We start from the raw sequence: 62,482 nt of genomic DNA, 5'->3' as shown, positions 1-62,482 counted from the left end.
TCTGTCTGTCTGTCTTTCTGTCTGTCTTTCTGTCTGTCTTTCTGTCTGTCTTTCTGTCTGTCTTTCTGTCTGTCTTTCCTCTTTCTGTCTTTCCTCTTTCTGTCTTTCCTCTTTCTGTCTTTCGTTTTTCTTTCTTTTGCAAGTATGAGTTTTATTGAGTAATTACCAGAATAGCATTTTAATGAAGCAGCATCTTTTCTAAGCTGTGGTACTTACGTTGTGGTAGTCTCAATGTTTTTCTACTTTTGATTTGTAAGTAATCCAAGTAGCCATCATTTTCTCAGTAAAAGTAATTTGGGGTTAAAAATTCATTTGTATGAAAAATGGGAGACTTTTATTTCCAGGACTTTCCTTTGAGAAGCCAGATCGTGAGAGCTGGTGAGGAAAGCTTAGGAAAATTGAATAGCTTAACACCATTCTTTGTCTGCATGACTGTCTGTGGCTGTGGAAACTCCTCTCATAACCTTTGCGCAAAGAATGCGCGTAGTAAAGAAAAACTGGTCTGAAAAACTGTTTTCTGTTTCATCCCTATTCACGGAAGCTATTCCATGAAATCTAAAAGACTGCTGGTTCTTAGGTCATCTGTTTGTAATCATACTTTGCTACTGCTGAAGGCAACGGTAGGATCATTGGAATGAATTGTGATGGAGGATTAATAGTGATAGCAGTTTTATTTTCTTTTTCTCTGGTCTCTTATCCGAATACCAAGCATTATAGTCAATTTCAGCTTTTAACATCTGGCTCATGCCAGCAGGAGCAGTTGGAAAGCAGCTAGAGCATGAGCCTCTAGCCAGAAGCCAAATGATTTGTAAAGGGTTTTTTAAAAATACTACCATGCTTCATCCCCTGAGTTACAGAAATTTGCGAGAATGCATTTTTCACATTAAACAGAAACTTGATAATTCTGCAATATTTCAAGGTATTACAAATTGTTTTGCTTTTCCTAACCTCTTTCATAAGCCATTGCAATACTGGTGATAATCTTTTTACTTGAAAGCGATGTGATATGAAGGGATGAAGTTGATGACTTACCTTACCCAAAGCATGGAATGTAACAAAATGACCGTAAATGCAGAATGCCCTTGATACATCCTGAAAATATTTTCTTTTTTTCATTTCAAAGGTATTGCACTTGCTGAAGCCTTTTCAAAGTTCTTCTCTCCTACGCTTCTGAGAATTATTCGTTTGGCACGAATTGGCCGCATCCTGAGGTTGGTCAAAAGAGCCAAAGGAATTCGAACTCTTCTTTTTGCCTTATTGATGTCTCTTCCATCTCTGTTCAACATTGGCCTCTTGCTATTTCTGGTTATGTTCATTTATGCTATCGTGGGCATGACAAATTTTGCCTGTCTTGCCTGGGAAGGTGGGATCGATAACCTTTTCAACTTTCAAACCTTTGATAGTAGCATGCTCTGTCTCTTCCAAATTACAACATCAGCTGGCTGGGATGGCCTCTTGAGTCCAGTGTTAAAAGATTCCAAAAATTGCGCTCCCAACGTAGCAAATAAGAACAGCACTACTTGCAAAAATGAAGTGGTTGGTATTACATTTTTCGTAAGCTATGTCATTATATCCTTCCTTATTGTTGTAAACATGTACATAGCTGTCATCTTAGAGAATTTCAGTGTTGCCACTGAAGAAAGTGCAGATCCTCTTTCTGAGGACGACTTTGATATGTTTTATGAAACCTGGGGAAATTTCGATCCTCAGGCAACGCAGTTTATTGAATATTCTGCACTTTCAGACTTTGCAGACGCTCTGGCAGAACCCTTACGCATTCCAAAGCCAAACACAATTCAGCTCATATCCATGGACCTCCCAATGGTGAGTGGAGATAAGATTCACTGCTTGGATATCTTGCTTGCCTTCACTAAACGGGTTTTGGGAGAAACTGGAAATTTTGAAGGTCTTGAATTACACATGGAAGAAAAATTTATGGCTGCCAGTCCATCTAATGTTCCCTACAAGCCAATTACTACTACACTTAAAAGAAAGCAAGAGGAGGTGTCAGCGCTTGTTATTCAGAGGGCCTTCAGGAGGCATTTGCTGCAGCGTTCTCTGAAACATAAGCCTTTCTTAAACTGTCGCAGACGTTACAACAGTGCGGTCTACGCCGAAGAGATGCATGAGAAAGATGGTCTCATTGCATCAATGCTGAGTGAAAATTATGGGAGGAAGCTAGATAAATCTCAGACTACATCTTCCATCTCCCTCCCATTATTCCATGATGGTATTGCTGGAACAGATGCTAATAAGGTGGGCACATAGTTTGTCCCAAGCTGCACCATTTGTGATAAAACTGACAGCTGTTTTCTGGCAAAGAAAACATCTTGCTCCCAGAGCATGGTATTCTAAATGTAAAGAGATTATAATATCTATTAAGTATGGTAATTATTCTATTTTGCAAATGCTCCTTAAAGAAGATTGCCACAAATATGTCGTAAAAATTAGATGAAACTCAAACTATGGATATATGTATTTTTTTAATCAGCTGGTGGAGCTCCTGAGTTAATTTTTATGTTGTTTTTTTCTTTTTTGTTCCTTCATATTTCTGATTATATGGAAAAAATCTGCAAAAGATGTGCTGTAATATGATCAGTAGGCACACAGGGCTGTAGAACAATGTGCATCTCCTCAGAGAGAATGCCTGGATTGTAAACTTGCTTGTTGTAGCAAAATGAAATAATTACTGCATTATCCGTGAAGGCACTCATTCAGGATGCTTAAATATAATCACTTGTAGGTTGTCTGAGACCATCTTCCTCCTGGTTCCTTTGGGAGTATTTACACTGAAGGATTCTTGATGTCTTTACACGTGCAACTAAGTGGATTTAGCAAATGATCCTCCAGTGGCTGTGCTTGAAGGTTATACGCAATGTGTTCTTTGTGTCATTCAACGCAGGAAAACTGTGATGGCAGTGTTTGAAAAATCAGAGGGGATTGTGTAAGAGCCATTGTTTCATGAAAGTCTTAACAATTACTGTACCTAAGTATAAATACTGGCTTTAAAAGAAGAACAACAAAACGTATGGATGAGTTTGTATTAACATTACTTTCAATGTTTTTTATCAGATTGTTTCCATCAGGTGAACTGACACAGTTGTCTCAGATCTGCTGATGAACTGTGGCTAATTAATAAAGAGCTCAGATGCTTACATAGTTTTGTCTGGTTTGTAAGAGATGTCTTATCTTTCAGTCTTGGTTTATTACATGACACAATTTGCTGTTAGAGAATACAACCACAGCAGGGGCTTGGTGATCTTTAAGGGGCCTTCCAACCTCAGCCATTGTATTGTTCTATGAAATAGAACTGTCCAATAGGACAAAAAAAACTCTGAAAGTTTTACTCATTATCTAATAAAAAAGATTAACACTTTTAGCCCATGTATCAAGTAATTACTCAATTCTCACAGTTATTTCCTGTACTAAATACTATTAAAACATGAAAAATATAGGCAAATCTAAGCATAGGATAAGTAGAAGCACATCAAAGTTGAGAGCTAGCAAGTTTAGGATTGAACTGTATTACTTCCAGAGCAGCTTACATTTGGGAGAAAAAAAAAAAAAAAGAAAAAAGAAATTGACCTTGCAAACCTTTTGGGACAACTCAGATTTGTGTGCATGGACACAGTGGCTGTGCTTGGCACCATTCCTGTGCACCACAGGTTGCTTTTGTGCACAGCGAGTGATGCTCTGCAGGCAAAACTACTTCTGTGAGCCGCTGTGAGTTGTCAGCTCGTGTTCGACAACGAGGTGCCGTTAGATGGCAGCGTTTACTGTGCTTTAGAAGGTGGCCAGTCAAGCGAAGCAGATGGCAAACTTCCACGTGGAACTATTAAATAAATTGTAAGTAACTTCGAAAATAATGTCACAGTTCTCTGTTTTTCTGCACTGGGCTCTCAAGCTGTAGCCACGGTTCTCAGCAGGGGCTCTTTTTGCTGGCTGTGAACGGGATTTCACATGTGACAGCTTGACAGATCTTCATTATTGTGAAAGACTGCCTCCTGCAAGCAGCCGTCCTCCTACCGCGCTGCATCTTCCAGGCGCTGGTTGTGAGCACATCTCTGCTCACCGCAGTGGGAAACGTTTGTTAGGCAGGGGTGAGAGTGCTGTGCTCTTGTGCCCTGGAATAGAAAGAAAGACTGGGACAGGTACGTGAGAGAGTTTTAAACAGCGTTTTACAAGATGCCGAGGTTTTTCTTGCATCAGATTTTTACAGTTTAAGGTTACGTTGAGTGAAACAGCAGGTGCTATGTCATAGTCTGGAATTGGAAACATCGGAGAGATGAAGGCCTCATTTTCATTGCTGGGACTATTCAGCTGGTATATGCACATCCTTGGGGATTATTTCACCTCAGAACCATAAAAAAGGCTTTATGCACAGATCAGGATTGCTATTCGGATTGAGAGATCTGTTGTATTATGCAGGAGGAGCTGTACTTATTGCCACTGTTCTTAACTACCACCAAGTAATAGCAAGTCTGATTTGGGTCAGCAGACTTTACAGTCTGGATTGCTGTAAGACTCTACAGTTTGGATTGCCTTCCAAAACCTCTTTCACCTGCCAAGGAAAAGTTGTTTTTCTGTTCTTCTCAGCTCTGTTCTTTCAGAGCTGAGGAATAAAAATAGGGCTGGTGCATGCAGAGCTGCTCATCCTTGGTGCTGCTCAGAACACAGGCATGCCTTCTGCAGGAGCACTTCTGTGTGTATACCTGGTATCACACCTGGATGCAGTCGCTGCTATGGTTGTAGAAGGCTTTTCAGTTTTAACAACCCGCCAGTTATCAGCTTCACAGATTCATACTTATTAATGTTTTTGGTTGCATTATTAAAAAAAAGAAAAAGAAAATCATGGCTTACTTTGCCTCCCATCGACACTAAAAATGTTATAGAATCTTAATAGGAAATTAACAGTGCAGTATCAATAATCCTGTTAGCTAGTTCACTTAGCACAGTGTCTCATCCCAGATGCATAGTAAGGAGATGTCCCATATTCTGATGACTGATGGAATAGCAGCATAATGACCCTTCTCCTTTGGTTTCATGAAGTATTGTCATTTCTAGCAAAAGAATATTCTGAAATGAGAGCTTAGAAGCATCCATTGTGCCTTCCCTGCTCAAAACAAGCATTGTGTAACAGCAGATTTTAGTTCCAGAGATGGAACCTGTATCATAAAAAAAATTGGGAGCAATCAAAGGAAACTCTTCCTGATTCTCAGTCCAACAGTACAACATCCCAAGCTTTGCTTTAAAGAGGCAGATATTCCTGCTGTTTAACTCAGATATTTACAAACTCAAACCCAGCATTTTAGTGCTGTGTTACCAAGAAGTAGCCACAGATTATTAGGAATGAAATTCCATGTCTCTTAAAAATTAATGCAGCTCAGTTTTGGGAGGTTCCTCAACAGACATTAGAGTAAGTCTAGGACTAACAAGTTGGTGAAGCACATGACCAGAAAGAGAGGGTGAAAGACTGTTTTATTTAATCTTAAGAAGAAGAGGTGAAAGGATGGCTCTAAGTTTTGCCCTCAGCTTCCCAAAAGGTGATCATAGAGATGGGAGAGTGTCTCTGGGGTGCACATTGATACATCCAAGAGGCAATTTAACAAGCAAGTTCTGGTTAGATATTAGGAAAAAAAACAAAAATCTGCAGTGTGGGTGGGTCAACATTGGAACAGATCATCCAGAGAGGTGGGATTTCTGTCCATGGAGAAATTCAGATCCAGACAGGACACTGAGCAACTTGATTTAATTCCAAAGTTTGATCTGGATTGGCCTTGGCGTGGGTTAGATGAAATTTGGATTGCTCTATGACTCCATGACAGTGGCCATATCCTTTTCAGATGTAATTGTTACAGGCACACGGGTCTTACCCTCCTTATTCAACAGCCATTTGTGTTGCACAGGGGTCTGAGTAAAACCAGTCAGCAAGATTTTGGATATGCACCTCTAGGTCTTCTGTATAATAGATTAATTAGACCAATTAGAGAGCAAATCAAGAGAAGGCTTCTTATCTATCTACCTCTGGGAACACAATGATAAGAGGCCTCTGTAACTCCTACAGTGTCGTGTTAGATTTCTGAGAGTTTCCTCAGTAACCCCATCCGTTATAAATATTTGGCTAAGGACATTGAGCAGTATCAGAGCAGAGTGTGGTGGCAGGAGTTTAGGCTCTTTGCTCTGCAAATTCCAGAGAAAATATGTGAAGGCATCAACTTAGTAAGTAGTTTTATTGATTTGCAGGGAGGTTTGAAAGAGCAATAGAGATGTTTTGGCAACCCCTCAGGAAATAGAGCTGTTTGGGCAAATCTGTTACACTCATCTGCTTTCATAGTTCTGTAGAGCTAAAGTAAGACAAGCCAAACTGATTTTGGTAACAGTTACTAATTTAATGCAAAGCTGCAAGTGTTCTGCACAGATTGAGGGCGCTGCAGTTTCTTCTCTGCAGGGTCCCAGAGAATGGCCTTATACAGGATCTAAGGTCAGAGCATTGCTAGGTTAGATTTACCAGAAAAGCTGTCCTATTTTCCTGCCCAAACATTGCATAGGATTTGTCCCCACAGGTATATTAAAGTACTCACAAGAAAAATAAACTTTTACAGCATTTTTCAATGTTTACATCGTTCTTCAAATGAAAAGAATAGAACAGAGATAGTATTTTAGTAGTGTTCCTGCTATGCTACAACTCTTAGCATTCTCTGTAGAACTTACCAGGAAGGATTTCATACCACTGCTCCAAATTGCTACTTATTTTTTTTTGGCTATGGCTGGAAGTATCAGTTACTATAATAACACAGACATAAAGAGACAAATATAATGGAAAGTCATTCCTTTGTTCCTCGTTTGCTACATCCCCTGCTATTGCTACTAGAGGAGCTTGTAGCTGTTACAGCCAGGAATCTGTACTTGTGTGTGAGAACAAATTCCTCACTGTCTGTACACAAAAATTCCCACGAACGTTTCCAGCTGCTGCTTCACTTTCTACTTCTGGACAACATTTAAAGAAAATTTCTCCCACTTTTCAGTGAAACAACAGTAAATTGTAGTCCAAATAATACCAATGGGACCCCACCGCAGCAGCTTTAGAGAACGGCATTTAGTTCCTCCCTATATTTATATATGGCCCATCAGGCTGACATTTTGTTTAATATAAAACTTGTACTTATGTCCGTTATGCCTACTTTGCTGATCAGATTCTGAGCTTCCTACTGTATATTATTTTGTCCACCATCTGTGCAAATGGCAGAATATGCTGTGGTTGAGAGTACATCACATATAATGGGTAACAGCTGAGGTCTCTCACTGTCCCCTGAGCAGGGTCCTTATCCCTTAACAAACAGCTGCACGTCATCTTAAATATAATAGATGGGTTCTGTGTTTCTTTTTTTTAAGAAAACATATCTCTGTGTTATTCTGTTTCCTTATGCCATATTTCATCAGATTCATACGCATGAATATACCCAGCTGCCAAAAAAATCTTACTGCTCCCAAAATTAATATTGCCCACTTCATTATTCTACATTTACTCTGTATTCAGTCCAGGGAAAAAGCATTTGCTTCCTATGTGACTGACCAGGAATCCTGTACCATGGAAGAAGGCTGAATGGAGATGGGAAAAGTGCAATCTGCCTTCAAAGAGAATAATGAAGAGTGTCACTGATCTCAATGGTTGCTAAGAAAGCTGACTTTATCTCAACACAAAGGAGACCAGAGGGTTGCCTTCACTTTAGCTGGACTTCTATGTCAGTTGGGTGGTGTAAATATTTCACCACGAGTTCCTTAACAGAGTGTATCTCTGGAGTTACCAGACCAGCATAGGTGGTGAGTATACCTGGCTGAGTACAACACAGCATGTAAAAAGGCAACTAACAAAAGAATTTGAAGAAATGTGCTCAAACTGATTTCAACCCACACAGTGCTGTGTCCAGTTGTGGAGTCCTCAGTACTAGAGAGATTTGGACCTGTTGGAGCATGTTGAGAGGAGAGACACAAAAATGATCTAAGGGAAGAAACACCTCTCCTACAAGGACAGCATGAGAGATCTGGGGCTGTGCAGCCTGGAGAAGCGAAGGCTCAGGGAAGAGCTGAGAGCAGCCTTTCAGTGTTGAAAGGGGCTGTAAGAACAAAGGGGACAGGCTCTTCAGCAGGGTCTGTTGTGACAGGACAAGGGAAATGGTTTCAAACTAAAAGAGTGGAGGTTGAGATTGGATATAAGGAAGAGGTGGTTTGCAATAGGGAAGGTGAGGCACTGGCACAGGTTGCCCAGAGATGTGGTGGGTGCCCCATCCCTGGAGACACTCAAGGTCAAGCTGGATGGGGCTCTGAGCACCTGGTGGAGCTGTGGGGGACCTGTTCATTGCAGGGGAATTGGACTAAATGGCCTTTAAAGGTCCCTTCCAACTCAAACTTTTCTATGATTCTACGATTCTATATTCCTTCCTGGTGAATGAGAATGCCCAGTGTCATAATAGAGGCTATATTACATAGTGATGATGGGGATTACATTGGTATTATGATTGAGCTGTATATTGCAACTGCTATGTTTTGCTATGTGTAGCTTCCCTTTCTATTGTGCCTTCAGTGTATTTCGTATCACTCTGTTAAATCAAAAAATCCCATGTAACATCAAATATCTTCAAATAACAAAATTTCAGTATTAAATACCATACTCTCACTTATGGCATGTCTAAAAGAATCTGGTCAGACTGTATAGGACTGTACAGTTATCCAAAGGCAAGAATATAAAGAAGGAAACATTTTGAGCAAGGCTTTTCTTATTGTTAAAGATGGGGAAATTGTAAAAGAGAAAAGGCACAATTTTAGTAGGCATTTGCTCACGTCAGTTAGTTACAGAGACGGTGACAACAGCCATCTCCATTTAAGGCTGTAAATTTTATATGTTTATCTATGTATACAGAAGCAGGTATTTTAATTGCCGAGCAATTAAATTAACTTCATAATGTTTTATAGCATGTCATGAATAATACATAAGAAATAAAGTGAATCAAATCCCATATTTCCTGGTTTGGTGATGTTGATGGGTTTGAATACGACATCCAGATGTAGTAGAGGATAAAACAGTGGGCAGTGGTGATCAACAAGGGGAGGCCTTGTGGTGACCCAGAGGAATGGAGGGGCAGCACTCAGCTCTGCTCTTCTAGTGGGTCCCTTCCAACTCAGCATACTCTATGATTATGATTCTAAGCCCTCTTTTCACAAGACACTTTGCCTTTCTGAGGTTGATTCAGTAAACCTGCTCCTTTATGTAACCAACCGGTGCTCCATCCATCCTGTAAGGCTTTTTTCTTATTCTGTCTTTCTGTGGTGTTGAAGAGCAAAGATATTTACTTGCTTTAGAATGTTGCTGGCCTCTGGCCCATGCCAGTGCTACTAAATGCAAATTCAATTCCCAAGTCCTCTACCACAGTAAAGAGGAAAGTTTTTTGCTGGCTTCAAATTCACGGAACAGTAGATTCCCAGAAATCTTAAAAGATCTGCCCTTCCCAAACACTCAACCTTTGTGTGATATGTGGTATCTGTACCCCAGTTAAAAAACAAAGACTGTCCTACCATTCCTGCTGTTCCAGGCATACCTCTTGTGTGTTCCCATAAAGCCCAAGAGTCTCCGAAAACTTGGGATGAAATCAAACCAGCATTATCCTTCTAGCTTCTGCTCTGTTTTTAAGCCACTGAGTGCATATGGGGCAAACCCACAGAAAGGAGTGTTTTCCATGTAACAAAGTAATGATTCCTATAAAGTCTTTTTCTTGTAGGGGAGAAAAATATCAGACCTTTGATGCCTTGAAAAGTAATCTTTACCCAGTGCACCAGTTCTGGCCTTGATGACTCTGCTTGCCAAAAAGCCCTGCAAAAAAACCAATACAGTTTCTGTATCTGAATGAGATGCTGCATGACAGTGGTCAAGAAATACAAACACTTATTTCCTTTTCACTTTCTCCAAATGTTTTGAAGGAAACTGAAAGATAAAGATGTTGTTATTAAAATATGAGAATTGGATCACAATCTAAAAATCTTGTCCTGTGCGTGTTGTATGTCTGGTATCTGTTTGTATTATTGTATGTAAATAAAAACAACAAGGTTTGTAAAATAATGTAAGCATGTGACTCCATTTACAGGGCATTTATTTTACCTTAGGAAAAAAAAAATCTATGCACTTACACGTGCAAAGACTTTTTTTAATGTTGCAACAGCTGCCAATAGACAGATTGTCTGAATTTTCCCTTCTGGAGGATAATGAAGCTCACATATCAATGAAAGTAGGAGGGTGACACGCAGGTGAGACGCTGATGTTGTTTCAGATTATTACTACCTCTGGCCTGTATGTGATTCTGACACAAAACCAGCTGTGGCTGACAGAGCGCGGGTGCTTGGAACAAAACAGGAAGAGTCCTTTTGACCTTCCAGTCATGTCTTCCTGTTTCCACAAGTCCAAGCTCATGTTTTAGCTGTAAAAGACAAGAGTGAGATGAATGTTGAAACAAATCCTAGATACTTTCTATTCTGTTTGTTGATTTTGATAGACCTTTAAAGCGTGTTTTCGGAAAGGCAATTTCAGACACTTCTCCTAGCAGAGCCCAATTATGCATTGGCTGAAGCTCACTGCATCTATCAAAGTGTCACAGATGCTTTCATGTAGGCAATATATTGCTTTGTTAGGCCCAGGAGAGGGGAAAAATGAGGCACCCCAGAGTCTTCTCCTTAAGTAGGTGTTGAGCAAATTAGCCCCATTACAATTCAGCATGCATTAGTCCATTAAAGAGCTGGAGGAAGATTCCTTTGTGTAAATGACCAAATGGCTTCATTGTATATTTGTATTAGTCATTTCCTGTTATTCTTTGAAGAAAGTTCTTGATACCTGATATTTAGAAGATCTTAATTTTCATGAGTGTAACTTTAAAAAAGAATTTAATGAAGGAAAACATTCCCATATATTTAAAGAGGTAATTAATTTCTTTTAATATCATCAAATTAAATTACTTTTTGGCTCAAAGAACATGATAATTTCTCAATTTGCAAATACTCATGGAGTTATCTTATGGTTAATGTTGCTCCTACGGTACAATGCTTCTCTTTCTTTGCCAGAGCGTTTCTACTGCTGTTCCCAGATTCATGGTAGACCACATCAAAGAACAGGAATTTGGGTCCTCTGTCAGAGAACTTGGAAATCGCACCTGGATTAAGCATGCTCAACACAAAGCAGCAGGATTGACGGTCACAGGAAATGCTGCATTTCAAGTAAAAAGATGAAATACTTGGCATAGCAAATTCAGTGGTCCTGGAGGGGAAAAGACCTTTCTTGCGGGTGGTTAACATAGTAAGTAAATAAGAAGGACCCAGAGGAGTCCACAACGATGCTCAGAGGACCACTCAGAGGACCTCTCCTATGAAGATAGGCTGAGAGCTCAATTTATTCTTCCTGGGGTAGGGAAGGCTGCAGGGAGACCTCACTGTGGCCTTCCAGTACTCAAAGGGGGCTACAGAGAAGATGGGGAGGGGCTTCATCAGGGAGTGTAGTGATGGGATGAGTGGTAACAGCTTTAAACTAAAGGAAGATAGATTTCAGTTAGGCATTAGGAAGAAATTCCTTACTCCAGATGTGCTGAGGCCCTGGCACTGCTGCCCAGAGCTGTGGGTGTCCATTCCTAGAGGTGCTCAAGTCCAGGCTGGATGGGTGTCTAACCATAAAAATTACCCAACTGCAAAATAAAAAGGACGGTTTTTGTTTCACCACGTTCAGAGTTCAGTGTGCAGCCATACCCTATGGAGTGAAGAGCAGAGGGCAGTTAGCTGTGCTGACAAATTAAATGCTAAAGCTGAAGTTATGCACCCACAAAGCCTCGTGTAGCATAACCTCACATCATCTTGTAGGTTAACTGGTGCTACTGTAGAGCAATACTCATAGCCTGATTCAAGTGGCAGCAACAGCGAAGAGAGACAGAAATGTTTCTCACTGTTGGTGAGTTAGGAAATAGCATATCACCTCGGAGAACCCCCGTTAAATCAGAGCTCTTCATTGGTTGTGAGGCACCAGGTTGGAAAGCTCTGTGGTAGTGGTTTGATGCATTGACTGTGAAGTTCTCTCCTCACACTCTCTTGTTTCATCAGAAGTTTAGAGATCAACTGGAAATGTATAAAAAATGAGTAAAAAAATTGTATGCTCAATTGTCTTCCACCACAGACTACCAGAGCCCAACATGGTCATCATCGAGCTGGAAACTGCAAATTAAGAGGCAGAGATACCGAAGAAAGACCTCAAAGAAACATGTAAAATGTGCAGAATTTAGTTATTAAGATAACAAAGGGAAAGCTGCTGGAGATTTCTCGGTTTAGATTTGCTCTCACAAGTACTTTGCACTGCTGCGAAAGATCACAAACCTCTGTATTTCCAAACAGTATTTAACAGATTCTTTTTTTCCCAGATATTCAAATCTGATGAATAATACAGGCTCTAAATCACCACACTCAGCCAAATGGATGCTTTAGTTGATCATCTAATTATGTATTAATTAGCTTATCCGCTTGTTCTCTGTGTGTAGATCCTCAAAATTGGTTACTCCTGAAGGATTGCTCTTACCAGCCTGGACCTACACTTCAGGGTACAAAATCTTGATATAATTCTAAGCTGCTTCTGATTTAATAATAATAATAATCAGATAATAAGATTTTTGCATTTATCACAAAAAGTAGAAATGTAAAGGATAGAAAATTTTCTTAAAGAGTAAACATCCAATATCTGATAGAGATAGGGAAATATCTAGACATGTTTAATGCTGTTTGATGAAATAGTACTAGTAATGTTCATTTTCTAAGTTGATTTACTTCCCTACTCTAATTCTCTTAGTACTATTCCTGATAGACCACTGAGGAGAGAGAAAAGAGCAGAGCACAGTTTTCCATTTCAGTAGATGATAAGCAAATTTTCCTGATTGAAATGTGCATTGGACCATTTAAAAAGCTGAAGATTACTGTATGTAACAATGATTTTAATACATACTTACAAAGAAAGCAATTTCCTGTTACTCTGTAATACCAATTATCCATTCAAAAGAGGCTGAATTTTACATCACCATGATTTTTTTTCATTTAATTTCATTCTCTGATAAAAGGAAATGAGATTCCTTTATACTAGGTCTTTATTTTGACAAAGATGGCAATTAACTACTTTATACCATTTAGACTTCACTGTTATGTGGATCAGAAAATGGCTTCAGCTATTCTTTTAAAATAAAACAGCAATGTAATATATTATAACAGCTATTCTAATCTCTATGCAGTAAAAACCATCATAAATCACTAACAGCTCTCTGCAGCACCGTTTTCCTGGGTTTCAGACTGGTCTATGAATACTTAGCCCATAAGCTGCAATTTATGAGGGATTCTCCTCCTGACTACAAACTTTTGGTCTCCATTGGACATGTCATAAAATAACGCTGAGAGGGTTCCCGTGGTGTGAGGTCTGGGAACACTGTGCAGATGAGTATGTCTCCTGGACATTGGTGTGACTTGGAGGCTGCCTTCCATAGCAGAGTCACGATAGCAGAGTCAACGACCCATCCTCTGAAATGCAAATCTTCCAACTCAGATCTCATCCTGGTGACATCTTTATAGGAAAAAGAAAGCATAAGATGGGTGATTTCATCCTTGGTTTGTCTGTGTAAAATCGTATCTGCTATAGATGAAATTATCATAACAAAACAAAAAGCTCACAGAAGTTGCAAAATTGATTTTTTTCCAGTCTCTGTTAGCATTAGGAACCACAATGCTTACAACTGAGGAACAATTACAATATTCATTGCATTCATTTGTATCATGTATTCATTCAATGGTCAGTGGGCATGGTGGGATGGGTTGGTGGTTGGACTTGGTGATCTTAGAGGTCTTTTCCAGCCTTAACGATACTGAGATCCTGTGGTTCCATTTTAGTTATAGGAAGGCTGCCCAAAATCTGTGAGGCTTTACTTTATTAACGGCTGTATAATTTCACATGGAACAGCTGAAAGCTGTCAGAGAACTTTAACAGACAATATTGCTAGCAGCAGTGAAGGGAAGCATCACAACACAGACATTTTCATTTCCCAGATGAAGGCACAGTAGTTGCTAACACTTTCTATTTGGGTTTCATGTCTTTTCCCCAACAACGCACAGTCGAACCAGCTCTGATTGACGCATCTTTATCAAATGATAAACTATGTTTATGCCACGTCCTTAAGGGAGAATGACAGTGAAATGGGAAAAGAATTTATAGCTAACTTTTCCAGATCGTATCTAACTTCTCAGAGAGGACCAGCGATTAATCTTTGCTACATTTAGTGATGTGGTATTTCAGAAATACATGCAAAAATGTTTACACTTGTGCAACTCATCTGCTTTCCCCCAATTAAAGCTGTCATTGCAGTTGTTATTGTGTCCCTGTTACCATAGCAATGAAAGCTACGTAAAAAGCTGGGTAGATGCTGACTGATTGCTGCACCTGATATGTAATTTTTCACAATCTACCTTCCATTCATTATTTCCTAAATTGCTATGAAATAGCATAATTTATTATATCAGGTGCATATGTACACACCTACCAATTATAGGATCGTCAGGAAACACACAGAACAAAGGATGGTTATGATGGTTATGCTAAGGAGAAAAAAGAAATGAAATTCCATTGTACTATTTTTAAGTTTCTCACCCTAAAGTTGTTGCTACACAGGGTAGCAACTACTACTAAGGGAGGGTAAAATGGAAGAGACATTTAAATCTCAATTTAAGTTGACTGTTCAGCTTTATTGTAGATTAAACTACTTTAATTTTAATGAATTTCCCTTTCTTCTAATAGCAAACATACATCATGTGAATATGTTTCACTTGTCTTTAAGTTCAAATATCTCTCCACGTGTTCATCAATCAAATGTCTGACCACTTAATTAAGCCATTTTAGTCTCACTAGCATGCACAAACATTGCTTGGTCATTTAAATACATCTTGATTTTTTCCCTGTAAGCACCTTGATATATGTGGGCAACTTCCAGATGCTTTCTTTACAAATGAAGAATGCTTTTTGGCTCTTCATTTAGCAAGGCTGACATTTTTTCATGGCAGCATTCACATTTTTCCTTTTTCCAATTTCTTTTCCCTGAAGGTTTATTCCCCTCCACCTGCTCAGATTGGCTTCAATTTGCTGAGGTTGGAGGTTCTTCACTTGATGAAGAAGAGGGGACTTGAACTGCCATACTGTGAGAACAGTGGGTGAAACCAGGACATCATTTTGGATGAGGAAGGAAAAGGCACTGCCAACGATGCACCAGCTCATCCAGCAGTTAATATGTATTTTTTCCCCACATGTTTAAAGGAGGTGTTGTGCTGACATGGCAGGCAGAGGTGCAGGGTGCTCCTGAGCTCACAAAGACATTCACATTTAGATGCCATCGTACATAAGCTTATACATAACCTTGGGATTTAAACTTCCATTACACCCAGTCACTGTTGATGGAGCCAAGACAGCAGCTCCTCTCTCCTTCTAGTAAATGCAAATTTTTTTTGGCTACTGCCATTCAAAACTCCTGCATTTTTCTTGATTTGCTGCCCTTCATAAGCTGCTTAGTGAGTTGTGACCTGCAGCCACTTCCCAGAACAAGAGATGAGTGTCACCTGCTTTCCCAACCAACCATGAGGGCAAAACATGTTGAATGCTGGAAATGATTCAGTTCTTCCTTGATCACAAGCAGTCAGTGGGCTATGCTAACTCCGTGTGCATAAGGAACACACACTGAATGCAATCTATATCACAAAGTGCCTTTTGAAAATGCCCAGAATATTTTTAATTACTAAGAGCTAAGCTTCTCTCTAATTAAGTCTGGGCCAGAACTGAAGACTTATTTGCCCTTCAGGCTTAGCACATGGGCTTGGTAAAGTCTGAGAGAAACATGAGATGCAGTTCTTTATTTCTTCGCCCAGAGATGATAACAATTCCTTCCTATGGCTATAAACTTTCTCCTACAGCAGAGAAGAGTTAATAGACAGGATGTCACATGTACTATTTGCCTGTTTGTTCAATAGGAAAGTACAAGGTGCAGATGGTTATACAGAAAAGAGGATCTTCACAGCTGCCTAAGCCAAGACAGCTCATTCTTCAGAATTGAAGTCAGATGGTTTTAAAAGTGGTTTTATATACATATCTATGTATACATAAATTGTAAAAACATAAAAATCAACAAATTTTGGATGGTTTTATATTCGACCAAGCAAATAGCTTGCAGGGAACAAGAGAGAATATGAATGGAATGTGTGTTATGAAGTCTGAGATTCATCTGACTGATCAGAACATGCTACTTTCTGTACATGAGCTTACTTCAGAGCCTGGTAGCAGCGACAGTTGTGAAATAAGTGGGTTAATAGATCTTTTGCCTGTTTCAATCTGTCATGAGATTTCCTAACCTGATTTGTGGGTGGTCTTCCTGATCATTATGTATGTGCTTCATCCTACAGCAATGCTCTCACTAAATTTAGAGCCAAACAAAAACTTCTACCCAAAATGTTGATGTTCTGCCAGTGCATCAAAGTTGGTGACCTTGTGTACCCTCATGACTTTTATCCTAATTTCTCACATTCCTACAAAGATTTGAAAGAAGGTCACTTTGAAGACAGAAGATGAGTGACCAACTCCCACTTACTGGAAAATAAAATAGCACTTCTCAGTGTATTGCAAGGCTGCATTGCTGGAATGACTCTCTTCCATTTCAACCAAAGCTGCCAGGGCCAAAAAATAGATGGGGCAAACAATTGCATTATTGGTCCTGGTTTTATTTAACACAGGGGAAGAGCTGTACAGAGATCTTCTGAGTCAAAACAGTTCTTACATTTTTAAAGGACTCTCAGAAGTAGAGGCACATATTCCATCAAGAGGTCAATTTCCTTTCTTTCCTTTGATCCATCCCATTTTGGATATGTAAAATGTCACAGATCCTGAAAGAAAAATGCATTCTGAACTGAATGTATCAGCCTTGACATGTCACTTTGGTATCTGATGCTTATATATAATCCTTGCACAGACAATGCTTAATGAAAATAAGTCATCTTCCCTCCACCTTAAAACAGAATCACAGAATCATTAAAGTTGGAAAAAATCTCTAAGATCCCCAAGTCCAACCCCAGACCACCCCCACCGTGCCCACTGACCACATCCCTCAGTGCCACATCTCCATGGTGGTCGAATGCCTCCAAGGACAGTGACCACCACCTCCCTGGGCAGCCTGTGCCAGTGTCCAGCCATTCTTTTGGAGAAGAAATTACTCCAAATTTTTGCACTGTGTCAATTGACAGCAATGCCACAGAATGAGCCCTGCCCCGTTTTTCCAGCAGTGCAGTCACAGCCCTGGAGATGTGGCTCTCCCATCTTATTCAGCAGTGTCTGCAGATGTGGAGGAGCTGCAGGTTTTAGGAGCGTGTGAACTTTCCCAGATTCCTGTCCTACTTCCTATGTATGCCAATATATACATTGCTAATCTGAATCAGGTTTGAGTATTGTATGTCTCTACACACACATATGTGTAGGTACATGCACACATAGATGCAGTGATGGAACTGTCATCAGCTTTCCTGCCTTCTACCCAGCTTCACTCACAACACATCAGTATAAATTGAATATTCTGCATTATTCACCTTACTAATACTTGACCAAAGGAAGAACTGAAATACTCAAATACAACATAAAAGCCAATGCCTTAATGAAAAAAGAATAGTAATGTTGTAGAGCGGATAGCTGTCACCGTGAGACTGAAACATTTGCCCCCACACCTCCCGTTCACTTTGCTCTGCTCCCTCCTGATGATCTGCTTTCTTGTGAAATACAGTCAGAAACCCAGGGATGGAACAAGATCTTAAAGCAATGCCAGGCTTGGAGCCTCCCCAGCTTTGCTTACTGAGGTTACAGCCTTTCCCATGGGGCTGTGTACCATCACATCAGTTGCTCTGATGACTAAATAGATGCCTTTGCTCCATCCTCCTTCCCCTCCCCCAGCACCCCCACATACAAATAACACCCTGATAGAGAGCATTGCCGAGTGGCGAGGGATTGCTGAGAAGGGAAGTGGAGATGATGACTGCAGTGGGGAGGATTTTCAACGCTCTCATCTGAGACAACTGGGCTGTGTTCCTCCAGCACCAAAAGAAGTGACTCCTCGCACCACATAGGGAAGAACGTAAGTTCTGTGGTTTGCTGCCTTTTGTCTTAGAATGGAAGTGGTTTGTGCTAGGATCTCCTGTTGGATTCCCTCACCTGTTATTAAGGAACTTCAGTAGAAGCTTTTTTTTTTTTTTTTTTTTTTTTTTTTTTTTTTTTGCATATGATGGTATATAAAAGAAATGGAAAGTCAGAAGAAGGGAGTTTGTATGACTTGAAATGCAGCATGTTTGCACAGGCGATTTCCTTATGGTTTTGACCTGTTATTTTATTGAAATATGCTCAAAAATAACATACAGAACAGAGCATGGGCATATAAAGAATAGGCATGTAGGTGCATAGAGCCCTTTTATTTCTTTAAGAATGGTAGAGATATTTTAATACACAAAGTTTGGGGTCCTGAGTTGCAACTTTTATTTCAAAACAAAGACAAAAAACCAACAATCACTTAGGTTTTGAAAGATTAATTTGTCTTATATTATCTTATGCTACTTGTTCTGATACAACCTAACATTTATTTTTCGTGAATTAATATCAATAGTTCTTATTTCACATTAATTTGTTTTTAATCAAAGACTTAATTAAATTTCCATTTCATTTTTTGAGTGGTTTGGACTATTTGGTGAACACCTTGGTGGAGAAATTACACTACTAAGTGAATTTTGTTGGGGAATTGTTAAAGAATGAAACAACCAATATGAGTGCACACCCTTGGCTGTTTGCAGGGGAACTGGCAGTAGAGAAGACCATCTTTTGGAGCTTGCAGAAATGTCAGGAACTCTTTGCTTTGATGAAGTGGAAGAGATTAAAGATTTTGGGTTTGCATTTGAAAAAGCTGAAGTAGTTTTTATCTTCTAGGAGTGGCAAAGATGAATTCATTTTACCACAGAGATAATAGCAACATCTATAGATGGTATTTAAATAGAGTAAAAGCATTATATTATGCAAAGGTGTTCTGTAAGGATGATAAGGATGATAGACTATGACAACTTATACAGAGACCCAAAAGAATGAGTCACTCTGGAGCTTCTAGCTGTGGTTCTGCACCACTCCTTTATCACAAATTCATGAGTTTTGTTTATTTTGTACTACTACGCTTTCATTTTCTTTATGGTTATTTGATTTAACCTGAGAATATTTTGCATTTTCTTTGAAATTGCAATTTCCTTCTGTGGAACAGAAAGTGCAAATGGGTGAAGTTAATCACGAAGAATGAAGAACTGCCTCTTAGATGACATACCTAGTGCAAATACTATGGCCAGAACTGACCTACTGACAGTCAGAGGTTTAAGGCCCTAAGTTTGGTAACGCACTCTTTGTGTGATTTCTTATGTTCTCTATTCACTGAAGAAATGATGGACAGTGGACCCAGAGGCCATGGAGTCTCTTCCTTGGAGGTGTCCAGGAGTCACCAGGATGTGGGGCTGGGCACTCTGCTCTGGGTGGCCCTGGTGGGGCAGGGTGGGACCTCCTGCTCACCTCAGCCAGTTGGGTGTTCTGTAATACCAACTGTAATGGTGACACCATGTCAACTGCTTATTTCAGTTGCATTAAACCACGCTGTGAACACAAGTTTGAAATTAATGCAGTTTTAGCTCAATTAACTTTCTTTTCTTCGGGAGTGAAGTTATTTCACTAAACTCAAAGCCACTTCCACTGAGTGCTTCATTGCAGAAAACAAGTTAACTTTTAGTAAAATTATCTGAATGAAACTGCAGCTCTTGTTGTATAGTTGCTCTGCTTCTTGCAAATTTTAAGTAGTGCTTAGTTCTCATTCCTTAGGGGTAAAGTGAATTTGAATTCCCTCTGTTTTCCACAAACTTTGAATATACATGAAGTCTGAAGAAGTTTCAGTCCAACACCGTGGAAAATACACTGCTAAAAATCACAGTTGGTCCATCTCCCAGCTGCAGCACATGCTCCTTTCCATTGTGCCTTTTGCAGGACCCAGTCTTCCAAATTTTGTGAAATGAATGAAACTCTTTTCCCTCCTTTTCTTTCTCATTTTGCATGTCTGAAAAATGAGAAGCTCTCCTTCTTTGGCCACACTTCCTAAGTTTGCCTCCACATCACCTTATATTCCTTGTTATGGCACTTCCAAATCAAGATGCATTTCATATCACTCGGGGTTTCTTGCACATAGTAATCAACTTTGGATAGGAGTATTCTATTCAAATTAGGACAAAGCTGAGTCCTAACTTCCTCCTCCTCTTCCTCTTCTTTTCCTTCTTCTTCTCCTCCTCTTTCTTATTCTCCTCCTTCTTCTTCCTCTTCTTTTTTTTTTTTTTATTTTTAAACTCTACAACTGAGCGTTATTGTACCATCATCTGTGTCCAGAAAGAGGTCAGTTTTCTTACTAGATGAGACTATAATACAGTAGAGGGATCTTTATCTCAGGGCTCCACTCAATAGTCACTACTTAAGACCAAATGACAGCATGTCATGTCATTGGACTTGGATACCAGCAAAATTTAATCACAGACATATGCAATTTTATGCGTTAAATGACTTCTCTGTAGCACAGTTCCAGCCATGCCATTCATAGTTCTGTGCTGCGGGTTCCTCTTGGGTTCTTATCCACTCCTTAGGCTCCTCAAAAGTTGGAGAGATGGTCCTGAATCCTAGTGGTGGGCTGTGAAGTTTCCCACCAGCCTCTGTTCTCCTGTTACCCCACTATCCCTAGATAGATGGCTGGGTAGGGAATGTCCTATTTATTTAATATAATATTTATATAATTTATAATTATTTATATAATTATGCTTTTCAAACTGCACCACTGTGTTTGGATTTGTTATTGTCATTGCTGACACTCGCAATCTTGTTCCAGCCATTTCTGGACACTTTTGCACTCCTTGATAACCTACAGGTTGTTTGCATTGTTGGGCTGATTTCTTGGCATTGTTTCCCAATACCAGTGAAGTTCATGAGCATATACTAATAACTATGCTGATGAGATCTAATTCATCCTAACTCTCGTTGCAGTGGACTAGCCTATGGTCATTAAAGGCACTTCCACTCTTATCTCTCATGATTCTTGTGGCTGCCATAGCTTCTTAACTTCCTCAGAGCTTGCAACTGGCTATTTGACAATTTGTCAATTGACTGCTCAAGCACTTACAAAAAGTGATCTCTGCACAGATTTAAATTATTTATGATGGCAAAGTAGCTGAAAATTAGTCCAACCTTAATAGGCAAAGGGAAATGTGACTTAACGGTTCACTAATTGCTAAGAAGGCCTGTCCTGTAAGTAGTCATTAAAGAAGCAATGTAATATCAGGCAATGCTAGAATTTTTATGTGTTCACAGTCTGCTGGCAACTAACGATGTTTGCTCAGTCCTGTCAATGACTGCAGAATTACTGATATTTGGAAGTTTAGCATTCACCCATTGGTTGAAACAGAAGAGCAGGCCTAGCAGATGGGGAAGGAGAATTTATCTCATCTCACGCATCTCAGGTAGTCAGTAGCAGTCAGTCAGTGCTGATGCCATGGGATTCAATCACCTGAAATACAGGTGTCAAAGCAGGCAGGTGGAGAGGTGGTGGAGGTGTTTCAGTATGATTCTGAGATATTTGCAATGAGGTGAGACAAATCCCACCCAAGGGGCATTCTGGTGGATGCTAACAGCCTTAATCAGGTCTTCATAAATTATTCTGTGCATACACATTTCTACACTGTTTGGTACCTTCATTCACTAGTGCTGAGAACTGGGAACTGGGAAATTCTGGAGTGAGAGTAGGGTTTATCTCACATTAAGTTTTATAGGTAACAGAAAAAAATCAGGAGAATTTTCAGCCTAAATTTTGCCTAACCTGAATGCTTACTTACGATTAGCTTATCTGTGCCCTCAGCTTTGATGATTACAAAGAGGGTTTAGAGTAGCTAGATCAGCTGTTGCCATCTCCTTTCAGTCTGATGTCACACTGAGACACTCAGCAGGCTGGAGTTCTCAGCCAGCATGCCTATAGAGGGTAAACAAATTTGGGATTTAACCTGGTTCAGGTAAAGTGTGATAATGTAAAAGTGGGAAACTAATAAGGATATATGCTATCATTACCCTTGGCAACCGTAGTGGAGCTACTCGGATGGTATTATTCAGAGATGGAGCATTTCCAGTTGTCTGTTGTAAACAGCTAGGCAAAATGGGGTGAAGCTGAAGTAGTATTTGTTTTACAAACATACAGATGTCTTTGTTGTTGTTGTTTATTTTTATTTACCTTTCAAATTAATGCAATATTTCAAATATTTTTGTTGTTTTGTTATTATTATAGTGGTTTAGGAAGCAAGGGGCATAAGCTGAGACAAAGAGGGGTCTAAATAGATTAAGACAGCCAAGAACAGAAACATGTTGCACAAAGAACTTGTGCGGTCTCAGACCTTGGAGATTTCCCTGGGTAAAGCCCTTCCCTTTTGACTGACCCATCTTTGAGCAGATTTGACTGGAGTCTTCCCAAGGTGCCTTCCAACCTGAATAATTCTGTGATTAAAAAATAATGTGCTGATAAACAAAAGCTATTACATACATGTATAAAAGATCATTAAAATAATTCCGATTCGGTGTGATTTAATTATTCTCCTTGCAAAAATATAGAAAAGTTTTTGAGGGTAATATGGAACTGTTCTACAGAAGCTTTGAACTGCTGTTAATTAAATATTTCCTTATACAGTTCTAGAAAGTTTTATGTTACATACAGGAAATTCAGACCTAGAAAGATGCAGCAGAGCCCAAAGCTACAGTGGTAACTTCAGGAGATGCAGCTGGCATCTCTTTCCAAGGTCCATACTGATGTTCTTGGCTCTTCATATAATTATGGGGAGTACAAGCAGTTTGTTCTGTCTAGAGTCCCTACAATTGTGAACAGTGTAATAATGTAATTCTGGAAGTTGTGATTGTATTAATTACCCTGGCCATTGAGATCACAGTAATTGTCAATATGTTTTCACATCTTTCCGTAACAGCTCATGAATCCAGGAAATCTAATAATTGGAAGCAACATTTATTTATTAACTGAGGATTGAGTTGGAGTGATTGTAATTGCAGGAAAAGGAAAGAAAATGTCTCTGATAATAATCTTGTTTCCTTGCCCGTCAAAATGAATATTTCTAAATTGGAAAAGACACTTGGAAGAAAGGAATTTTAGTTCAGAAAGCTCTCTGGCTACACATTTGCTCTTTGAAAAACACTTCATAGGGAGTACCTTTGAAATCCAAAAAGCCAAATAATCAACAATTTCTATGGTTCTCTTCTTCAGCTTGTTGATTTCATTCAGGATGCTCAGAAATTCAGTCTGTTGAAGGGTAAGAATGCTTTATTTTAAAGAGACCTTAAGCTTCACACTGTTCTCAGATGATATACCTCTTGAGAAAAGACGAAAACAATGCATTATTGCTTCATGAACAAAAACAGATTTACATTAAAACCTTTTACTGTGGTCAAATTGATAAATCATGCTTTGTTCATATATAAAATTAAAATCAGCTGTACACTCTCTGAGACAAGAGCAACAGAAACTAGTAATATAGCTTGAATGAACCTGGAACAGGTTTTTTGAGATTACTCCAAGTTTAATATTCATTATATTTTATTCAGGAATAGGAATAGGCTGATTAGCTCACAATTGCCTGTGAACAAAAAGTTCAATTCAGTCTCTCCAAAGCATGTGGCTGCTATCAGTGCAAGTTTTTACTGCTCATGTGTGAAACAGCAAAGGAAAGCCTCCATTTCCTTTCCTTAATGGTTGTTCACCCGTGGAGCAATTTGTAAATCCACCTGCACCAGGAGGGAGAATCCCTTGCCTGATTTCCAGCTCTGGCTGAGGCTCTACAGACTCTACCTGTCTCCGTGCCTTCTCCAGCCCTTATCCCAGCACCACTTTGGGTGCTAGGATTTTGTTATGCCTTAGAGTAGTCCTGGGGGAGAACAGTGTGGCGACCAAAGGTTACTTTCAGGGACTTGAAAGAAAACTTAATGGAAGAAAGGAGAGAAAACTTAAGAAATCTGCAACAGGACCAGAACTTTAATGGTGAACTTCTGCAATCAGGTAGGCTTTTATGGAAGTACCGTGTGGAGGGTTGATTATGTGTGGATTATTTGGCACAATGCAGTGTACAGCAACTATTGTATTCCTTCCATGCATTGTGCACAAATGGTGTCATTTCATGCATCATTCACAGCTCTCATTATTGACACCACCAGCATCTAAATTACTGTGAGTATCGACAAAATGAAGCTGCTTTGGCTAAGCGTCTTAAAAGTTTGAGAGTAAGTGGTTAATTTTTGTATTCGTTATTTTGTATGCTTATTTAAATCAGACAGGTGGGAAGCCTGGAAGAATTAAGAGCATTCACCATGGTTAGTTCATCACTGTCCTTCAGCTGTTTTTGCAGCAATGGTTCCACAGTTTTGAGGACAACTGAAATCACATTGTGTCTGTTGAGAACTGAAATTGTGTTGTGTTGCTGGGGAGTCAGCACACAGGTGGAAAATAATTTATTAGCATTAAAACAAAGCCTCTTGATTCAGACTTGGTGTTATCCTGGGATGTTCCACGTAGTGGAAAAGAAGGCTACAGGAGCATGGATTGTAATCTAAACTTTTAAAATGAGCTCAGACTGCTACTTATATAGTCAATATTGAAGGCTGTGTTGAAGTGAAGGTGGATGGAAAGGCTTGGCCCTAGTCCCAGAGGTCATACTCAATGAGAAAAAAAACCTTGAAGAAATCTCCTTGCAGAGCTTTTAGCACAAGGTCTGGATCCTCCTACAGTTTGTATCATTTTCAATTTTTTTTCACTGTCAATTTATGTGGACTTCCTGGGCTTTCTTTGAGGTTTTTTGCAGTGTCTTCAAGCTCTCAATTGATCCCCCCAAAAATCAAACTGCTCTGTAGGCTATTTTATTTCTTAATGGATGGGTTTCTTCATCATATATACCCATCGGCAACTCTGCTTATTGTAAGGGAGTTGGAATTTGATGATCCTCGGGGTCCCTTGAATCCAAGTCATTCTATGATTCTGTGGTTTCAGCTGTTGTAAACTTTATCAACTTGATTCATCAAAAACCATAAGATGACTAGATTAGATATAGGTGTCTCTGTATTAAGGCAAATAATGCAAAATTAGCCACAGCCATGAAATACAAAGGTGTTTTCTGTGCTGCCATGCTATAGTCTCTGACAATATTTAGGTGAATGGATTTTATCTAGTATCTGATGAAAATTCTTCATGAAACCATGTGAAGTGTTTATCTTGTATCTCTTAATTGTTGTTGTTCTAACATTTGAGTACAAAATACCAAGCTTTTATGGATATTTGTCAGATAACTTATTTCTGTCCATGTCAGTCAGTGTGTCACAAGTTAAATCAGGTCTCATTCGTCCTCCTGTGGCAATCAAATTACAAAAATGATTACCAAAATGTAATCAAAGCCTTTTCAGGAATGGCTAAAATTTGCAGAGTGACCCAAATAAATGTGACCTAACACTGCCCCTGAGGATATGCTTCATAAAACAAGCAGTAAGCCCTTCGTGAAAATCCGTGCAGGAAGCTAATACAGATCTACACGTAACCTTTCAATCCTGAAGAAACAAAACAGAAACCTCTGTTCCAAGTGATCTTTAGGAGGAGTGAAAAAGTGGTAGCTTAGAAGGGAATGGCTGGAGAAACCTTTTGCAGCCATTAAGAGGCACTTCTCTAGATGTTGTTGCACAGAATCCAGCAGCAAATCTGTTTATGCAATGAAAGGTTTTTCAGAGAAAGCTGAGGATGTCTATTGCCATTTCTATCAATGTTTCACCCAGCAGGCTTTTCTTCCGACACTTGGACACTGCTTGTCCTTGTGCTGATGTCCTCAGCACCACAAGGATGGGCTATACATCTGAATGGTTACATCAGCACTAGCTGTTCTCAAACGTGTTCTTTCTATTGCAGAAGTAGCTTCCGTGTATTGGATGATGTTGCGTTCAGTGGTTCTTAGTATCCCAGTTCCAAATACTAAATTAAGCCAGCACCTTGTGTTTGTCCAAACATGAGTGTTCATGCTAATAGGTATAAATACCTTCTTGAAGTTATAGAGGTTTTCCCCCATCCAATTAGATACACATAATTTAAAATCAATACTGAACAGACATCTCGTTGAAAAACATACTGATCATTGACATATTTTATAACATGATGGCGGAGAAATGTGTGTTTATGGCATGCATGGAGGAAGAGTTTTAACTTTCATTACTGAGCTGTTCTCCAGTTACCAATTTTAATTTCTCTTTCAGTCATTTTCTATTTGGATAAAATCACTGACAGGAAGAGAAGAATGAAAAATGGCTGACTTCCTACTACCTGGTACCAACAACTTCCGTAAATTCACTCCAGAATCCTTGGCTGCCATTGAAAAGAGAATTGCTGCCAAGAAGGATCATCAAAAAAGTACCTTAGACCAGAAACCTGAGGAGAAACCACGTCCTCAGCTTGACCTAAAAGCTTTCCAGAAATTGCCAGCTCTCTATGGAAATCCTCCTCCAGAACTCATTGGGGAACCACTGGAAGACCTTGACCCATACTACAAAGATCGCAAGGTTAGAGCCAACCAAACCATTAATACCTTAATTTGTTTTGTAATGTGGCTACAAAATGTTCACGTGAATGACCTATGAAATGATCTTGTTTATACTCCTTTGGAAAAACAATAATCCCTTCCTCTGTTACAACAGTGTGGGAAGTTGGCATAGCTGAATGACATGCTGTAATTTTCAGGAAAAAAAAAAATTTAATTACAGGAATTAAATATCATGAACTGCATTACTATTTAAATCAGAATGGAAATATCTAAAGTGAAATGGACAAAGGAAGAAAATGGGGTTTTGACTCAGATTTACCAGAAATGATAATAATTTTGGAAATTTTCTTTATTTTTATAGTTTTAAACTCTCTTTCTCTGTTTCAGCAGTTGTGCTCTGTGAACATGCACAATGAATGATCATCCTAATATAAGAATTACTATAAAACATTTGCTGGTGAACCACTTAAACCTATTTATTCAAGCTCCATATTCTAGTCAAGTGTGCTTGAAAAAAATAATTTTTAATAAACAGAGGAAGAATGGGAAATAATACATTAAAATGAAGCTTATTGCTTGAGAAATTGAGAAATAATTTGAGTTAATTTCTAGTCTTAGAGCTGGAGGATCACTATCCATATTGACAAATAACATTTAAGTCTGCGACTCTTTCTTTCACCATTGTACAGTTTGATTCAGAGGTCCAATTTACCTGAAGAGTATAGTCATAAGCAAAATTCGTTTTGTGTTCTTCATAACGAACAAGGCTTAAAAAAGGAAGTTCATGCTGAGATTTTTTTCCGCATTGATAGTTAATGGATATGAACTCATCCATCATTTATGATAAAAGTGTTGCAAAATATTAAGGTCTACTCATTTAAACAAGCAAACAGAAGCTAACATCAAAGCCTTTCATAGAACAAGGTGTAATTAAAAAAAAAAAAAATTGTCTTTAGCTTCCTGAATGTTTTACTTTGTTTCTTTATGTTTAATTTTAAGATCTTCATAGTGGTAAACAAACAGAAAACAATCTTCCGGTTCACGGCCACACGTGCCTTATGGATCCTCAGTCCTTTCCATCCCATCCGAAGAGCAGCAATTAAAATTTCAATACATTCATATCCTTTTTTGGCTTCATTCACTCTCTTTTGTTACAAAGATCTCTGTTACTCTTTCCTGTTATGTTTTAGAGCATTGAATGCCTCTAGGTTTTCCTCATTCCACACAACTTCTAATTACGGTTTACTTTAGATATTACCATTGTCTTTACATTCTTATTCTATTTAGTAATAAAGAGTTTTATGAGTACTCAGGGTTTTGAAGCCTGACTTTCTACTTTCTACCAAATCACACACTTGGAAAATGGGACTCATTAGGGTATTTTTCCATTTTGGTGCTTGGAGCAAAAATGCTGTCACTCAAGAATAAATCAGAGCCAGTGCAGTCTGTGATGTTACTGCAGAGAGGTTAGGTTTTCAGCCATCTCCCCTCCATGTACTATTGAAACAGATCCAAAGTTGTGGTCATAGCAGGATACAGGCATCCCTGGATGGCTCTCATCTGAGGGCTTCCTTGGGTAACAAGTTCACTGTTATTGTTGTTTCAGCACTTGTGGTCCATCTCCTGAGTTTGTGGCAATATTTGGCTGTGCCTACAGTTAAATCCAAGGCATTTTATTGGGGACTGAAAGCACTGGTGATCGAAAGGGAGTAGATGTCTTTCCCATGCTCATCTGCATCCTAGGTTGCCAAAGATGTAGTATGACACTTAACGTGAGGTTCAACTCCAGAGTCAGGCACTTCATCTTAGGTATCAACACTTGAGCTAAATGCCTGTGTTCTACTTCTGAACTTATAGTCAGCAGGTCCCAGAGAATAGCTGCCAACCAAGAGTTGGCATCTAATATCCTTTGAGACATCCACAAATATCATGGCAGACTTTGCCCTACTTATGCCCTACATAAGAATAGAGATTTCACAGTTTAGGAGTGAGTGATGCTGGAGGTTATTCAACTTCTATGAACTATTCATTTCACTTAAAAATAAACATACTTCTACTGGAGTTCTACGGGAACTACTTTATCATCAGTGCTTACATTGCAATGGAACTTCAATTTGTTACCAGCAAACCTTTGCTCTCAGCAATGTCAAGCTCCCAGTTTATTTGAAGGTAAAACCCCACCAATTGCGTAAGTTGTAAAAAAGGAAACAAGGGGTAGAAACAGAACAGTAAAATTTGTTTATTCACACAAGCTTGTATCGAACTTCCTTGTGCAAGGAAAACTGAAATTATGTGATACCAAATGGGTTCAGTTTCCAGTAATATCCTGGTTGCTGCTGAGACCTTGGGCGAGTCAGGCAGTCTCTATTTAACAATTTTTTTGCTGTAAAATTAAATTAAAAAGGCATCTTTTCTCTCACTCTGTCTCAGTGGTTAGGGATCATTTTACCAAGTCTGCAATGCCCAGTACCTCCACAGCAAGTAAGATGGCATAAATAATGAGGGCAGCGTGTTGTCATCTAATGTGACTCAGAGTCAGTAAATACGTGTGCTTGCAGTCCTTGTGTGTGCTTTAAAAAGTATTGAAAATATTAATTTCATAAACAGTGGGATATGTAACTTTCTAATTTGATGTCGTATTCTTTGCCTTCACTCCCATGTCTTACGTTATTCACTTGGTTTATAATATGCACAATTATAACTAATTGTGTGTTCATGGCTCGGAATGAGTCCTCTAGGAGTTCATCTCCATCATGGAACAAATATGTTGAGTAAGTATCTGTGGGTCTGTATGTATTTCAGTTTTGTAATCCTAATTGACTATTTAGCCTACTTTCTATCTTTCATACAAGGTACTTTATGAGGAGTTTAGAAAACTGTTGCTTGTGTTAGTAAGGTTTTGCTTTGAGGCAGTATTTTTGTCTCTGGACTCAGTAAGTACAGTAATTATGGGGTTACAGGAGAGCATTAGTGTAGATAATGTTCTGTAGAAGTTCTGTTGAGCTTGCATCATGTCTGTCCTACCACTCCAGTTCATTATCCTACTTTCTGAAGTTATTTGGTAGCTATTTGCTTTTTATAAAAATATTAGAAATTTCTTTATAAAAATGTTAGAATATGATAGTGCTAACACAACATAAAGGAATAGATTCCAAATTAATTTCCAAACAGTTATAAAATCTGTTTCATGATTTCTGATGCTGAAACAGCTGGGAGTGGCAAACTCTTAGACAAGCAGGAACAAGAATCTTCATGGTATTAATTCATGTATCTCCAGAGGACACTTCCCTGCCTATGAGAGCACTAAAGTTTAGATAAGAGTTATACTTGCTGTTGGCATCAAAACTGCCGTTCAAATGCATTTCAATAATAATCTTGGAATAATTCTTTCCAAATGAAGAGGGAAGTACTACATATGTATAATTTCCTACTGCATTTACTGAGTACCAAATGAATGCCTTTTGAGTTCCTTAGGGAGATTGCTACCTTGTTGAAATAAGTGCGCTCAATAAGTCCAGAAGAGCTTTTACTGATAATTTTCCATTAATAAGAATAATTGCTGTCTTAAATTGAAAATCCTCTAGCTTTGCATTTGTCTAAGCTTTTTAACCATCTGTATAGAAATGGATGCAGTGTACCTCAAGTAAATAATACACTGAATATCCTACATTTACTGGGCTACTTGAAACCAGAATGAGGCATGAATTTTGATCCTTATTTTAGCAAGTAGCTGGAAGTTCTGTGTTACTCAGATTCTGGAGATTCACATGGAAGAGTTCAAAAGAAATTACTGAATGCAAAAAAAAAAAGAAAAGAAAAGAAAAAAAAAGGTATGTGTGTTAGCAGCCATGGTGGGATGGTTGTCAACTACTGTCTCTAACTGTCTATAAAGGCCCTGAAATCAATAAGAGTTTTTCCATCACTTCTCCATGACATTTCCTTGATTTGTTGGCCTTGACAGTAAATAGTTTGTGTTTCTTATCCTCTTACAGTAATTACTAATGTTGCTGTTTTCCTTTGGTGCTTAGATTTACTTTCACTGGCATTTACACTTTTGAATCATTGATAAAAATATTGGCAAGAGGCTTCTGTCTAAATGAATTCACTTTCCTTCGAGATCCCTGGAACTGGTTGGATTTCAGTGTGATCGTAATGGCGTAAGTGGGAACAAATAAAATAGGGACACTACCTGTACTTCTCTGTATTTAAATATTTCATTACTAAGGTGTCAAAGGCAGTCTGCAGTGCAAAAAAATAAAATTAAAAAAAGGATACATCTGAAACCAGCTAGTACAGATGGCCATGTAGAGTCAATAACCATTGACTCTTCCCTTGTTCAGCTATGATGCACTTATCTTACAAAAAGGGAATGGAGCAAGATACAGTTAATCTCTTCAGTCCCATCTCATGCCACTCTGCGGCCCTTTTACTCGAATGCATTTCAGTGTAATAGCTGTCCAACATGAGTTCCTGTTGAGAATGAAAGTGTAGATTTAAGAACAGAGCAGTATGGACACCAGCACAGTGGATTACATTCAAAATTCACAGTTCCAAGCTTCAGTTTGCGATAATTAGAAAGTTTTCATAGTGATTACAAGCAGATATGGAAGAGAGATAGATTCATATTGGTTCAGCCTGAACTGAATAACTTTCAGTGATATCTTTCTTTATATTTTAAGTGCATAATATTTTAAGATACTTCACACAAATAAAGAGAAACCTTATGAGTAAATTCAAATAATCCAGAAAAGGCTTTCTATTGTATGAATCTCAAAAAAAACCTCTTGATATGTAGTTTGTTAACATACAAAATACACTCAGGATGATTAAAAGTTAAAAATAAAGACTAAAATAAGTGTCTGGTTTACTCTAATTAAGATGTCCTGACTCTACAGATTTGTGGGAGCATTCAGCAACCTGGGGAGCGTGTCGGTCCTTCGGACATTCAGGGTTCTGAGAGCCTTAAAAACCATTTCAGTACTCCCAGGTAAGGAATCCTATGTGGTTTACAGCTGATTATTTACTCCAATCAAAATGTTGGATTTTCCTTCTTTTTCATTCCTTCCTTCCCCTCTTTTCTCCTTCTTCCTCTCTTCCTTCATCCCTTCCTTCCTTCCTGTTATTTTCTTTGTGTATCTTTCACCAATTGCAGGTGCAGCTTAATTGCTAGGCACAAATATTTTCCCAGTCCAGCTGGCCCAAATAGAATAAATCAAGCAATATAAACAATACTGTGTTTAATTTTTTTTTATTATATAGTAATGATTTTGATAGCATGTTATTATGTTGATTTTATGGCGTACTTCTAGCTAGTCTATGTGTGATGGTTCAACAGAAACTCCTCTGGCAACAAAACAGGCTATATATTTCTGCATCCCTGGGACAATGCTTTATTGTTGCTTTTTTCCCACCTTTCTCTTATAAAGTTATAAAGTTAGTGGTTGTTTCCTCATGACTAAATGCAAACCCAGAACCAGTGTGTTGCCCTTGTGTTGTCTTTCTGGTCTTTTTGATCACATTCATTATTGCATGCAGATTGGTCATTGATTCTCAGTTTGCATATGCATGTTACTCTTTGTGTATGTGAAGGCTATCCACCAGACTATCCCTGGTCCCTCATCCTTGCCTAGATAACTTAAAGGGAATAACAGAACATCTGGGTCAATCAAATGCAAAAAAAATGTTCTTGTATTAACAGCTCTCAGTTTTTCATCATGTTTTTCTCATTGTATATTGTCTCCCTAGGGCTCAAGGTCATTGTAGGTGCACTAATCCAGTCTGTTAAGAAACTTGCCAATGTGATGATCCTGACTGTTTTCTGCCTGAGTGTCTTTGCCCTCATAGGCCTCCAGCTTTTCAAGGGCAATCTGAGATACAAATGCATGAAGAATTATACGGATTCCAGTATCACAGATTTTTTAAATAACAAAACATGGGAATCCATTTTTGCAACATTTGCTGATTATGCAGGTAATTGTTCTTCTTAATTCTTTTTTTATCTGGCACTGTAATGACCAGAATGTGCATGTGTAACTACTGTTGTATATGGAGTACGATGTCTGGATGAGCAGCTACCTGATAATGCCCTTCACATTGCCAGAGCAGCTTGCAGCCATCCAGGAAAGTTCCCTTTCCCTTCCCTGTTATAACAAATGTGTGTATATATAAATATACATAAAGATGTATATAAAATATACGTCTTTCATGTATGACTTGACTGGAGCTGGTGACAGAAGTGTGGAGCAGGGATCTGAGAAGACAGAACATTTGCAGTGTAAAGGCCCAGAGAAGGCAAGCCTCAAGAGATTCATAATCTATGTTGCTTCTCAAACTTTGTCTTGTTCCCATCCTGTCTTTTCCACCCTTCATGCAGGATCATTTGCAATGATGACAAAAAAAACCCGGGAGGTACCAGACAGATTTAATGGAAGCGTTCTTTCAAGACTTATGAGTTGCCATGTTGTAAGGCCAGTTTTCAATTAAATGACTTTTTGACGTATTTTCTACAGGCTGTCTTGGTCCTGTCCTAATGTGAAGTTCTCACTCCAACATGGACACCAAACATTACTATAATCTTCCGAATCTCAGTCACTGAATCAACTGATAAACTATTGTCAGTTGGCAGGAGCAGAGCCAAACAAAACATGGGCAGAAAGTAGCCTGCATGGTGCATTTATGTGGTACAGTAGAACAGATATTAAGCATTCCCATGCTGGCTCTGAATCGCACTGACTTATCTGATAAGTCCACCTGAGATTTGAGAAGCATCAGGAAGAGATGAGATGTCCCTTACATCTGGAATAATAAACCCACATCTTAATAGCACTAATTACTCCTTAGCATTGAGCTATTCATTTCAGTCTGCTGCTAGCTCAGGCATTAGAGTAACTCATGCAAAGAGAAATAGAAGAGATCAAAAAGAGCATGGCTTCAGCGTCCTGATGGACAAATCAGTATTTCTCAGCTGAGGGTTAGGACCTGTTTTTTTGACAGGCATGGTTTTTATCTGTATTGCCAAAGACTCTTTCTTCCTCCTCCAAGCAGGACTTTCTTTTTATTGCTTAGAAGCAGAAATGATCTATGTTATCCCCCAAAATGTCCAAACTGTTTTTTTAGAGTGCCAATTGACATGGGCAAGAGAATAGGCTAACAGTTGCCAAGTGTGAAGCTATTCTTGAGCCTGCACCCTCCCCTTCTTTGTTGGCTTCTATAGATGTGCCAAAGAGATAATATTGTAAAAGCTTTCTGTTTTAAGGCATTACCTCAGTCTGAAATGTATGCATATAGAGAAGCTTGTGTATAAGTGAGGAAAGGCCACCTTGCAATAGGGAGCAGTTGCTATGAGTGTAGGGAAACCCATCTCTTTTCCTTCAGTATTCTTTTTGTATTTGTTTGAAGTCATTTGCACGTGTGCACATACACTTACAGCTCACTGGTATTACCACCACCTCTATTCAAATACAGAGGATACAGACTAGAAAATGTATTGGTTTTACATTTTCTCATTCTCTCTCTCTCTTCCTCTCTTTTGTTTATAGAACACTTTGCCATTAAGCCGGGCACCTCGGACATCTTGCTATGTGGTCCTGGAGCTGGGTAAATGTACTTCAGAACATTTCTTGTTTGGAACTTTTCTCTGCCTCAGTGCTTCTCTGTTTGCTCTGTTATAAGAAATGAAAATGAAGTAGAGATTCCTGGCTTTCCTTGACTGCAGAACTCAAACAGTAAATTACAGTGGGAGTCAGATAATTTAACACATGTTGAGAATGAAGTGTAGCTTTCTTATTCAGGTCTAAATTCCTTCCAGAAGGACAATCTTTCTCTTCCCAATGGATGCACTAGAGTTGAAAACACAAAGGGTCTCATGGGAATGATGGTGAAGGAGTTGGCCAGGGTTAGAAGTTTTGTTCAGCCTGGGTTAGCAGTTTTTTCCAGACTCTTTTTCTGTTGCTGACTTATAGGTGCTGCTTTTTTCCTTCTCCAATTTCCAGCCAATTACTGCCAGGAGTAGAAGTTTGGCTTTCAGTATAATGAAAAGCAAAACTAAATAAATAATCCAAACTCTCATATGAGCTGAAGTGTTTCTCCAAAACCTTCAGTTAAAAGAACTGCCCTTCTTACTATCACCTCTAGGACCTGTCCTCCAGAATATACATGCAAGAAAATTGGGCCAAATCCTGATCATGATTTCACCAGTTTTGATACATTTGGCTGGGCTTTTCTCTCCTTATTCCGCTTGATGACCCAGGACTACTGGGAACGTCTGTATCAGCAGGTACCAGCTTTGTGTTTTATTCAGAACCAGTCATCCAGAAGGAACAATATCTGAAGCAGAAAATGGCTAGAGAGAAAACCTCAAATAAAACTAGTAGCCAGAAGTCATTGTGCCCTCATCCTCTCTTCTCCCTTCCAGCAAGCTGTGGTCCCCCCTCAACTCCCTAAAAAGGGATGTTCAAGAGTTTCCAAGCTGTAGTCCTATTACACTGCTGTCTTACAGCCTTCAAGAAAATTGCTGAAAGGGTTCTCTATTGTCCTTCAAAACGCAACAGTGCCTCCTCAGCCATCCTCATGGGACATGATCATAGGTTCATGTGAGATGGCATTATAAAGATGGGGAAGAAAAGGCTGAGAGATACATTTATCTTAATCTGCCTAAAGCACTTTGTCTAGAAATCTGAGTGCCCCTAAAGAATTTCAGAAAACCTATTTGGTATTAAATATGGTAATTTTTATCCCTGGGGTGTTGTGCTTACAGACCCTCAGAGCTTCTGGGAAGGTGTATATACTCTTCTTCATGCTGGTCATCTTTCTGGGCTCATTTTATCTAGTCAATTTGATTCTGGCTGTAGTAACAATGGCATACGAAGACCAGAATAAGGCCACCATTGCTGAGACAGAGGCAAAAGAAAGGAAATTTCGGGAAGCCATGGAATTGTTACAGAAAGAGCAGGAGGTACGTAAATTATATCCTTGCAAAGTTTAATCTCAATGCTGTGTTACTAGACACATAAGAAAATGCATCACTGTCTGTATACAGACATATATGATAGTTATCTGTGGGAGGGGAAATGTTGTTAAAAGCAGTGATTCTTAGAGATGTAGGAGAAATTCCTAGTTCTGCTGCATTTTTTTTTCCATATTTTTCCAATGACCTTTCTCATGGATAATGATCTTTAAAATCTGTTATAAGAGATCTAAAAAACTGGAAAATATAAAATTCCGTAAACTATTAGCTTCCAATGTAACATATGGTTATCTTCTTCATCCTTGTGGATTGCTGAGCAGAGGAATATAAATTATTCAGGTGTTTATGTGTATTAACATCCAAGACCACTGTACTTCAGTGAAAAGTCACTTGCAACTTACATAGTTTAGAAGCTTCTGGAATGAAATATTGCTCTGCATTTTGAAAACATTCCAATCCTAAATTCATATTGGAAAGCAAGTGAGCCACAGCGTGACTGCAGTCCTATGGACACCCAGCGAGACCGAATTTCAGTACTCTTTGAGTGTTTATTCGGGGAAATAAATATATATTCTACAGCATTACTTTCAAGCTGAGTATTTTTATTGTAAGTAATTATGCCATATGGAGGAATAGGAGTTTAGTGTGATTATTTTGCCCCCGGCAGGCACCATACACACTATCATGTAATATACTGCAAATAGCAAATTGTTCGCTGCTCCATATGTTGCAAATTTTCTCTCCTCTTTCTTTTACTGTTATCACATATTGGAAGATTTTTACCAACTTTTATGAAACACAGATTGTTAAGAAAAAATAATATAGAGCACGGAAGTGTTTTCTTGCCACTTATTTTGTAAGTACCAGCAAAAATGCCACCTGTGTTTTTGTTTTAATTTTAGTCACTGACTGCGAAAGGAATTGATATCCTGTCAATTAGCTCCTTTGAAGGCTCTCCTTTGTCTGCCAAAGAAATCAAAGAAAGAAGCAACAGGAAAAAGAGAAATAAGTCCTTGGGGATAGAAGAGCATGAAGAAGAACAGCTTCCCAAGTCACAGCTCACAGACAGTCAACGAAAGTTGGTAATCTATTGTCTGAATCTGAGATCCTTGCAGCTTTTACAATTTTAATGCTAAAATAAATTGCTTGAAAGCATGAAGTAAATCCTGTTGCAAACACTGATCACTCTTTAGCTTTTAAAATAAACAACCTTATGAGATAAGGAGGAATTATGTAAACTTTACTTTGAAAAGAAAATGCTATAAGCAAAGAGTGGAAGAAAAGTTGTAACAGCAGTTAAAATGAATTGTCTGTAGCACTGAAATAGAAAAAGTGAATGAATATCAGAATTTAACTCCAGTGCCATCATTTTCTTTTTAAAAATTCTTATTTAAAATGTGAATATAATGCTTATCATAGAAATAGCTGATAAAGCCAGCAGTATTTTATTATCTGTCTTTTAAATCCTAAACAAAATCCTTCTTGAATAATCTAAATTAAATAAGAGTTTTGGACTTGCTACAGTTTATAAGAAATGTTATGAAACTCTAAACTTTAATCTGTTCCCCAGATCTTCTATTTGATATCCTGCCATTCTCCTTCTATTTATTTCTTGGTCTTTCAGTCCCTCCTGGGCTTGCTGTATGGTGCCAACAGCAATCAGGTGAAACGCAGGCTTAGCCATGGCAGTGTGTTCAATTTCCAAATACCTGCTTTAGAAGTTGACTCCAAAGCGGATTCCGATGAGGAACCCCACAGCACAGGGGAGAACAAGATCCAGGGCAGGTCAATGTCAGTGCCACAGGTGGGAAGACGCTCCAGCATGCCAAGCCAAAAGAGCTATGGCTCCCACCCCGCCACCCCAAGCTGCATGCAGAGCAGCAAGCGAGCCAACGTGGACGACTGCAATGGCCCCATTTTGGTGATGGGAGGAGGGAACGGCAAGGTGCATGGCTTAGATACAGCCCCTTCTGAGGGGATAATGCTTCCTCCAGTAATGGAAGATCTGGGGAAGGGTGATCTGGTAAGGAAAAATGCTATTTTAAGTATATCTTTGTATTACGGTTTCTCCACATACATGTATACTTCTTCAGCTGGGTTACTAGTGCTGACATCGTAACTCACCAGAAGGTCGTTTTATCCTTTACCCTGTCCAGGATGATTGTTTTGAGCAGCACCTTTAGGTCCTTCTCCTATACAGCACCTTTAGCATCAATAGCTTTTTCTGTAAGTCCCCCGTGCAAATGGGTAGAGATATGCTGTTACTATTTTACCACTCATCTCTCTCCATTTTGATTAGTCTCTGGAAGACTGCTGGATCTGTTTGCCCTCACACCTATTTCCAAGCTTTGTATTTGCCCTGTTGCTGTTACATGCTTGAGGGATCCATTTACTGTAGCAGTATTACTGATGTGTAGGACCTTTGTTCTGAACACTATTACATCTTGTAGACAGGTACATTTATTTGGCTGCATGTCATTGTTCCTATTAACTTTCATAGTTACCCATCATTGCATCCTACTTCATTTTATTCCTGTGGTATCTCCCTAATTGTGTTTACTTCTTTAAGCAGCCAGCTGTGAATGATGAGAGCAGCATGATGCATTTACATCCTCAGCTATCAGTGGAGTACTTTAATGAGACATTTCAAAGGCAAAGGGCAGCAAGTGCAGTCAGCGTAATTACCAGTGTCTTAGAGGGTAAGTGGCTCCTCATTATGCTTATTTCAATCCTGAGGTAATGCTAGGGTAAAAGACCAAAATATCAATACATTTCTTAAAAGTTAACAGAGATTTGTAGATGTACAGTTAGGAATTACATGACTAATTATGCCCTTTTTTTCATTAAAAAGAATGCATTATAGTACATTCATCATGTATTAGAACTTATCCTTTGCCTTTCATATCACATTTCATAGGACTGAGGAAGAGGTTGGAGTGATGATAGTTGGGAGGAATTTCTCTGGGACATGATAAGCAGGATTGGGGCAGTAGCTTCTCCTCTTGGCCCTGTGGCTGCTACTCCATCATGAATATGCATGCAGACTCAGTCATTAAGATTACACAAGCAGAATTAATTGTGGCAATTCCTGGAGGCTGAGCACTTAGCGTTTTCTATGACCATTCTATGTGAATTTTTGAGGGCTATATTACCGACTTATTTTGCTAATAGTTTCATATCTTTCTGGAGAAAAAAAAAAATCAGCCTAAATTTCCATTGTTTGCTGGACAACAATGAGAATGAAATACGTGTTTGTGTGTCCCTGATGTGAAGCTTTATCACTGATTTGTGGAGAACAAGTATGATCTATAGCAAGCCTGGTAGTTCTGTGTTAGGGAGATGCTTTTTCTTAAATTTCTCTACACTGTTGTGAAAAATCACAGTTGGAACACATCACCCGAAGCCTGGCTTTCAAATTTAAAATGCAGATATTCAGTGGTGTACTGAGATGGAAACAGAATCTCCATGTAACTGGGTCCGTTGCTGTTGGGACCCTGTTCATGTGGCCCCGGATTAACCTGAGAATGAGCATTGGGATAGGGAGCAGGGAGGTTGTCTTTGCTGTGATATGAACGCTGGCTGTTCTAGATCTGTACCACATGATTAAAGAAGGCATTTCACAGAATCATAGAATCACAGAATGGCCAGGGTTGGAAGGGACCTCAAGGATCATGAATCTCCAACCCCCCCCCAAAAAAAGTGCTAAACCTGGAGTTAAGACAGGGTGATCACACTGGGATAACTAGTGTGGGGTGGAATCTGGAACTTGAATCTGGAGCAGAAATTAAATCTAAACTGTGGGAAGAAATAAGGACAGCTCCAAAGAAGAAAAGGATAAAAGTCAGTTCTAAATTACCAGACTTTTGAGAAATTTTCACATCCTTGAAGATTAGTTTACTTAAAGCTCAATATAAGCATGGTAGGAATGATTAGTAAGTTCTAGTTGGTCTACGAATTTGCACAAGACTTCAGGGTACAAAAGTGTTTTGGAGCACACACTAATATTCAAAAAAGGGAGGAGTGTTATATTTGACCAAGAGCCTGTAAATGAGACCACCAAAACAGCTTCCTTTCCATGTTTTACTTTTAGAAAATGGAGATGTGTTATTGCTTGCATCAGTTTAGAAATGATAGTCATGAATTTTCCAATGGAACTGGCCTAAGGTGAAGCTCGAGATGCTGTGGTTTGGTTTTGTCTCATCCACAATCTGAACATTTGGATCTGCTGTTTACTCCCTAGGGAATCAATGAAGGCAAAGATGTTAGCAGCGATACAGTCAGTGTCCTACGTGTCTACACAAGGATCAGATGAAGTTATAGAATCATTAAGATTGGAAAAGACTTCTAAGATCAGCTGGTTCAGTCACGAACCCACCCCCACCATGCCCGCTCACCATGTCCCTCAGAGCCACATCTCCACAGTTGATGGATACCTCCAGGGGCAGTGACTCCACCATCTCCCCAGGCAGCCTGCTCCAGTGCCCTATCACTCCTTCTATGAAGTTTTTCCTAACATTCAGTTTGGATATTAGGAAAATGTGTTTTAGCTGCTACATTACCCTTGGACTGATGTAGGGACTACATGAGCAGGGAAGCTCTGGGGCTCTAACTGAATTTTGAGGTTCCTTTTTTATTCTCTTGTCTTTTGAGTACTTGATGCGATTTTTTTTTCACAGTCTTGCTTAGCAACAATTATTTAACTATAATGGAGTTCTCTTTTGTTCTTAGAACTTGAAGAATCCCAACAGAAATGCCCAAGAGTCCTGAAAGATTTTGCTTTAAAGTATCTGATTTGGAACTGTTGTCCACTTTGGTTGAGAATCAAGAAAAAAGTGGCTGCTTTCATAAAGGATCCCTTCATTGATCTCACCATAACGCTCTGCATTGTGATGAATACTTTGTTTATGGCACTGGAACACAATAATATGACGCATAATTTTAAATTAATGCTTAATGTGGGCAACTCGGTAAGTGAATTTTCAACCACATGACCTTTCCATACCAAAAAATGATTGATGTGTGTTTTCACTTGAGATACAAAGAGTAGCTGTAAAAATGAAAGGTTAGCAAACTCTGTGCTTATGAAGCGTACATTTCTAAGACAGACGATTCCAAGATTTTATTGATGCAGTTCTAATGTACTTCTGAGCAAGTAGAAAACAACTCTCCCATTTTAACAGAAAGTACATTAGAAGTTCATAAAAATTGGGTTTATCGATGCATCCGTGAATTTTGCCGTACTGACAGAAATATATTCTAAAGATAAGATTAATTAAAGGTAACTTTTAGGCTGATGCTACTGTTTTCTTGATTACAGATCTTTACAGGAATCTTCACCGCAGAAATGGTCTTAAAAATCATTGCTCTAGATCCCTACTATTATTTTCAGCAGCCCTGGAATATTTTTGACAGCATAATTGTCACATTGAGTTTAATTGAGTTGAGTTTACCCAGATATGGAAGCAAAAAAGAAAGGCGAAAAGGAGGAACCCTGACAGTTTTACGGTCCTTCAGACTGGTAGGCCTTACACATATATCGTTCTATTCAACATTATGTTGTGAATATAATAGAGAATGCTTCTGTTGTTTGTAGTTAAGATGCAGAAATTATTTATTTTCTCAGCAGTGGGAATAAGAAACATAGCGTTAAACTTGTAATGTTAGAGTTGAAGTTTAATGCTGTATACATTTCCACTTAGAACAGTAAGAAGTACTCAGAAAAAAATTATCTTCCAGAATATAGGTGTTATAATCAGAAGTAGAAAATGAAATACTAGCCCAAATAGTCTTATGAAAAGTTGTCCTAATACAAATATGGAAAGAAGAATACTTAAAAATAGTCATAAAGTAACGTTAAGGTATTCATACTGTGTACTGTGGACTGATTGGGGCTGTGCTGCAGGAAGAAAGATCTTTTATTGTAACACAATGGCTGGTCCCCTAGCTTTGATTGTTTGTGTTGCATATAAATTGAGCACAATGTTCTACATCAAGCACATCATGCAAATTCCTGCCTGTGTGGGCCAAGCACTTAGCAGAACTAAGGGTAGCCAGGCCCTCAAGGAGGTTGTTGGTTTATTTCTGCGATGTTGTTCAGTTCTTGGGAAAATAAATCCATAAATACTCTTCTAAAAGTGTTAGCATCACAATGCCACAAACATTATATCTCCAGACAGTGTCTAAAAAATGGTTTTTACAGGTTTGAACAGCAGAAAGGTGGGTTATCTCTGCTGATCTCTAACACAACTTTTTATGTTTTCACACAGCTGAGGGTCTTCAAACTAGCAAAATCCTGGCCAACTTTAAACACCCTCATTAAAATCATTGGTAACTCCCTGGGTGCGCTGAGTAACCTGACCCTCGTCCTGGCAATCACCGTTTTCATTTTTGCTATAGTAGGGGTGCAGCTCTTTGGGGGAAGCTATAGGATCCACGGTGATAAAATTAAAAAAAATGGTGAAATACGCTGGCACATGATGGACTTCTTCCATTCATTCCTTGTCATTTTCCGAATTCTGTGTGGAGAATGGATTGAGACCATGTGGGACTGCATGGTGGTAGCTGAAAAACCACTGTGCCTTCTTGTCTTTCTGCTGGTCATGGTAATAGGAAATTTAGTGGTGAGTTTTCCAATATTTTCTTCTCTTTATCCTGTCGATGTTAGAGTTAACTTAATTGCCTTTTCATCAATAAATAGTAGATCCCTAAAGCACATTTAGAACAATTACCTGTGTCTGTTTGTCTGTAAAAGCCTGTTTTACTTTTTGCCATTGAGCTGCTGCTCTTTTTTTCAAATTTTCAAGTTTTCCAAGATCCTTATCAGCAATAACAGAATCTACACTCGTATCACTTTAATTGGGATGTTTTAGAATCATCTGTATAGATGAATTCTCTGGAAGTCTGTTTACATAGCAAGAGCTACAGCTTATGCCAGTCACTTCCATGAAGATCCTGCTGTGGATCCAGGTGTTATTTGCCCAGTTCTGAAAGGTGAAAAATTGAGTGGTGTAATCCCAAATGGGATCAGAAGACTTATGAATAATTCTGTTTCATTCTCCTGTTGCATTTAAATAAATAAGTTGGGGGGTGGGGGAGAAGACGACGCTCAAAAACAGGGAGAAAACCTCACTTTGAGCCTCTCTTGATTTTGATTTTTTTTTCCAGCAATGTTGTATGTTTAACAATATTGCTGTGCCAGAATCTGATTTTACATCCCAGTTGGGAAACTTCCATAGAGGACTGATTTAATTCTAGTTTGATAAGGAGAGCTGTCGTTCAACTGATTGGCGGTGACCACAGTATTTGTTACTACTGTAATGTTTGAAAGTTGTTTTGATCAAATAAATATGCACGATTTGAAGTAACTTTTAGGGGGAAGAGTTATATGGGAACATCGAGCTTTCTGAGAGGGAAATTTAGTTCATCAGCTGTAATCTTGTTGGTCATGCAACAGGTTGCCCGGAGAGGCTGTGAATGCTCCTCCCTGGAAACGTACAAGGCACCAGGTTGGATGGGACTGTGAGCAACCTGGTCTAATGAGAGGTCCCTTCCAACCCAAACCATTCTGTGATTTTATAGCCATCTAATTTCTGCCTTGTTTTCATTTGATCAGTCAAGCTGAGCTTTTGTAACATCTGTCTTCTGCATTAGAGTTCAGACTTTAGAATGCAATTTTCCAGACTTCTTATTTTATCATTATTTCAATGACTTTTAGGTACTCAACCTCTTCATTGCGCTGCTGTTGAATTCCTTCAGTACTGACTGCCTCCAAACAGCAGAAGATGATGGAGAGATGAACAATCTACGGATTGCTTTTGCTCGGATTCATAAGGGACTGCACTTTTTGAAGAGTGTGATGTGGAACACCTGTTGTGGAAAGCTCAAGCATCTAAAGAAAGCGCAGAAGAAGAAAAACAAATTGACTGCCCAGAACCCGCTGGGTTTGGGAAAAGAAAGAAAAAATTGTAAAGACAATTATAATATTGAATGGGCTGAAAAAAATGGGGAAATATGCTCAGGTCTTGATGATTTTATTACCAATCCCAATGTATTTGTTTGTGTCCCTATTGCTGAGGAAGAGAATACAAGTGAGGGTTTTGAAGATGAAGATAAACTGAGCACATTTTCAGACACAGACTACAGTAAACAGGTAATAAATCTGCTTGTTTGGGGATCAAAACCTCCCAGATCAAACCCCCCCCGGGCATGTTCAAGGCCAGGTTGGATAGGGTTCTGGGCAGCCAGATCTTGTACTAGATCTAGTGGTTGGCAACCATGCCTATGGCAGGGGGTTGGAACCTGATGATCCTTGAGGGCCCTTCCAACTCAAGCCATTCTATAATTCTATGATTCTATAGTAGGGTGCACATATACTGAAAGATAAATGCATGGTAGAAGACTGTCTGTGGCACAAGGTGGCATACCTGACCCATATTTCCACAGTTAACAAATTTTGAACCAATTAGAAATGTTTAGGATGAGGGTAAATTGATCACTTGGAGCCTTTTAAAATGTCCTTTTCTTGTCTCAGTGTTTCCCATATGAAGCTTCCCTTTTAATTCCTATGCAAAAGTAGTCTCAAGATCCAGGTGATAAGCAGCTCACTGAATTACTAATTCCATATTGCTCTATGGCCTTTAGGGAAATCTTCCCTATCTCTATTGCTAGGTAATATCACATTCAAAAGGATCATATCTATGACTTCTGTCCAGAGCATCCCCCTTTAAATAAAATGTACAACGTATTTTTCTTTTCTTTCCAATTTACCCACCCCCCAAAAAAAGCAAAAAGAGAACCCTGCTAATCCACAGATTATTTTCAGGAGGAAAATTACCTGAGGCAAAGAGGGGAAAGAGGGAAAACCTCAGGAAGCTGGAGTAAAGTGTCAGGACTTTCCTCTGAAGAATTCAGTGTGCTTTACCTAGGAAAAGATAGGAAGCTTGAACCATCATCACCAGAGCATAAAGAGGTAAATATGTAGATATACGTAGATTGCTTTTATGATGTTGACTTTCCAGTTCTGGTTGGGCTTGGATACATTTCTGCTCATGGACTCAATGGACTGGATTTCAGTGGTGGCAGCAGCACTGTGCCAGTCTGGCTGGTTAATGATGGATGTGATTTCTGTGAATGAAAATGAACCTTTGCCGGGTATCCACATACTGATCTTTAAGAAAAAAATATATATATGTGTATGTAGGAAAGATAAGTATTTAGGAATGGAGAGGTGTCAAACTGATTTGATTCAAATAAATAATTTACAAAATTCTCTGCTGATTTCCATTTATTGAAATTAGTCTACCAAAAAAAAAAAAAAAAAAAAAAAAAAAGGGTCACAAAATATTTCATTAAAGGAGAGAGATGCTTCCAAGCAAAACTGGGAAATTCCAGCAAGCCAACCTGTGTCATAAATAACTCAGTTTCAAGAAAAGTAATATTACAAATGAGTTTCTCATTATGATTCATAAATAAATTAAGAATAATTCTGAATTAGGAAAACATCCAAGAAAATGAGCTCTTCTTCAGCAATACAGACAAAAAAAAACCCAAACAAAATCCAAGAGTAAGTCATTTGTAACAAACAGCCGACTCGTGTGTATGTCTGAAGGAACAAACTGGATAACACATGATACAATTCCAATTTCTAATTCTTAAATACTCTAACGGATATTCAGAATATTTATCTGTTTCTCCTGTTAGAATGTATTTTCCTAGATTTTTCTGGTTTTAGCCCGCTGAGGACTGTGTGTAGTTGAAAGCAAGTTTAAATCTCTCTACTTTATGAGCTTATTAACCAGTTAAAATTGTTTCATGTGGATAGATACTGTACATATATGTCTTTGGCTCTTATTTGAATGCATCTATTGCTACTTCCAAGCTTACATTTAAAGTCATAAAGTCTATTCCATTCTTAACTCTACTTGAAATATTAGCACATAACAAAGTTTTTATTTTGAATGTTATTTGCTCATCGATCTTATTCCATTGGAATTGAATGTAGGGAGAATCAATACCTGATCTTCTTTTGCTTGGTAGTTTGACTCTGCCAGCTCTTCCGAAGGCAGCACAGTGGATCTGACAAACCCTGAAGATCTGTTGAGGCAGATTCCAGAGTTTGCTGAAGACAAGAAGACTCCAGAAAAATGTTTTTCAGAAGGTAAGGTTCTCGTGGTTACATGGTTGTGAAGTGTCAAAAATAATCCTGTTGTTCTGGGAATCCAGAGCTGATAGGGTGAGATTAATTTCACTTAATTTTAGATGTCAGCAAGTGATTCGGGCATCGTCTCTGTGTAATGAATAGAGAGATTGTGCCACCAGAAAAATAAAATCTCTTTCCTTAAAAACCAGAGGATTGCTTCTAAGTGGTGAAGACCAGAACACCGAAGAGTAGATAATTATAGAAAGGTGAGGTGAACTCTGCTCTGCTGGAGTCAAAATCAGTTTTGAATTAACTCAAGAGAAGAGTATAAAATCAGACCTCACCTGACAGTGGGCACCAGAACAATGCACATCAGATTTGCCCTTGACCTGCATGTGCTTTCATTACTTGCAATCATTATCTCTCACCTTCAGGTTGTGTTCGATACTTTCGTTGCTGTAAGGGGAGAGCCATAAACTTTGGAGGAAAAACATGGTGGAATCTGAGGAAAACCTGCTACCAAATTGTTGAGCACTCCTGGTTTGAATCCTTTATCATATTCATGATTCTTCTGAGCAGCGGAGCCCTGGTTTGTGGAGCACAATTTCATGTATTTCTGTACAAGCATTTTTAGCTTTAATAGCACCCAGATAAGTTACATTTGGCAGAAAACACAGGATATATCTTTGAACTCCAGGTGAAAAGCAGCAGTCATTTATCTGCTCTTGTAATTATCACAGTTTTATTATTCATAGTATTACAAATTAGAACAATGCTAAAAATACACAGCTCTCACAAGCTGTTTCCATTCTGACTGCACATTAGATTCTTCTGGCTTTCATAGCTGTGAAATATAAATGTTTCTATATATCATTAAAATATGTAAATGATATTTAGTACTTTAGTTCTCTTGAAAGTATAAAATTATTGAGAAAAAAATCTAAAAATGTACTTCCCTAAGATCCCAGAATGCACGGTCTGTATGTGTCCATGAGTTATGTGTATATTTAAGGAAAAAGAAAAGAAAGGACAGGAACAATTACAAGCTTGCCAGCTGGCATACATTTGAGTAAAAGATGAGGTTCACATCTATGTAAACTATGTGCAGAATGATGAAGAGGCCTTTTTGTTTCTAGACTTTCATGTTTCAAGCTTATCTGTGACTTTGTAATTTATTTGCATATCTTGATTTCAGGCATTTGAAGACATTCATATAAATGAGAGACAAACCATCAAAGCTGTGTTGTTGTTCCTCGACAGATTGTTCACTTTTGTCTTCTTTCTGGAGATGATCCTGAAATGGGTGGCTTATGGCTTCACTAAGTATTTCACCAATGCCTGGTGCTGGCTTGATTTCTTCATTGTAGGTGTAAGTTGTGCATCCAGCATTTTTACATTTGTATGCCCCATTCCTGGATGGAACCCTGGGCAGCCGATCTGGTGGGTGGCAACCAACCCACTGCTGAGGGTCAGAATTGAATGAGTTATAAGGTCCCTTCCAACCCAAGCCATTCTATGGTGTTATGACTCTACGCAGACCCTGAGGCAAGACTTATCAGCACAATTAATTCTTTTCTGGACATAAAATCAAGACAACACTCTTGCCTCCATTGATGACTGCATCATGATATTGTACTCTAGGCACTGATTTTATTTTATTTATTTATTTATTTTCAGTAGGAATAAAAGAAACAGGAGACAAAATGTTGCTAATACTTTGTTTGGTCTTCCCATTCAGATCTCTTTGATAAATATCTTAGATAGTTCACTTGATGGTATGAAATCTCTTAGGACTCTTCGAGCTCTGAGGCCTTTAAGAGCATTGTCACGATTTGAGGGGATGAGGGTAAGTCTGAAAGCAAAATAAAGCCTGTAATAAGCACATAATGGTATCGTAACACTTGGCTGCATATTTGTGAGTTCATGCCTTCACCAAGCTAAGTTTGGGATTTATGAAATTAATTCTTGAGAGCACCTTTGCTGAGCTCCTCTACACTTGGCTGCTCCTTACAGACTTAACTCAAGTGATCAATCTCAAATGCTGTTGAAATTAAAATGAGACCCGGAAGAAATTTACTCCTTTGCTGCTCAGCCATTCCTATGTTTCTGTCTTACTGACAGAAGCCAAAACGAAGTAGAGGAAAAGAATTCGGAGTTAGCAATTTTCATTCTGAAATGCTCACGAAAGGCTAATTCAGAGGAAAGAATCATCTCTGTTCTGTAAGTTTTTACTGAATTGGTTTACAAAATCTTTAGGCTGCTCAGGCATACTTTATCCAAACTATTTTTCCCTATATAATTATTCTTACAAAAAGTAGGTCTGATTTTCTGTATATTGGCTGCCTTTTCCCATCGAAGGAGTGCTAGGAGCATGAAGCCGTTGAAAGTGACTGATTAGAAATCTATCATTGCACAAATGAAGAGGAAATGAGTTACATGCAAAACTTCTATATACTATCACGTGAAAGAGCAGTGGTGAACCATGGCAGTGTTTGGACTCAACTTTGGTCTAGGGAATGCACTCAGATTTGTCACCATAGATAGCATAAATGTGTATTGTATCTTCATTACACATTAACATGGGAATGCAACCTCAATGCAACTGAACTATAAATTGTTTGGGTATCATTTGGAGGTGAAGCTGCAAATTCTCTGCAATACTGTCACTGAAGATGCAGAGAAATTAATGCATTCTGTTAATTTAACAACAAGCTTTCCATGGCTGAAGTCAATTTTGAACCAGGTTCTATCATAGTTTCCAACTTGCTATGCAGAATGCTTGTGACAAGGCTTCCAAAAACCTTTGCAGTTCTTCTTCATTTTCATTTTGGCCCATCAAATTGCTATCTGAATGCTAAATTCACTGGCTGTAATACTTGGATGCATTTGTATTACTTTGCACTGTCTTATTTTGTCAAGCAAAATGTTATGTCTTAGTGTATACTCAAAAATTACTTCTGGGATCCTACAGCACAAATCAGATCCTTAGATCACAGCTGTGGACCCCAAGTGTAATGATGATACATTAAAAAATAGGTCCAACAAAATGCTAGTGGAAAGTCATTACCAATCCTTTTGAAATACTACTTTCCACAGCATTAATAATACAGTCATTTGCATTAATGCTTATGAGAGAATAACCCATAAATCTTCTGTTATGAAAAGTTATAAAGAAAGCAAAATCCAACAAAACCAAGGGAAAGTCATCAGAAGAGGATGGACTCACACTGTAGTCCGTATCTGTAGTGAGAGGTCACAGCAAAATGAAACATTCCAACCCTTCCATTGAGAGACTAAGATTATACATCTCTGAATCTTTTTTTCAAGGTACCCACATCAGCTGTGATGAATATTTACATGGAAAACATAAGATTTTCGATTGCTGCATACCTAATTGACAGCTTAGTTTTTTACATCAGCTGATTGCACTGAGCAGATACTTGAGTCCATCTTTGTTCAACTAAGTGCAATTTTTCTCTCCCATTTCACCCCAGGTGGTGGTCAATGCCCTTGTGGGAGCCATCCCTTCCATCATGAATGTTCTGCTCGTCTGCCTCATCTTCTGGCTCATTTTTAGCATCATGGGAGTCAACCTGTTTGCTGGGAAGTTTGGGAAATGTGTCAACCTAACAGAAGAAAATTCAAAATTGGATAGTTCTATCAATGACAAAGCAGACTGTAAAGCATGGAATCACACAGGAAAAATATTCTGGGTCAATGTTAAAGTCAACTTTGATAATGTTGGCTCTGGCTACCTGGCTCTTCTGCAGGTGGTAAGTGCTGCTTGTCTTCACTTGCCAATGTCAAGTCAGAGAGACCTGCCAACCTCTAACTCATCTCCATGGATGGTAAAAAACAGGATCTAACAGTCTGTTCTTCCCTCATAGCTGGCTGATCAAAGACCAGTGCTGTTAGTGAATGAAAACTGAAAACATTGGGACAAACTGGACCCCACCATGCTTTTTTAGAGGGATAAAATATGTGTCAGATGAGTGCTGTGCTAGCCTCTCTGGATAATAAAACCAATCCATGAGCCTGAGAGCTGGAGTCAGCCTTAGAAAGGATGTGTGAATAGAATACTGACCTAATATACTACCGATTTGCTCAGCCATGTGGGCTGTAAGGCACTTAATAGACCAGACTGGTGAAGGTTTGTCATGGCAGGATTATAGAACAATGTGGTCTGTTCCATCGTGCCTGGCTTTTCCTTCCTTCAAGGGCAGAGGCTGTCACATACAGCAGTGATAATTTTGTCCCTGAAGTCATTTGGTTTTAGGTGTTTACGACTACAGTAAAGCGTCTTTCCCCAGCCAGTGTCATTTGGATACTGAATATGATTTGAAGACTTTTACTCTACAAGTTCAATGCATTTTTTATAATCTTTTGTTCTAGGCGACATTTAAAGGTTGGATGGAGATCATGTATGCAGCAGTAGACTCACGAGAGGTCAGTTCATGTTTTGTGTTAAACATCTCCATGTGATTCTGCAAATTCATTGTGATGTTTACACTGTGATGCTTGATGGTGAAGCTAGAGCTTTCCAGTAATGCCTTTTATCAGCTAATGCAAGCACTTTCTCTGTGAATGAACCTGCACTATCCTGATGCTGATTTGCTCTAATGTGAGATTCAACTTCAGATGCATTCACCTGAATGCAATTACCTGCAGTGTAAGGTCTCCATGTGAGTTCACCTCCAAGTCCCCTCTATAGGTGATGGGCATCTAGTCAGTATGCTCAGAAGGATTTCAGCTCACCTTGACTATCTCTTCTGGTAAGCTGAGCACCTCTTTAATTCTCACCGTCCCTCCTAATGACTGGAAGCCTAATGACTGACATTAGCCAAGTCAGATATCAGGGGACTTCATGGAGGCACCTACTTTCACACATCATCTTGTATGAAACTTGAGCTATGAATAAAGCTGTAACTGCTGCAGTGATATGGTTCAAAACATAGGACCTAACTTCATCAAGAATCAAACAAATCAAGTGAATCAAACTGGATAAGCAATCATATAATGTACGTGGTCAGGCATCACCACTAGCACCATGAGGTATTTTGTGGTTTTAAACTATAGTGATTTTGTCAGAACAAGCAGTAAAGCTGTAAATTTAAGTTCCTCCTGGAATCAATTTATTAGAGGATCTGCAATGTGAAGATTATTCTGAATTGGACCCATGTTATTATTGGTCTTGTTTCATGTTGTTTTTCATTCCTGCAGAAAAATGAGCAGCCAAAAATGGAGCACAGTTTATTTATGTATCTCTACTTCGTGACCTTCATCATCTTTGGATCTTTCTTTACCCTGAATCTCTTTGTTGGTGTTATTATAGACAATTTCAACCAACAAAAGAAAAAGATAAGTATAATGATTGTGCTCAGGCACCTTCTATATAACCAGCAATGCTGCCTTTTTGAGAATAATGTCCTTGCTGTATTTAATTTATAAAACTTTAATTTACATCTACTAGAGCATAAGCAGAAGTAGCATGCAGGGTGAGGCTCACGCTCCTTTCTGCTCTACAACAGCTGGAATACCCAGCCCATTCCCAATGCTTCAGAGGCAATGACATCTGCACTTCACCCCTGTAAATACTGCTCCCTGCCTTGGTACTGAGTCTGTTTTCCTAGAAAATGTATTTTGTATACTTTCTAAGTGTACAAGTATTTTGTGTGTTCAACAGGAACAGCATGTGGGAACCCAGGGAAAGTCTTATTGTTACATAGGTTTTTTCAGTAGCTTCTTTGTTTTCATGCTTCTGAGATACTTATGTTTCACCCCAGGACTTTGCCATGTAAATGTATGGTTGATTCTACTCTGCTATTTTTGAGCCCAGTTACAAATCGTGAGGAGAGCTAGTACCAGCAAGATGTGGAAAGAAAGGAATGCTTGTTTCCAGTAATTTAGACATCCATAACTACAACAGTGCTGCTATCACATCAAATAACATTGACATTTCTTTATATACTTTGGTGGGGAAGATATATTTATGACAGAGGAACAGAAAAAATATTACAATGCCATGAAAAGGTTGGGATCCAAGAAACCTCAAAAACCCATTCCAAGACCATTGGTAAGAATGTATGAATTCCTCAAAAGGAAAATTCATTATGAAATCAATATAATTAATGTAAAAATGCATATTTTAGGTATTGAATGTAAATACAGTCTTTACATTGTTATTCAGGTCTGAAAGACAATTCTATACTAGAAAGTTATATTGGAAGTTTTTAGAAGTGAAATATTTATTGAGTTTTCTGAACAATATTTTCAGGATTGTATTCAGCTCAGAAGTGATTAAACTTCATGATGGGAGGGATTTCAAATATTCAGGGTTCCTTAAATTTCTCTATCTTTACCATAGTTAAGTGACATAGTAACAAAAAAATTGGATCTGTCAGAAAGCATGTACAGATGAGTATTCCCTACTTTCCTAACTGATGCCAGATGTGTTTGTTTTCCTCTAGAATAGATACCAAGGATTCCTTTTTGACATTGCAACAAATCAAGCCTTTGATATCGTTATCATGATTCTCATCTGCCTTAATATGATCACCATGATGGTGGAAACCTATGAACAAAGTGACACGAAGACCAACGTTCTTAACAAAATCAATATACTCTTCGTTGCTATCTTTACTACAGAATGTATACTGAAATTGGTGGCTCTGAGGCAGTACTATTTCTCAAATGCCTGGAACATATTTGATATAGTTGTTGTGATCATGTCAATTGTTGGTAAGTAAAATTGGATTGACGAATTCTTTAATAATTCAGTCATTCTTCTAAAAAAAAAAATAGTTTAAACTTATCATCTTCAAATGGATGTTGAATTGGAACCACAGTACTGCAAAATAGTGAGCAAAAAGAAATGCATGATCTAAAAAACCCACCATGCTTTTTATTGAAATAATAGGAAATTGTCTTCTAAAATTTATACTGTTTTTCTAATACAAATATTGCAAAAGTAATTAAGGCTGTTTTACATGAAATAATTCATAGTAGTTTTTTTAAGTTCTTGTTTCTTATTGTGAAAAATCAGAATTAATGATCCAACGTGCCAACGTAATGTACTACATTACGTGATGATTTCCACTGCTATAGATACAGTGTCAACTACAATATCTTTGGTCAGTTAAAAATGATGCTTTTTGTCACCTGTGTTTTAACAGAGAATTTAAATATAGAGAATATGAAGATTGGAGTCAGATTATAGATGTTAGAATTCTGTTTCTGGAAACTTGGACATAAATGGCTGAAATTAAAGATTTGCACTGTGTAGCAGAATAAAAAAGAACAACCCAAATGTATTAGATTCTATGTGAAGAGATTGCAGTGGAAGAATGCTGTAGAGAACGCTTCTGCCTGTTTAACTTTTCCAAGGGCCAGGACTGCCAAAATCTTAGAAGACATTTAAGAGAAGAAAAAATACTGTTTTCATTATTGTGAGTTATATTTTGGCTCACAGTAAGAATATAGCTCTTCCTTAAGGAATTAAGTTCTCGGAGCAAAGATCCAGAAAAATGCATTCATAGTATCTAAATTTAGAAAAGCCAGACCTCTGCTTCTAGAGTTACTAGATGTCTGTATGATGTAGATGTATGTTACTGTATGTCAGTCTTCGTGCAAACTAAAGGTAAAATAAAATCCCTTAGATCTGTGTTCCCGAATGAACTTCAAGCCAGTGTCATGCACTACACTGATGTTCCTCAGTGGTTTTGCTTTATGCATCTTGATTATGTTATCTAAGTGATGACCATGACATTGTTATTATATTTTGTTTTCTGAGTTTAGCTGTGTAGAACAGAGAACCATTGAGGTTGGAAAAGAGCCGTAAGATCATGAAGTCCAACCATCGCATTGCACTATAAAGCCCATCACTGAGCACTGTATCCACACACCTCTTTAATGTCTCTGGCAATAGCAGCTCCATCACGTCCCTTGGCAGCCTGCTCAGTGCCTAGCCACTCCTTCCATAAAGAAATTCACCCTGACATCTAATCTAAACCTCCCCTGGTGTAATTTGAGGCTGTTTCCTCATGTTCCACCACTTGTCACCAGAGAGAACAGACGGACACCTACCTCACTACAGTGTCAGCAGCTAACATCAAAGTAAGAAGTACATAACCAGCACTTGTTGAAGAATTCATGCAGTTGATTTCAGAGAAAACCACTAGTCAGCAAGTGTTGACAGATACAGTTTTTTAAAGCTGTGCAAAGGAAGATGCTTGCCATTCTTGGTGTAACACATACAGTCTTCTAGTGGATGAAGGATGTAGTTCATAATGGCCGATTTTGAACTTCTATTGATGGTTGTAACATTAAGCTGTTAGCTCCCATATATTATATATTCTCCAACTGAAATAATATTATAATTTCATCCTATAACTAGCTAAGAAATGTGAAATTCTAACCATTTATTACTATTTCCTTTGTAGCCTTACTGCTTTCTGGCATTGGTAAAGCATTTGAACATTTCTTACCACCTACACTCTTCAGGGTCATTCGCTTGGCCCGAATTGGACGAATACTGAGACTCATCAGGGCTGCCAAAGGAATTCGAACTCTCCTTTTTGCCTTAATGATGTCCCTACCTGCTCTGTTCAACATCGGTCTCTTGCTTTTTCTGGTCATGTTCATTTATGCCATTTTTGGCATGGCTAACTTTGCCTACGTGAAGATGGAAGATGGCATTGATGACATGTTCAACTTCCAAACTTTTGCTAACAGCATGCTCTGTCTCTTTGAAATCACAACATCAGCTGGCTGGGATGGTCTTCTCAGTCCTATTTTAAACACTGGACCACCATATTGTGACCCAAATATAACTGGTAGAGTAGGTGAGTGTGGTAAACCTGCAATGGGAATTGTTTATTTTGTGAGTTATATCATTATATCATTTCTCATTGTTGTAAACATGTACATAGCTGTTATTTTGGAAAACTTCAATGCTGCTACCGAGGAAAGTACAGAACCTTTAGGGGAAGATGACTTTGACATCTTTTATGAAATCTGGGAGAAGTTTGACCCTGAAGCAACTCAGTTCATAACTTTCTCTGCACTTTCAGACTTTGCAGATGCTTTGGTCGAACCTTTACGTGTACCAAAACCAAACAAAATTGAACTCATAGCAATGGACCTGCCCATGGTCAGTGGAGATAGGATCCATTGCTTGGATATCTTGTTTGCGTTTACCAAACGAGTGTTAGGGGATTCTGGGGAAATGGATAAACTGAAAGTACAGATGGAGGAGAAGTTTATGGCTGTCAATCCATCCAAAAAATCCTATGAGCCAATCTCCACTACACTCAGACACAGACAAGAGGAAGTTTCTGCCACAGTCATCCAGCGTGCCTACAGGAGTCATTTGCTCCAGCGCTCCATAAAGCATGCTTCTTACCTGTATCAACACAGAACATACAGTGGTGACACTCTTGGTGATGCTGCTCCAGAAAGAGAAGGACTCATAGCTTCTATGATGGGTGAAAACTATGGCAGGAATCTTGATGGATCTCAAACTTCATCCTCAGCATCCTTTCCTCCATCATATGACAGTGTCACAAGAGCCAGTAGTGGCAATCTGATAGTTGAGAACGAATTCACAGGTGACCAAAAATCTCTGGACATTAAATAGTTTATGAGTAACAATGCTGTTAAGAAATGTTCACAGAAGATGATATTGTAAATACACATCAGCCGAGGCTGCCTTCCCCATTAAAATGGAACTGTCAGAATTGATCATTTAGCCATGGTTAAGCCTGATCACTTAACTATGCTAGTGGGCAAGCTTTAGCCTTGGACTCTATGTTCAGCTTTGTTCAATATTAATACAGGCAGGAAAAGCTGTAAAGGATTTTAAGTCTGTCCTATCAATGATATCCCACTACTTCAAGGCAGCTCCCAAGGCAGCATGTTCACAGCAGTGACAAATAATGTCACATCTGACATCACATCTGCTGTCTAATTCAAAACACAGATTGCTCAAGCAGCAACAGATCGATCAGAGAAAAGAGTATTACATTTTGTTTAAATTGCAGAAGGGAGAGGGGCTAGAATTTCTCCTTAGTCCCTGTTGATATTCTCCTTGTAAATCTTTTAAATAAATGGCTGCTGATTTTTTTTTAATGTTTGGGAACTGAAACTTAGCCCCTGCATGATCCACAGTGTAGTGGACTTCTTCCAATATGATCAGCCTGCAGCATAAGTCACGGCATGCATGCTATTGTGTTACTGCAGCTTAATGAAATAATAAATGCAACTCTTATTATTCAGAAGTTGTACTGAACCCTTGTACAGGAACTCAGACAGGGAGTGCCTGCGAGCACCATGTAATCTGCTTTGGTCAAGGTGGTGGGCATCATCCAAGGCCATGGGGTTAGGCCTCGACCTCAGGTAGGTCCATCCTGTTGGCAATTCCCCCTCCTGATGTTGCTTCCTCAATGGAAGGGACAGATGTTTCACCCCTGCACAGGTTAGAAGAAACCACAATACAAGTAATGTGGACAACTGGGAAATCTGAGTTGAGGCAATTGATTCTGGGGTTAACGTAGTGCTATGGATGTTGTCACAGATGCTGTTTCTTATGAATGCATGCAGGTGATCTCTCGTGATCTTCACCACATTTTCCTTGCAAAGGTTTTAATCCCTGTTGTGTCCTTACAGGCTTGGATTTGCAGAGAAGCACATGAGCAAACAATACGTGGTCTTTTGTCCTTGGCACACGTACTTTATAGATGCTTTAAGCTCAGGCACTTTGCTAACGGCTGTTGTGTTATCCTTTGTCATGTAGCTGAGATAAGTCATCAATTACCCTTGATGTTTTATTTCTCATTTGAATTTCAAGCATGCTACATGCAAGTCAGCAGAATAGGTTTTGTGTTTCTCCTAGTCACTGAGTTGTAGCTGTACAGTTGGATTTGAAAGATTTGTCAAGGCTCAGATGAGCTTTCCTCCAGCCAGAAAGAAAACTGGGCTTTGCAGATGGCTGGGACCTGCTGTACACTCCATTTGTGACCTGCAGCAAGCTGGTTATGCTCTTCAGCACCCCTTGCCTACATGGCAGTTAGATGGCCTGTCTTGTGTCCTCTCCCTTTTCTCCCATCTTCTTCACCTCTTCAGATTGTGAGCTCTTTGGACAGAAATTTCTTTTTATTATACATGGTAGAATATATCTTAACAATGATATTGTTTATAGTTAAGGCTGTCTGAACACTGATTGCTAATAAATAATATTTATAATACCTTTTAATTTTAATCTATTTTGTGGTATTCCCTAAGTTTCCCCTGCTTTCTCCTGGCTTCATAGCACTTTCAAGAAGTTCTGACTAAATTCCTCAAATTTTAAAATAGGTGCACAGTGGACTTGCTTTGTATGAGAGAAGACAACAGCTCTGTGCCATTGGACCCAAGGAGACTCTATTCCTTCCCCCCCCCCAAAAATAGGATTAATAAATAAAAATTAAATGATTAAAATAATTAATAAAATTAAATGTTTTTGTTGTGATTTTTTTTAAACACATCTACTTCGTTGTGATTGACCACAACTTTGGAGCTGAAGACATTGCTTTGTGGGATTGTATTTCCCTGCCCCACTCTGCCAGATATCTGCTTCCTACATTGTGCATGGTCCATTCAGAAGCAGAAATGAGCCACATGCTCTGTTTCCATTTATTTGGGTGTGTGTTGAACAGTTCTGGTATTGCATCGTGTTATGTATGCAGTTATGTACTCAAATAATCACATACCCAGAGGGAATCACAGAATCATAGAATGGCCTGGGTTGAAAAGGACCACAATGTTCATCTAGTTTCAATCACCTGCTATGGGCAGGGTTGCCAACCACCAGACCAGGCTGCCCAGAGCCACATCCAGCCTGGACATAGGAAACACAATTTGTCTTTGCCAGGAAGGGGCATTTTTGATTAATACTAGGGTTGTTCTGAAAGTAATGCCTCCTGTTTTATGATGTTGACCCATGGCATCAGAGTCGGATATGGCAGCAGAGGTTGAACCTTCCCACCAGTATTTTGCTACAGTTTGTTGCCATGCAAAATATAATTTGGTGCCCTCAGTGATTTGTTTATCAAAGAATTGACAATGACATGTAAGGTAAATATTGCTTTGTGCAGAAGCCCTTCTGAGTAAAAGTGGCATCATTTTGGGGAAGGCAGTCTTCTTGGTATGCTCTTAAATCCTTCTGGTTCTCCCCTGACCACTCTTAAATTTGGATCCTACTGATGTCAATACAGTAATTATATAAATAATAATGGAAGGGTCTTGAATACTTGCACCCCATTCCTAGATCATAGAATGGCTTTAGGTTGGAAAAGACCTATTCAGTTCCAACCTTCTGCTATGGGCTGGTTGCCCTCCACCATGCCAGGCTGCCCAGGGCCCCATCCTGCCTGGCACTGTGCACCTCCAGGGATGGGACATCCATAGCTTCTCTGTAGAGAAGAGGAGTTAGAGGAAAAAACAACACAAGAAAGAACTGTGTGGAACTGATTCCCCCGCCCCCCTCCCAAAAAAAAAAGCTACTTTTTTTTTTTTTTCATTACAGTTAGGATCTGTAGTGACTTTACAACTGAGAATATTATCATAACGGGATCATATTGATCACTCAAGTTCAGTGATTCTCAGCCACTTGGGGAAATCAGTGGAGCTGCACCGCACTTTAAAACAAACAGAGGTCCTTCCTCGCATTTGCCAGAGGCCTTTGCAATTCAACAACTGTAAATTAAAACTGGATTAAATGCAGAGAAGCAATACCAAACAGCATTCTCTGTTATGAAAAGAGATTCAATGTTCAGCTTAGAAGTAACAGCAGAGAGGATGCGCTGTAACCCTCAGTACATAAAGCAGTGGGAAAATACATGCAAGTGAGAAAGGTATTTAAAAGACATGGAATAGCCAGGAAGGAAATTACTGTGGGTATTAGAAGTATCTTCTGCTCTGAGGATGGGGCTATGAAAACATGCTGCATCAGAAGCAGTGGAGCCGGATGAAAAGGTGAATAGTTGTGCATTTCTTCAAGAGATTCTGTGCCTCCACACTTTAAAGAGAAGCGTGACCCAGCAGACGCCCGGGCTCCTACTCAGAACAATCATAGAATCAGCAGCTAAGAGTGAGATCTGCACCTGAGCAGTGAAACTTGTTGAATGCTTCCTCCTAGTGGTTTGAGATCAAAATGACACACTCAAAGTGCAAAACGAGAGCTCGACGACAAGTACAGAGGTTGAGACATAAATACACAAATATTAGTTGTTCAGTTTAGTAGTTTAATATTAAAAAGAGAGTTAGCAACAAGCAGAGGGCTACATAGAGGAGATGATTAAAAAAAATGAAGATACAGGAATGTCTTAGAGTGAGGCACTAGGGAAGCATTAGAGCTCAAGATTATCACTGTCTATCTATCCATCCATCATAGAAAGATATAATAGTTAGACCAGGTAAACATTCTGCCTTAGGTTTAATGAAGATGATATTCAACACGGGATTTCTTTTTCCATGCCTAACAGGATATATTTGAATGGAAATTTGAGTACATCTGTGGATGAACAGAGGAGAGAATTAAAGCAATCAAACTGGGGGCCAAAGTAATCCCTGCTCAGAAATGCTGCTGAGAGCTGGCATGTGGATCTGCAGATCTCTCAGTGAGGGCTTTGTAGGAATGTGACAAAACAGGAAAGATGGCAGGATAAAGAAAAATAAAATCAAATCCAAATGTAATACTCATATTTGAAAAAGAGGCAAAAAACAATTCAAGCAATCAGAGACTCACTAAGTTGTCTGAAGGCAACAGGCACTTACACTGGAGCTCTGGTATTTGCAAGAGGAAAACTGCTTTTGTCCACCTTGTGAAAGATCTCTTGCACTGGTCAATTGCATTTAGCAATATTTTATCCATAACCTGAATGGTGGAATCCAGAAAGCATTAATGCAATGAGAAAGCACCGATGAGGTCTCATCTGCACCCTGTATGCACTGGTAAACAGTGCTCAGGAAAGATTCATACAAAGCAAACAAGAATTAAAGGGTTTCTCCGATAAGGGATTAGAAAGGTTTAGAAAGAAGCCTGGAAGCCTAGTTTGCTTAATCCTGCAAAATGAAAATAGTGGGGAGAGATGTGGCTGTTTCTGAGAGGGGAATAAATGTCAGTGAGGGTTAAACTGGAGCACTGAGCAATGCTTATTTTGAATACAGCCTGTATCAAACACACTACCAAGTGCACACAGCGATTGCAGATTCCCCACTGCAGTTTTACATGCAGTGGAATCTTTCCATGATTGCATGTCTACAGGCCCAGCCTCTGGCATGCAGGAAAACTGGAAAATGCACCTAGAAAATATATCATCCACACCCTTTTCAAGTAGGAGAACAACCTTCTCCAGAACAACAGGATCTAATAATTCAAGATGTATTTACCATGTGCCATCGATTGAGATCTAGAAGGTCTGCTTTCAGATGGTAAAAGCACAACGCAACTGAGAGGGGCCTGGGTCATCAGTGCAGGACACTGTGTTATAAATATGTCCTGCATCCACCAAAAGAAACACGAAGCACAGTTTAAAGGCAGCCAAATGCCTTGCTGCTGCATTCACACGCCTTTCTGTTGTCTTCTGGGGCTATAGCTCTTCATCTGCAGACAACAAGGAAAATGTTGGTAATTTGTTGTTCAGTTACTTAGCCTTACACTTAAAATCTCAAGCCTACTTTCTCATTTAAATTAGCTTGACTTCAGCTTCAAACCACTGCTTCTTGATATACCTTTAATGCTACATTACATTACATATAATGGTACATATACATACATATTAAACATTAAAGGTTTCTCTAGTACTTGCTATTTTCATTCAATGATAGCACTTTTTCACTATCAGCACTCTAATGTGAGAGGAATGACCTCTTAAAGTACTCCATACGGGCATTTTCCCTAGTAATCAAATAATCTTTTGGCTCTTTTTGTAGTCTTCCTCAGTTCTCCACACACAGCATGCGAATGATGCTCCTGTATCAGACCCTCTGGCCTCATAAGCTCTGCCTGTAATGCTCATTAGAATCCTGTTAGGATACAGCCAGTTTTTTTTTCTCTGGGAGGTGAAGAGTAATGACTGGCTGTCAGGAGCTTTATTATAGGAGGTGGCAGGGAAAGGGTTAACCCCTGTGGCCATCAACACAGCTGTAAGTTATAAAAGACCAGGGGAAAAGAGGGGAAAAAAAAAAAAAAAAAAAAAAAAAAAAGGATGGGAATACTGGGAGAAGTTTGCTTAGGACAGAGAGGATGATCTGGAAAAGACTTGTTAAGGTAAGGTTTGGGAAGGTTGTGCACTGTTTTGGGTGAGAAATGACTGAGGGTGAGGGTGAGCAGATGGAGGAACACCTGATTGGGCTTAACAGGGCTGAGAAGAATCAGAACAGTGTATATCTTCACATATATGAAAGGAGAAAATTCAGTCAGGGTCACTGTAGCTCACTGTAAGACTAACAAGCTGGGGGACGCTTGGCTTGCTTCTTGTCTTCTCCTCCCCCATCACCATTTAGTCTTTCCTGTCACAAAAAGCAATTATTCAGTGATGTTTTAGGATATTCTGCTTGGTGATCTTGAAACATCCCCTCAAATGGGGAAGATATGAGATAAATTTGTTGTTACCCTGGTTTGGCAGTATTCAACCCCTAAAACCATTGCTGGCTCTGAGAGACTCTGTCGCATGGTCTAGTTCATCTCCCAGTAGCGTGCTTGTTGCTGTTTGCATCTCAGACTCATGTTTTTGGCAGGTCTCTTACCTAGGTGAGGTTCAAGTTGCATTTTCAAAGTTCTCTTTGCATTGTGAACACAGATTCATGCCCAATTGAGAACCAAGTTTCTGAAGTGGTGGTACTGCAACACAGGAACCATATCTCTGCCACAGATATCTCTCAATCAGCACACGAGAGAAGTGACCTCATCAGAAGATTGGATTCAAGAAACAATATGAGAACATGTACTGCAGTGATGGATTTTAGTTGATATCTAGCTGTTGGCCAACCTGAACAATGTTTGCTTATTCAACCTCAGCTGTGCTATTGCCACAGCATGAACCAAGCACCTGTTGCACGGGGAGCTGTTACTCCCTATGTGGGCTATAAGCCAGTATAAATTTTTAGTGTTTCAGTGGATCACGTAGCAAGAATTGCTTATTTGTTGGCATAGATCACAAGATTGAGATGTGTAATCAACAGCAGAGGATGCTGAAACTCTTCATGCAACAGGGCTTGCCAGTTGTGCTCTTGCTCTCTTGAAAAGTGTGTGGCTCATTCCTAAGATAAAGATATTTACAGAGGTAATAAGAATCCTAAGACAACTTAATGTCAGTGTGAGGATATGCTTTTTTCTTTCACTCTGCCCTTTCTACTAGCTCTGAATGTACTGTATGACATGCCTGGCTTTATATATAGGCAAATCTTCTGCAAGCGCATGTGTCATATATCAAGCAAGGCAAACCCAAGGCAAAAAAAAAAGGTAAGGCAAACCCAGACAAGTAGCCTACTTTGGGAGACCCCAATAGGATGGGAGACACTGAAAATATCCTTCCTGCACACAGTTGTAATTAATTTCACCTCATTTACCCAAACATCTTAATGTGAATACTTTATTTTCAGTA

General features: G+C 38.9%; 2 protein-coding genes across 2 annotated transcripts in view; both read left to right on the top strand.

Annotated features, from left to right (window-relative positions):
* LOC122159413 (sodium channel protein type 5 subunit alpha-like) overlaps positions 1-3,082 on the top strand; it is a 42,811-nt gene extending 39,729 nt beyond the window's left edge. Inside the window, exon 27 of the mRNA XM_042816963.1 lies at positions 1,124-3,082. Coding sequence (XP_042672897.1) covers positions 1,124-2,268 — 1,145 coding nt within the window. The 3' untranslated portion in view covers positions 2,269-3,082. The remainder of the gene's footprint in view (positions 1-1,123) is intronic.
* Positions 3,083-26,503: 23,421 nt separating this feature from the next.
* Positions 26,504-55,476, top strand: LOC122159646 (sodium channel protein type 5 subunit alpha-like). The gene is made up of 27 exons (XM_042817433.1): positions 26,504-26,758; positions 27,739-27,857; positions 29,406-29,510; positions 30,768-30,896; positions 31,635-31,726; positions 32,485-32,709; positions 34,278-34,335; positions 34,873-35,014; positions 35,495-35,692; positions 36,607-36,786; positions 37,329-37,727; positions 38,277-38,403; positions 40,433-40,671; positions 41,022-41,222; positions 41,971-42,324; positions 43,419-43,853; positions 44,529-44,672; positions 45,740-45,860; positions 46,277-46,431; positions 47,038-47,220; positions 47,581-47,688; positions 49,337-49,615; positions 50,235-50,288; positions 51,063-51,200; positions 51,811-51,915; positions 52,310-52,580; positions 54,281-55,476. Exons 1-27 carry the CDS (start codon positions 26,504-26,506, stop codon positions 55,474-55,476), a joined length of 6,012 nt encoding a protein of 2,003 aa, XP_042673367.1.
* The last annotated feature ends 7,006 nt before the right edge of the window (positions 55,477-62,482 follow it).

This window comes from Centrocercus urophasianus, unplaced genomic scaffold (genome assembly GCF_019232065.1).
Source record: "Centrocercus urophasianus isolate 14NV4802_14NV808 unplaced genomic scaffold, USGS_Curo_1.0 seq_16, whole genome shotgun sequence".
In the NCBI taxonomy this organism is placed as follows: Eukaryota; Metazoa; Chordata; class Aves; order Galliformes; family Phasianidae; genus Centrocercus; species Centrocercus urophasianus.
The sequence above is the reverse complement of the archived record's forward strand: the minus strand, read 5'-3'. Positions and strand labels throughout refer to the sequence as shown.

Excerpts from the sequence above, each read along its gene's own strand:
- LOC122159646 (XM_042817433.1), top strand. The coding sequence starts at position 26,504 with ATGGCTGACTTCCTACTACCTGGTACCAACAACTTCCGTAAATTCACT. Across the intron at positions 34,336-34,872 it reads CTATGTGGTCCTGGAGCTGG|GACCTGTCCTCCAGAATATA; the intron begins GTAAATGTACTT and ends TATCACCTCTAG. Across the intron at positions 52,581-54,280 it reads TGTGATCATGTCAATTGTTG|CCTTACTGCTTTCTGGCATT; the intron begins GTAAGTAAAATT and ends TTTCCTTTGTAG.